At 36.6% G+C, this 72,089-nt stretch overlaps 2 protein-coding genes across 4 annotated transcripts; one reads left to right on the forward strand and one right to left on the reverse strand.

Moving 5' to 3' along the window:
* The first annotated feature begins 23,833 nt into the window (after positions 1-23,833).
* Positions 23,834-31,143, forward strand: LOC121982193. The gene is made up of 5 exons (XM_042535148.1): positions 23,834-24,024; positions 25,277-27,406; positions 28,856-28,976; positions 29,833-29,892; positions 29,961-31,143. The coding sequence occupies exons 2-5, from the start codon at positions 25,305-25,307 to the stop codon at positions 31,014-31,016; spliced, it is 3,339 nt and encodes a 1,112-aa protein (XP_042391082.1). The 5' UTR covers positions 23,834-24,024; positions 25,277-25,304; the 3' UTR covers positions 31,017-31,143.
* A 45-nt stretch (positions 31,144-31,188) lies between these two features.
* On the reverse strand, positions 31,189-34,802 carry LOC121982194 (protein FAR1-RELATED SEQUENCE 11-like). 3 transcript variants are annotated; one of them, XM_042535149.1, is made up of 4 exons: positions 34,581-34,801; positions 32,621-33,687; positions 32,072-32,512; positions 31,189-32,011 (listed from the first exon to the last, which is right to left on the reverse strand). In XM_042535149.1, the coding sequence occupies exons 2-4, from the start codon at positions 33,683-33,685 to the stop codon at positions 31,310-31,312; spliced, it is 2,208 nt and encodes a 735-aa protein (XP_042391083.1). In that variant the 5' UTR covers positions 33,686-33,687; positions 34,581-34,801; the 3' UTR covers positions 31,189-31,309. The 3 variants fall into 3 exon arrangements, with proteins under 3 accessions (XP_042391083.1, XP_042391085.1, XP_042391084.1); XM_042535151.1 differs by lacking the exon at positions 34,581-34,801 and having other exon boundaries at positions 32,621-33,380; positions 33,479-33,621; XM_042535150.1 differs by having other exon boundaries at positions 32,621-34,802.
* Between the last annotated feature and the right edge of the window lie 37,287 nt (positions 34,803-72,089).

The following is a 72,089-nucleotide window of genomic DNA, read 5'->3' on the forward strand; positions in this document are numbered from 1 at the left end:
TTTCATGTTGAAAACAAGGATGGATTGGTTAAGGGAGACTAAGTAGAAGTTTAGGTTGAGGTTTGCATCAAATATTGAATATTTGAACATCAAAACTTCTAAATTTGGGTTTCCTAAAGGTTTAGGGATTCCAAGTCATTGTTGGTGCAATGACAGAAGTTACCACCATGTCTTTAGGGGGAGGGATTCTTTAAAGACAGGAAAATTATTTTTTTTCATAAACCTTGGAAGGTAGTTAACCTTCTTTTCAAAACATGCTCAAGGTTGAGCGTTTGAACTTTAATGGGGAATGGATATCTTTATTGTTCAAGTGGTTAAAGTTAAAAATGCTCAGGGATGGGCATTTGACTACATTAATGGGAGAATGTAGGTTAATGATAATGAAGGGTATGCGACTTTCATTATCGTGTTGATCACAACGAGTGAAGTTGTGAACAACGATGAGCAACTCTTCAGGGGGAGAGTTTCAAAGGGGAGAGTTTTCAACAAGTGAATTTGTTGATGTGTGCCCAAAGATAGGGTGTTTGTTGATGTGTGTCAATAGGGGGAGAATGAAGGATTTAAGTTAGAACTTCATTACCTAGAGAGAGTTTGCCCTCTTAGGAGGAGAATGAAGGGTTTAACTTATGCTTTCATTACCTAGTGGCATGAAGGAGGTTGATGCGATGGGATTAGCCTAACTTAAATGTGGTATTGTCAAACATCAAAAAGGGGAAGATTGTTGGTGCAATATCCCTCAGGTCAAGGCTGATCTGGTTGACCAAGCTTGAGTCTTGGTTTGGGTTTCGATGTTTGACAATGCAGTTGTTCATTTGGGGAGATTGTTTGGTGCAATTCATCTCTGATCAGGGTCTAATCAGGTTGGTTGAAGAAGAGTCAAGTAGGTCAAGGTTGACCAGATACTTGACTGAGAAGTCCTAACTGGGATGTTAGGCAGAAGGAAATCCTGGTAAGTGAAGTCAGGTAAAAGTCCTGGTGAGTGAAGCTAGGCAGTTGAAAGTCCTGGTGAGTGAAGTCAGGCAGAAGAAAATCCTAGTGAGTGAAGCTAGGTGAAAGTTCTAGTGAGTGACCAAGGTTGAGGCGATGGGATTAGCCTAACTTAAATATGGTATTGTCAAACATCAAAAAGGGGGAGATTGTTGGTGCAATATCCCTCAGGTCAAGGTTGATCTGGTTGACCAAGCTTGAGTCTTGGTTTGAGTTTCGATGTTTGACAATGCAGTTGTTCATTTGGGGAGATTGTTTGGTGCAATTCCTCTCTAATCAGGGTCTGATCAGGTTGGTTGAAGAAGAGTCAAGTAGGTCAAGGTTGACCAGATACTTGACTGGGAAGTCCTAACTGGGATGTTAGGCAGAAGGAAATCCTGGTAAGTGAAGCCAGGTGAAAGTCCTGGTGAGTGAAGCTAGGCAGTTGAAAGTCCTGGTGAGTGAAGCCATGCAGAAGAAAATCCTAGTGAGTGAAGCTAGGTGAAAGTTCTAGTGAGTGAAGCTAGGCAGAATGAAAGTCCTGGTGAGTGAAGCCAAGCACTGGGGAAAATCCAGATGGGTCAAGGTTGACCAGACATCTGGTGAAAGTCCAAGTAGGTCAAAGGATTGACCGAATACTTGACATGACGAAGAAAAATCCAAGTGGGTCAAAGGAATTGACCGGACACTTGGTGAGGGAGTCCTAGCAGGTCAAGGATGACCAGATGCTATGCATGATGAACCAACAGGTCATGGATTGACCGGATGTTGGTTTGGGGGCTTTGGGACTTGGTTTTGGGCAAAAACCAGCAGCTAGATCGATCAGTCGATCGATTGGCTGGAGCCCAATCAATCGGCCGATCGATTAGGGTGTCCCCGCGAGAAGCCTTCGTCCCAATCGATCAGTGGATCGATTGGGAGGAAGTCACGAGCACACAGAACGCCTCTGGATCGATCAGTTGATTGATCCAGAGGTCCCAATCGATCAGTGGATCGATTGGGAAGGTGCGTGTTGTCGCGATAAGCCCTGGATCGATCAGCCGATCGATCCAGGCAAATTCCTAGATCACAGAGACGCTCTGGATCGATCCGTTGATCGATCCAAAGCCTCCCCAATCGATTGGGAGCAATTCAATCAATCGGGATCCGACCGTTAGCGCAGATAAAGGTTGCAGGCGTGCGATTTCTTTAGCAGAACTCTCGGCCATTTCTTCCGATCCTTACTAGCGATCACAAAGCTTCTCTACAGGGTTCTCTCCGCCAATTCTTGAAGGTTCTTGAAGTCTTCAAAATCAAGAGGCGGATCTACAGCTGAAGAAGAAAGCTAGGGTTAGGATTTTCAGTGTAAAACCTGTAAGCTATTGCTTGTATTTGTTTTCCTTTCTTTCTTCTTGTACTGTGAGCTTGTAGGGCTTTTCCGCCTTTGGTAGTTACCGTAAAGGAGTGATTTCTTAGTGGAGGGTGCGTGAATAGGTGTGGATCCTTGGACTAGTCACCTCTTGTGAGGTGGATACCAAGTAAACTCTCCTTGTTAGCGTTGTATGTTTTTGTTTCTTGTATTTCCGCTGCACACCACCGAAGAAACACGCAACGCCGACCACCTAGCGCGCGACGAGCTATTCACCCCCCCCTCTAGCTACTTTTCGGTCCCAACAGCCACGACCTGGAAGCCAAAATATTCAAATAAAATGTTTAATTAGATTTATTGTAAAACATTTAAAATTAGAATGAGATAATGCTTTAAAAAAATTTTCAAACATTTTAAAAGAAAGATTCTCAAATAACATTTTTTGGTTAAATTTTTTTCTGAAATTAAAAATGTGTATTTATCTTTTTTTTAGAAAAAATGTCTTGCCTAAGTTTTACTTAAAAAATTTTTACTTAGAAATGATTTTGAGAATGTTGTACTTGGATTTTAAAATCATTTTTTTACTTGATTTTTTTAAATTAGAAAATCTTTCAAACTTTCACTTGATAATTATTACCCCATTCTTTTTGCTGTGGTCAAAGGGGGAGAAATAGGTACAAGTTTAGGGGGAGTTTTAGGGAAGTTATCATTTTTTAAAATATTTTTTAACTTAATGTTGCAAATTATTTTATTGCAACCTTGTTGCTTAAAATGTTAGTTTGGTAATGTCTTTAAAATTACTATTTGTTTGTTTATTTTCCTAACTTGAACTTGGGTTGATGCACATCAAAAAGGGAGAGATTATTGGGCCCCGTGGTTGTTTTAATGTGATCAACCAAGTTATGTTAGGTCCTGCTTGTTATTTGATCCCTGTGTCTAAGTGTGCAGGAGCTTAGGAGCGCAGGAAGTCGAGCGAAAGACGCAGCTAGCGAGAAGGATGGTACGGGAAGGGAGCCGACAGGCTCGGTGCGTCCGAAGGACGAGACAGTTGCGGAAGAGTACACCGGTGGATGAGAAGAATGTGTGCAGCGTTCGAGGGACGAGAAGTCGACACGGAAGCCTGCTCGAGGAAAAGACCGTAAATTGGGTTCGGGCGAGCCCTATTTCAGTTGGCCGCAATTACCCAAGCAATCGGAGTTTCGAAAGAGGAGTATGAGTCAAAAGGAGCGTAAAAAGCTAGCTGGAGGCGCCGTCTACAATCTTGGAGGCGCTAACTACAGTCTTGGAGGTGCCTCATCCTTGTCCGAGGCGCCTCAAGGGCATTGGAGGCGCCTCAGACCTGGCCAAAGTGGTCATTTACAATCGGATAAAGTTTTATCCGGTCAAACCTCTTGGAGACGCCCTCAACCCCTTTGGAGTCACCCTCAAGACTCGAAATAGAGTTTTCAGGAGCTATATAAAGGCCCATGGAGCTAGGAAATATTAAATCAACTCTGTATTAAGTTCCTAGCAACTTCTGAGCTTTCTTAGTATGTAAAAAAGGCTTCTCCGTCTACAGTGAAGGAGACATTATAGTAAAGTTGTTCGACTGCCTTGGATTAACAACCCCCTGGGTTGTAACCAAGTTAAATTTCCTGTCTCCGTTCTTTTTGTTACTTTATTTTATTGTTGCTTTTATTGTTGAGTTGAAAGCCTTGAGGAGGATAATTTTTTATTGCAGACAATTCACCCCTCCCCTCTTGCCGACCCTGCTGCATCAACAAAGAGAGCCAATGGGCTCGGTGCGTCCGAAGGACGAGAGAGCAGCGGAAGAGTACACCGGTGGATGAGAAGAACATGCACGACGTTCGAGGGATGAGAAGCGGGGGACGGAAGCCTGCTCGAGGAGAAGGGCGAAAATTGGATTCGGGGTGAGCCATATTTCGGTTGGCCGCAATCACCCAAGCAATCAGATCTTCGAAAGAGGAGAAGGAGTCAAAAGGTGTAACGACCACCCTTCTTACTACTACTACTCTCTAAGGATGACCGTTACTTAACTACTAACTCTACTTAACCGGTATAATTAAAAATCACATGGAAACCCTACCGAAAAATTCCGGCAGAGTCTCCCCTGTACCGGTGACCATAATCATTAATACATAACATAATATACACAGCCACAGGCGGCTGGAACACATATCAAACACACAAAAGGAATAACATCACCACGCAGTTTAATGAAATCAAATCATGCAAGTAATGAATAGCGGAAACAAAATAAAAACATACAATTAACTAACAGCGGAAGACTAAATGACTCATCTAATACATTCTTAATAAATGACAATCTTAATAAATTCTTAAACTAAGTCCCAAGGCTTCCATAGTCCTGGCATCACACACCATCCGCGCCACCTTGTCGCCTTCCTTGCTAAATCTTTTCTTTTCCTTTATCTGCAGTAAGAGGAAGTGTTGTGAGATCTCGGAAAATTTAAATAAATAGGGTTATTGCAGAAATAGCCTTATAAAATTTTTTCGGAATTTTTAGAAATTTTCTGGGAATTTTTCGGAGCTCGTACGACGGGTTTTGCGGGGATTAGTTTCGGGTACGGATAAAGCCGAGTTGGGATACCCGTTTAAATGAGGAAATGGTTATTTATATAATTCCTTTTTCCTTATTTCTTTTCCCCCAAAACCGCCGATCCCTACTTGCCTTCCCCGATCTTCCCTCTTCCTCTTCCTCTCTTTGTTCTCTCGCGGACGGGCGACGCCGAAGCAAGCCGAGAGCTCCGGTGATCTCCTTCGGCCGGCATCGACGCCTAGTAAGCCCAGATCCAGCCGAAGCCTCCTCCTCCTCGCTCTAATCTTTCTGAAGACTCTCACGGGGACGAACCGACGCCGAGCGTGGACGAGTCGACGCCGACGATCGCCGGTGTAGATCTATCTGCGGAGCTTGCCGGAGATCAATCAAGGAGACAAGGATCATCTTGATTTCCTCTGCTCAACCCTTCCCCGATCTTTCTTCTCGTTTCTGCCGACCCTCTCTCCCCCGATCCGATCGCCGGCTTGAATGCCCTAGGGTTTCGAAGGTAAGCAACTGGTTCCTTCTTTTCCCTCTCTGGTTGCGATCTTGGAGGTTAGGGCTTGTTTCGGTTTTGATCCTTGTTGGAATTGTGATATTTCGGTTTTGAGCTAGGAAGGAGAGATCGGATCCAATTACGTGCTGTAACCCACAGATCGGCTCTGGGATGTTTCCTTCTTTGCTGTGATTGAGGTTTTGGTTGAAGTGGGGAGGATTTCAGCAGAGTTGCTGTGGTTTCTTTGATCCAGCAAGGAAATTCCTCTCATTGTGCTGTCGGCAGAGGCTTCAGATCAGTGAGGTGAGTTCTATTCCCTGTGAGCTACTTAGATGTGGATTATGGTTGTATTAATTGATACGTAAGGTATTGGTTTAGGGTTAAATTGTATTACTATACGAATTAGGTTTATGGGTTGATAGGATCTCCTAATCTAATGGGTGATTAGGGATTAGGTAACTAATCCTAATCGACCATTGGATTTAGTTAAGTGTGATTGTTTAGTTGGATATTGGACTGTATCTAATCTAATGGAGAAACCCTAATCAATTGTTAGATTAGTTTAGGAAGGATAATGATGACGTGATTAGGGTTTTACCCTAATTTAGTTTTTTAGAATTTTATTTAGCTATTTCATTTAAATTTAGCTAAATGAAATATATATGTTGTTTGACACAGGACTCTGATTCGAGACGGCCGTCTCGACTTCGGATTTGGATTGTACCTGCTATTTGAGGCGGGTACCCTTTGACTTATCTTGTTGATATTGTCTTGTGATATGTGCAGTTTATATATGTTTACTAGTAATTGGTAGATCTTTCTCTTCTCTGGTTATAGTTTATTCTATACCTGTAGGCGATTATTAGCGATTGGTAGTTAGCATATTCCCTGGTTTAGTTACTTGATACTTGATACATGTTGCTACGATTAACATCTATACCTTGGTCTAGCATGCTTTTCTTTCTTGCTATGCTTATCTGTGTTCATAGAGATGCATATCTATAGTGCTCTACTCTACTGGATTAGTTGCTTTACATGTGTGATACATGCTCTTGGATTCATGATACTTACATCATTGTTATATGTGATGTCTTTGGATTTATGCTGTTTATATCATGGTTATATATATGCGTTTACCTTTTGGGCACACACATATATGGAGGAGGCTATGTTCAGGTATGACATACTGTAGCATCATGCACCATCCTGCATGATTGCATGCTGGGCGATTGACGACTCCATTATTGTTGAGCTCGTCGGCCGGCTACATAGGCCTGCACACAACGTGTTCACTGCATGGGTAGTGGCACAGCACGGAGGGTGTGTATGGCAGTTGCTCTGTAGCTCCGCTGGTCCGCTCATGGGTAGTGTGACTGCAGCGTGGTAGCAGACAGGGATCCCTCCCGTCATCGCGTCCGGGAGTTGAGAGCATTACGCTCCCTCACTATGTTTGAGGTAGGAGGATAGGTGTACTCCGACAGCATCCCGTCCACTGGGGCAGTGATGGCAGAGTGTACGGTGTCACAGCCCTACCCACTCGGTCTCACCATTGTGTGTGAGATGGCTGACTGGTTGACAGGGGTGACCATGTCATATTGCATCATATGCACGGATTGCATTCGTTATGATTGATGCATTTTGGTGATTGCATATGATTGACATGCATACAGGATACATGCTTTTGCTCTGACTATTTTTATCTCTGTATGTTGACAGTCAGTTGCCCAAGCCTCGCAAGTGAGTACAGTTTATTTCAGTTATGCCTCTTCTTATTATTCTTGCTATAGACTGTACTACATGGCTATTGTTGGTTACTGCATTTTATTCAGTTATGCATATGTGTTATACTGATAGGAGACTGTACTATAGGCTTTATGGTTTAGGAGGTTGTACCTTAGTATATTACTGGTAGTTATATATTGCTGTACATGTCTATTGGATTACCTGCTGAGTTCATTGAACTCACCCCGTTTTTATTACCATTTCAGGTTGAGGCCGTCGGGGAGATTCCAGTCGCTAGCCCCATTATCGCGAGGATTTTCTTTGTCGGATTATATTTTGCTTTTGCACCTTATATACTTGTATTGTGGGTTTGTATTGTGGACTTTACATTGAGCATTCGGGTTTGCTACTTTTGTTTTCCGCTGCGGTTGTATTTTCATTACTTCGTGGATTTGTTTTCTTCGTTGTAGTGGAGTAGGCTGTTTACATATATCTTCGGGGTTCTATATCGTCTTTCCTTATTAGACTGCGTGGATTGATCATATATTATATCTGTGTGGAATGTTGATATAAACTGCGTGGTTTGTTTCTTAATTGTATTGTATTATTCCGGCCGTGTGTGGCCGAGGTATAGAGATATATGTATACTGAGTTTCATATTGTCCGCCGTACAGGGGAGATGCTGCCGAAATTTCTTCGGACAGGGACTACCTGGGGCGTGACAAGTGTAGTCTATAAGCAAAATTTACTTAGTAAGCGCTATCTAACTCACAAAATCACGAATGTGCATGTATACGAAAAGAACTATAAACTATATGCTCTAAAAAAAAAATAAAGCATAAACATAACTGCTCATGTCAAACTAATAGCAAAGAAAAGCTAAGGAATCTACTCATGTAATTCTAATAGTTAATCATGCTGCTCATCTAATAGGTAAACATGAAAACTACTCATCTACTAGATAAACATGGTAGAATAAGGAACTAAACTTACTGATTTTTAAAACCATATGAAACTTATTTCATTTGTTCTAACTTAATCTTTAATACTTTATGTTTGTGTAAAACTCATTTTACTTGTTCAAAAACTTATACTTATAATACTTCAAAATAATAATCAACTTCTTCTTGGGCCCAGGCATAGTACCATCTTATGCGCGTTCCCTAATAGGTTGGGGTAGCGAGCCACCAATCCTAAAAGAGAAGACCTCGATCTACCAGGGCCAAGACCTCGGAATTGGACACCTGGATTTGTTTAACGACAACCTCGGAAGTCGGGTACTAGCCTCTTCTTAAAAGTAAAATACTTATAATCTTAATTACTTCTTCTTTAAATGTCTTGGCATTTTAATAGCACCTTGTGTGCCAAAATCCCTAAAGTCTTGACTCTGGGATTTACTTAAGGTCTCGGCCTTTTCTTTCTTTTCTTTATCTTTCTTATACTTTTCTTTATCTTTCTTATGCATCTATGAATGAAACTAACTATGTAACCCATAATCATGCATAGAATACAAAAGAAATCTGCACATACAATGCTTATCAAAAATCTTATTTAAAGGGGATGAGTTCTCATATATACTCTTACAAAACTAAACTAAATGCTAAAAAAATGATATACTTCAAGGTGTTTAATCTCAAATGCCTAGTCCAAATTAAAGCATCCAAAAGCACTTCACCTTTAGAATACCACCTAACACTGCTTAATTAAAACATAACTGCTAAAATCTTTTTCTATCTAACTGTCTCAAAGCTGAAAACAACATGCTTCATATAAGTTCCTATGCAACATTAAGAGACAAAGGTCCAAAAGAAAAACTACTATAATAAAATGCAGAATTTGGATTGTATACTAATGCTTGCAAGAACTGATCTAGGAACTAACATATATGGTAGAAAACTAGAATAAAAACCCAATGGAAATCCATCTTCATCTGCTATGAATCTGTCCAAATGTTGTACAGAAAAATCCGAAGCAAGAAAACAAGGAACACTTACTGCTCTTAAATTTCAAGCCATCCTAATGCTGTACAGAAGGAAAAACCGAAAGCACTTGCTACTCTTAACCTCTAACAACTCCTAATTCTGTAAACAAACTCCAATTACAAAGTGCAGAGTTATAAACCAATTACAGAACCAACTCACTGTCTAAACTAATTATCCTCTTTTTTCTCTTTAGGGTTCATGGCAGCAGGCACCAGAAAGAAAAACACTACTTCCTGTGATATGCTTCGAACAGAAAACTCCCTTCTTTGGGGTGCACGGCAGCCACATCAATTCAACCAGAAATAAACTAAACTACATGCCCAAACTAATTTAAACCCTCTTCTCAACTTCCTGATGAAAACCACGACAGTAAACCTCATAATTCACAAATCTCTGCCACCTAATCCGATCTACACCTGGTATTTCAGACTACTAGTAACCTACTTATGTATCTTCTACATCCGTACTAAAAGGAATCAAGGTCCACATATTCCAGGTCATGAATAGTTTAGCACAATTAGCATCCTTAAAATTCACCTCATATCTTCTATTCTTCATGCTCAATGTCATGGTAAGGAAAACAAAATATAACTATTCTTCCTTTGAAAACTCACGGCAACAAACAAATCCCTAACATGCTTCACAGCAAAACTCGAACAAATAAGGGAACACCAAAACGAATCGAAATCCGGAACTACTCTACTGCAGGTGAGTAGCGACTTACCTTGCTGTTCCCGAACTCACAGCCGGAAAGAACTTCTAGGGTTTCGGTGCTCTGATCAGAGGACTCGAAATCGTGGCTCCTCCTCGTGCTCCCGACTTCTCCTCGTCGAGAGAAGCTCGGCGGTGCGAAGAGCTCTAGGAAATCTCTCTCCGCCGGCTGCCGGAGAGAATCCCTAACTCGGCTTCGCTTTTCGCCCGAGAGAAGTCGCCGACGCCGCGCACGCGTGAGAAGAGAAGAAGGGATTCAGGAGAAATTAGGGCTCGGGAAAATCTCAAGCCCTAAGTTCCTTTTATAACTCTGGTATTTCTGTTAACTTAAGGTTATTTCGCTGCCAACTCTTTCGCGAAATATCTGCGGAACAGTTGGTTGGCTGGGTTTTGACCAAGCCAAAAGCCCCGGGTTCAATTCTCGGATGTTACCTCTTTTTCTTCCTTTTATTTCTTTGTTATTAATTCCTATTACTTAAATAGATCTCTTCCTCTATTTGTTCAAGTAACAATTGCTAGCTCAGTTGGTTAGCTAGGTTTTGCTCGGGTCAGGGGTTGCCGGTTCAAGCCTCAGCTTGGACATTTTTTTGTCGAAACTTCTTTCGTTTAATAAAAATATCAAACGACCTCCAAAAATTGCATAAAAATATTTTATAAATTCCTAAAAATCTCTAAAATTTTTCTATAGCATTTCTAAATATTTTTGAATTATTTTTGGGGCTCAAAATGAGGAAATTTGGGTCGTTACAAAAGGAGCGTAAAAAGCTAGCTGGAGACGCCTTCAACGAAGTGTTGAAGGCGCTTGCGCTGACTACAGTCTTGGAGGCACCTCCATTACCTTGAAGGCACCTCATCCTTGTCCGAGGCACCTCAAGGGCATTGGAGGAGCCTCAGACCTGGCCAAAGTGACTGTTTGTAATCGGATAAAGTTTTATCCGGTCAAACCTCTTGGAGACACCCTCAACCCCTTTGGAGGCACCCTCAAGACTTAAGATAGAGTTTCTGGATGTCGGGCTATATAAAGGCCCCTGGAGCTAGAAAATATTCAAGCAACTCTGTATTAAGTTCCTAGCAACTTATGAGTATTATTAGTGTGTAAAAAAGACTTCTCCGCCTACAGTGAAGGAGACATTCTAGTAAAACTATTATATATATATATATATATTGGATCGTTGTCTGAAGTGTTTCCATTTTGCTGCTTTGAATCATCTTTGTTTCTAGATGCTAGTCCGTCTTCGTCGATCAATTCGATCATCGTCTCCTCAACTTTTTGTCCATCAAAGGTATGTTGGCTATTTAGGACGGATTTAAAATTTTAGGTTTTGATGTTGTCAACGTTTGAACTTTAGAATATCATGGGCAACCAAGCCCTGAATTAGGGCTTTACATTACTTTATGGTTTACCTACTAAATGAGGTTTAAAATTATTTATAATTCAGGATTTAGGATCTGTATATTTACCTTGCAGTTATAGTCCATATATGCTTCATCATTTGTAGCAGTACTTATAAATTCATAACGGTTACCATGCTCACAATTTAGGATAATTATAGTTGCTGCGGATTCTTAACTACTAAAAGGTTTAGAATTTAGTATAGTTGTTTTATAGTTGCTACAAGGTTCATGGTCTATTGTAGTTGTAGTAGTTATATTTCATATATCATGTTATTGTAGAAAACGAGTAAGAATAACAACATATGGATGGAAATAATTTTCTCATTCAATAGATAGAATTTAATAGATATAAATTAGAATATGTAATTGAGAGTATTTTTCTCCAATATATAGGATTTAATAGATAGAAATTTAAAAATATATTTGGGAATATTTCTCGCATCCAATAGACAGGGATAAAATTTTTTTATGGATATAATTTAATTTTCTGATCAATTATGTATCTTGCACGGTGAATATTATAAATACTCCTCCAGCATTTATATTTAATCATCAAAAATAAAAGTGTTAGAGTCTTTGAGTTCGTTCTTCATCTTCCTTTTCTTTTTCTCTCTAAAATTGTAAATGATCCTTAAAAGTATTGCAATGTCTTTGAAATATTAATATAATACAAATAATTTATTATTATTTATTTATAGTCCAATTTTTCAACTGTTATTATTCAATTATAGCATTGTAATATCTCACTAAGACATCAAGTATTTATTTTACATAATTAAATAACATTTAATGCTTTACATTTTGAAGCAAGTTCTAAATAAGAAAGTGTTGTTTAATTTTATGTGCATATCATTAAAAAAAATACAAAGGAAAAGTAACCTTCGTCAATTTATGTCTTTCATATCATCAATACAATAAAATGATTGATGAATGGAATTCAATGAATAGAATTTAATATATATAAATGAGAGTATGTAATTGAGAGCATTTCTCTCCAATATATAGCATTTAATAGATAGAAATTAAAATATATATTTGGAAGTATTTCTCGCATCCAATAGATAGGAATAAAATTTCTTTGTTGATAGAATTTAGTTTTCTGATCTATTTAAATATCTTGCATAATGAGTATTATAAATACTCTTCCTACATTCATATTTAATCATCCAACAAAAAATAAAAATGTTAGAGTCTTTATTTTATTTTTCTCTCTAAAATTGTGAGTGATCCTTCAAAGTATTGCAATGTAAGTGTGAATATAATATAAATAATTTATTATTATTTATTTATAGTCCAATTTTCAACTGTTATTATTCAATTATAGCATTGTAATATCTCACTAAGACATCAAGTATTTATTTTACATAATTAAATAGCATTTAATGCTTTAAATTTTGAAGCAAGTTCTAAATACATATGTGTTGTTTAATTTTATGTGCGTATTATTAAAAAATGCAATGGAAAAGTAACTTTCATCAATTTAGGTCTTTCATATCATCAATACAACTAAATGATCGATAAATGAAATTCAATGGATAGAATTTAATAGATATAAATTAGAATATGTAATTGAGAGTATTTCTCTCAATATACAGGATTTAATATATAGAAATTAAAATATATATTTGGGAGCATTTCTCGCATCCAATGGATAGAGATAAAATTTAGTTTTCTGATCAATTATGTATCTTGCATGGTAAGTATTACAAATACTTCTCCCACATTCATATTTAATCATCCAACGAAAAATAAAAGTGTTGAGTTTTTAAGTTGAAAGTTGTTCTTCATCTTCCTTATATTTTTCTATCTAAAATTGAGAGTGATCCTTAAAAGTATTAAAGTGTACTTGAAGTGTGGATATAATACAAATAATTTATTATTATTTATTTATAGTCCAATTTTTTAACTGTTATTATTCAATTATAGCATTGTAATATCTCACTAAGACATTAAGTATTTATTTTATATAATTAAATATCATTTAATGCTTTAAATTTTAAAGCAAGTTCTAAATACATAAGTGTTGTTTAATTTTATATGCATATTGTTAAAAAAATATAATGAAAAAGTAATATTCACCGATTTAGGTCTTTCATATTATCAATAAACCTAAATGATCGATAAATGAAATTCAATTGATAGAATTTAATAGATATAAATTAGAATGTGTAATTGACAGTATTTCTCTCCAATATATAGGATTTAATAGATAGAACTTAAAATATATATTTGGGAGTATTTCTCGCATCCAATATATAGAGATAAAATTTCTTTGTGGATAGAATTTAGCTTTCTGATCAATTATATCTTACATATGGTGAGTATTATAAATACTCCTCCAGCATTCATATTTAATCATCCAATGAAAAATAAAAGTGTTAGAGTCTTTAAGTTGAAAGTCGTTTTCATTTTCTTTTTTTTTTTCTCTCTAAAATTGTGTGAGTGATTCTTCAAAGTATTGCAATGTAAGTGTGAATATAATATAAATAATTTATTATTATTTATTTATAGTCCAATTTTCAACTGTTATTATTCAATTATAGCATTGTAATATCTCACTAAGACATCAAGTATTTATTTTACATAATTAAATAGCATTTAATGCTTTAAATTTTGAAGCAAGTTCTAAATACATATGTGTTGTTTAATTTTATGTGTGTATTATTAAAAAATGCAATGTAAAAGTAACTTTCATCAATTTAGGTCTTTCATATCATCAATACAACTAAATGATCGATAAATGAAATTTAATGGATATAATTTAATAGATATAAATTAGAATATGTAATTGAGAGTATTTCTCTCAATCTACAGGATTTAATATATAGAAATTAAAATATATATTTGGGAGCATTTCTCGCATCCAATGGATAGAGATAAAATTTCTTTATGGATAAAATTTACTTCTCCCACATTCATATTTAATCATCCAACGAAAAATAAAAGTGTTAGAGTTTTTAAGTTGAAAGTTGTTCTTCATCTTCCTTATATTTTTCTATCTAAAATTGAGAGTGATCCTTAAAAGTATTAAAGTGTACTTGAAGTGTGGATATAATACAAATAATTTATTATTATTTATTTATAGTCCAATTTTTTAACTGTTATTATTCAATTATAGCATTGTAATATCTCACTAAGACATTAAGTATTTATTTTATATAATTAAATATCATTTAATGCTTTAAATTTTAAAGCAAGTTCTAAATACATAAGTGTTGTTTAATTTTATATGCATATTGTTAAAAAAATATAATGAAAAAGTAATATTCACCGATTTAGGTCTTTCATATTATCAATAAACCTAAATTATCGATAAATGAAATTCAATTGATAGAATTTAATAGATATAAATTAGAATGTGTAATTGACAGTATTTCTCTCCAATATATAGGATTTAATAGATAGAACTTAAAATATATATTTGGGAGTATTTCTCGCATCCAATATATAGAGATAAAATTTCTTTGTGGATAGAATTTAGCTTTCTAATCAATTATATCTTACATATGGTGAGTATTATAAATACTCCTCCAGCATTCATATTTAATCATCCAATAAAAAATAAAAGTGTTAGAGTCTTTAAGTTGAAAGTCGTTTTCATTTTCTTTTTTTTTTCTCTCTAAAATTGTGTGAGTGATTCTTCAAAGTATTGCAATGTAAGTGTGAATATAATATAATTAATTTATTATTATTTATTTATAGTCCAATTTTCAACTGTTATTATTCAATTATAGCATTGTAATATCTCACTAAGACATCAAGTATTTATTTTACATAATTAAATAGCATTTAATGCTTTAAATTTTGAAGCAAGTTCTAAATACATATGTGTTGTTTAATTTTATGTGTGTATTATTAAAAAATGCAATGGAAAAGTAACTTTCATCAATTTAGGTCTTTCATATCATCAATACAACTAAATGATCATAAATGAAATTCAATGGATAGAATTTAATAGATATAAATTAGAATATGTAATTGAGAGTATTTCTCTCAATATACAGGATTTAATATATAGAAATTAAAATATATATTTGGGAGCATTTCTCGCATCCAATGGATAGAGATAAAATTTCTTTATGGATAAAATTTATTTCTCCCACATTCATATTTAATCATCCAACGAAAAATAAAAGTGTTAGAGTTTTTAAGTTGAAAGTTGTTCTTCATCTTCCTTATATTTTTCTATCTAAAATTGAGAGTGATCCTTAAAAGTATTAAAGTGTCCTTGAAGTGTGGATATAATACAAATAATAAAGCATTGTAATATCTCACTAAGACATTAAATATTTATTTTATATAATTAAATATCATTTAATGCTTTAAATTTTAAAGCAAGTTCTAAATACATAAGTGTTGTTTAATTTTATATGCATATTGTTAAAAAAATATAATGAAAAAGTAATATTCACCGATTTAGGTCTTTCATATTATCAATAAACCTAAATGATCGATAAATGAAATTCAATTGATAGAATTTAATAGATATAAATTAGAATGTGTAATTGACAGTATTTCTCTCCAATATATAGGATTTAATAGATAGAACTTAAAATATATATTTGGGAGTATTTCTCGCATCCAATATATAGAGATAAAATTTCTTTGTATCAATTATATCTTACATATGGTGAGTATTATAAATACTCCTCCAGCATTCATATTTAATCATCCAATGAAAAATAAAAGTGTTAGAGTCTTTAAGTTGAAAGTCGTTTTCATTTTTTTTTTTTCTCTCTAAAATTGTGAGTGATCCTCAAAAGTATTGCAATGTCTTTGAAGTGTGAATATAATACAAATAATTTATTATTATTTATTTATAGCCCAATTTTTCAACTGTTATTATTCAATTATTGTATTGTAATATCTCACTAAGACATTTAGTATTTTTTTACATAATTAAATAGCATTTAATACTTTAAATTTTGAAGCAAGTTCTAAATACATAAGTATTGTTTAATTTTATGTGCATATCATTAAAAAATACAATGGAAAACTAGCCTTCACCAATTTAAGTCTTACATATCATCAATACAACTAAATGATCGATAAATGAAATTCAATGGATAGAATTTAATAGATATAAATTAGAATGTGTAATTTGTTGGAGCAATCCCAATGGTCCGTGAGACCATGTGTTTTGGTGTTTGGTCAAAGGGTTTAAGTTAGGTTCACCCTTGTTATTTGATATGTGTATGTGAGTGTGCAGGTATGCAGGATACACATGTGACTCAGGTTGATGGCTTCGGGTCGGGTGAAGGATGAAGCATCCGAGGGACCGTGGACAAGGCAGCGAGGACAAGGGCCGAGGGAAGCGACTCGAGGCATACGCAAAGGATGACATTGGGGACGAGCCGCGGGCTTGAATGCATCCGAGGAACGAGAGCCAAAGGAACTAGGCTTGAAGGCAAGAGGTCAAGGCTGCAAAGAAACGTCAAGTGAATCATAAGGATGAGGGTACGAGTGCATGAGAGATTGTACTCGGAGTAAAATCCTAATTTCAGGGGTTTACTGTAGCAGTACTGTAGTGCCACTATAGATGTACTGTAGCATAACTGTAGCAGCCGACTGCATATTTTAGCAGTCGACCGTGCAGTCGACTGGGAGCGAACATAATGCTTTTGTTCGTTCGGTCAGTGTGGAGCAGACGATTGCTAATTTTAGCAATCGATTGGTATCAAACTGTTGGGATGTAATAGTCAAATTTTCACAGAGGGCAGTCGACTGGTAGGCGGGGTTTTCAACCCGCGGGTTATATAAACAAAGTTTGGGAGCTTGGTTATAGCTGACGAAATTAGTGGTGGTAAACCCTAATTAGTAGTCTACTAGTCTCAAGAGTCTTGGTTGGTATTGTGGTGAGGTTTCTCCACCCACAAGGAGCAACGTGAGATAGCCGAAGTTTGTCGGGGGCTAATCCACCGACGGATAGGGATCCTCCACCTCAAGGACACGCCGTGGAGTAGGACCAAGCAATCTCTGAACTACGCTAAATGATTGTGTAGCTTGGTTTGATTTCTTTCTTGTCTTTAGCTTTCTTTGTATTCATATTAGTTTGTATGTTCGCTGCGCAAGCTAACAAGTGTAGGAAGAAGCGATCATTTGGGGGTACCGTCTATCCAACCCTCCTTCAAGCCGAACACCGATCCCCTACATAATTAAGAGTATTTCTCTCCAATATATAAGATTTAATAGATAGAAATTAAAATATATGTTTGGGAGTATTACTCGCCTCCAATGGATAGGAATAAACTTTCTTTGTGGATAGAATTTAGTTTTCTGATTATCTTGCATGGTGAGTATCATAAATACTCCTCCCTCATTCATATTTAATTATCCAATGAAAAATAAAAGTGTTAGAGTCTTTAAGTTGAAAGTTGTTCTTCATCTTTCTTTTATTTTTCTCTCTAAAATTGTAAGTGATCCTTAAAAGCATTAAAGTATCTTTGAAATGTGGATATAATACAAATAATTTATTATTATTTATTTATAGTCCAATCTTTTAACTGTTATTATTTAATTATAGCATTGTAATATCTCACTAAGACATCAAGTATTTATTTTACATGATTAAATAGCATTTAATGCTTTAAATTTTGAAGCCAGTTTTAAATACATAAGTGTTGTTTAATTTTATATGCATATCATTAAAAAAATACAATGGAAAAATAACTTTCACCAATTTAGGTTTTTCATATCATTAATACAACTAAATGATTAAGAGTATTTCTCTTAATGGACAGAATTCAATGGATATAATTAATAGAATTAAATGATCGATAAATGGAATTCAATTAATACAAATTAAAATATATATTTGAGAGTATTTCCCGCATCCAATGGATAGAGATCAAATTTCTTTGTGGATAGAATTTAATTTTCTGCACAATTATGTATCTTGCATGGTGAGTATTATAAATACTCCTCCCGCATTCATATTTAATCATCCAACGAAAAATAAAAGTGTTGAGTGTTTAAGTTGAAAGTTGTTCTTCATCTTTTTTTTTTCTCTAAAATTGTGAGTGATCCTTAAAAGTATTGTAGTATCTTTGAAGTATGGATATAATACAAATAATTTATTATTATTTATTTATAGTTCAAATTTTCAATTATTATTATTCAATTATACTTTGTAATATCTCACTAAGACATCAAGTATTTATTTTACATAATTAAATAGCATTTAATGCTTTAAATTTTGAAGCAAGTTCTAAATACATAAATGTTGTTTAATTTTATGTGCATATCATTAAAAAAATACAATGGAAAAATAACCTTCATCAATTTAGGTCTTTCATATTATCAATACAACTAAATGATCGATAAATGGAATTTAATGGATAGAATTTAATAGATATAAATTAGATTATGTAATTAAGAGTATTTCTCTCTAATATATAGGATTTAATAGATAAAAATTAAAATATATGTTTGAGAGTATTTCTCGCATCCAATGGATAGAAATAAAATTTCTTTATAGATAAAATTTAGTTTTCTGATCAATTATGTATCTTACATGGTAAGTATTATAAATACTTCTCCCACCTTCATATTTAATCATCAAACGAAAAATAAAAGTCTTAAGAGCCTTTAAGTTGAAAGTTGTTCTTCATCTTCCTTTTTTTTTTCTCTCTAAAATTGTGAGTGGTCCTTAAAAGTATTGTAATGTTTTGAAGTATGGATATAATATAAATAATTTATTATTATTTATTTATAGTCTAATTTTTTCAACTATTATTATTCAATTATACTTTGTAATATCTCACTAAGATATCAAGTATTTATTTTACATAATTAAATAGCATTTTTACATAATTAAATAGCATTTAATGCTTTAAATTTTGAAGCAAGTTCTAAATACACAAGTGTTTTAATTTTATATACACATCATTAAAAAAATACAATGGAAAAGTAACCTTCACCAATTTAGGTCTTTCATATCATCAATACAACTAAATGATCGATAAATGGAATTCAATTGATAGTGTAATTAAAATATATATTTGAGAGTATTTCTCGCATCCAATGAATAGAGATCAAATTTCTTTGTGGATAGAATTTAATTTTCTGATCTATATCTGGCATGGTGAGTATTGTAAATACTTCTCCCACATCCATATTTAATTATTCAACGAAAAATAAAAGTATTAGAGTTTTTAAGTTGAAAGTTGTTCTTCATCTTCCTTTTTTTTCTCTCTAAAATTGTGAGTGATTCTTAAAAGTATTAAAATGTCTTTGAAGTGTAGATATAATACTAATAATTTATTATTATTATTTATAATCTTTTTTTTTCAACTGTTATTATTCAATTATAGCATTGTAATATCTCACTAAGACATCAAGTATTTATTTTACATAATTAAATAGCATTTAATGCTTTAAATTTTGAAGCAAGTTCTAAATACATAAGTGTTGTTTAATTTTATGTGCATATCATTAAAAAAATATAATGGAAAAGTAACCTTCACCGATTTAGGTCTTTCATATCATCAATACAGCTAAATGATCGATAAATGGAGTTGATAAGTAGAATCTAAACATTAGAGATTTTATATAAAAAAATGTTTGACAATTAAAACTATCAAGGTAGGTGTTTTATATTGAGAAATTGTTGGTATAATCGTTCTCAGATCAAGGTTGACCAGTTTGATTAAACTTGAATGGATTCGAGTTTGAGTTTTGATATTTGGATAATATCTTAGCTGAAGTTAAATAGGTCAAGGTTGACCAAATATTGACAATGTATGAGAGAAAAATTAAATATAACATGGAGGTTCAGATACTTTTCTAGAAAAGTCCTAACTTGAAGGTTAGGCAAGGGAAAAGTCTTGATTGTGGTTAGGCAAAGAAAAATCCAAGTGGGTTAAGAAGAACCACACGTTGGCAAAGGAAAAGTCTAAGTGGGTAAAGGAGAAACACATGTTGCCAAAGAGAAGTCCTAATTATGGTTAAGCAAAAGAAAATCTAAGTGGGTCAAGGAGCACTGCACGTTGGCAAAGAAAAGTCAAGTGGATATGGGAGGACTACATGTTAGCAAGAGGAAAGTCTTAATTGCGATTAGGCAAAAAGAAAATCTAAGTGGATCAAGGAGGATCACACTTAATAATTGGAAGTCCAACGTGAAGTTGACAAGAGATGAAAAGTCTAAGTGAGTCAAAGGTTAGCTAGACATTGGTGAGGAAGTCCCAATAGGTCACAGTTGATTAGATGTTGGGTAATGGAACCCTAGACTTGGATCAAATAAGTTAGGGTTGGATAATCGATTGGGTAATTGATTGGTCATAACCTAATCAATTAGGGTAATCAATTAGTCTAATCAGTTAGGGTGACTTTTCTCGCAATAACAGAAGGTGGCATAATCGATTGGGCAATCAATTTCAGCCATGATAATCAATTGAGGCAATCGATTAAGAGTTGTTTTTGTTATGAGAGAGGGAATCGATTGAGTCTTTCGCCATAAAATAGAGAGTTTGAAAATCAATTGAGTAATCAATTAAGATTTTCTGAATCGATTAGGATGGCTCATCAATCGATTAGTGTTTGAAAAAAAGTCATTCTACATGTGCGGGGATGGTTGGATGACGTGACAGTCAATTAAGAACAAACTAAATTGATTGGGAAGCATCGAGTGAACTATAGAAAAGGATTTTTGTGAAGGTTTAAAGGCAACACTCACACATATCTTGATCGCTAGTTTTTAGGTGTTTGGGAGAACACGTGCTATTGCATTTTCCACCACCTCTGACTATTCCAAGCAATAAGAAAGCAAGCTAAGCAAAGGTTCATGTTATAAAGTTATTTTCAATTTCTTTTTAACATAATTTGTGTTTCTTTTTTTGTATTTCATGTATTCAAGCTTGTACGAGATTTCTTCACCTCTAGATTATTTACGAAAAAAAGTATTCTTTTATAGTGAAGTATGTGCACTGTGTGGATCCTTAAATTAGTCACCTTAAGGAGGTGGATACCAAATAAATTGAATATTAGCAATTACTTTGAGTTTTTCGTTGTAATAAATTATCAACAAAGTGATTAGAGATAATCACTCCCCCTCCCTCAACCTCCAAAAGTGTCCTAACACTTTATCTTTCTAAATTAGAATGTAAGATTCATAAGAAAAAATATTACATTGATCCTAGGACTTACAGACCATGGAGATGAAGTTCCTTTACATTTGGATATCACCTCTAGCCCACTCTACTTTCAACATTTTAGATATCTTGATTGTTCAAAGTAGGAACTAGAGAAAAAGTTAAGGAACATCAACAAATAACTATCTCCTCAATTTGATCATCTATTTTGTCAACTTTACATTTTGTATTTTGATTTGTGTATTTTTTGTTCTACTACCAGCAATATATTTAGACCTACTAGTACTATTACTAATTGATTGTGTAGATAATTTTAAAAAATTAGATAGATATAATCAGTGAAAGATTTTTTAGAATTATCTGAGCACTCAAATGGAGGTCATTGGTATAATTTTCTCACTAAGGCCGAAGTATGAGGGAAATCAAAATTTCATGCCGAAGGGATTTGCACAACTATTGGTTATAAGTTGTTATATTTTATTGTAAGTTCATTTATATCTATTATTTATTAAAAATTATAACCATTCTTATTATATTTCAAGTATGAATATATAAACATATAAGAATCATACAATCCTTGTGCCATTGCAAGAATATATAGACTGTAGGAAAAGAAGAAGATAATTGGACAACTCCCTTCATCAAGAATAATAGTTAATTTAATTCCATCATATTTAGAGGAACATTTGTTATCAAGCGGTTCCTTGATAGACGTTGTGAGCAAATTGCAAACTTTGTTGAGCAATTTCCTAAGTAAGTCGTAGAGGAAATTCAATAGCATAGCTTTAAAAGAGCATGCTTCGGAGGAAAGTATTAAAGGAGCCCTCAGCTACCCTTAGCCCGGATAAAGAGGCCCTAGAGTCCATGCCAAGAAATAGAAGGAAAACAATGTCTTAGAAAGAATATCAGGCCTCCTCTAACAAAATATTATTTTTGAACGAGTACCCAAAAGAAAAAGAGCTATTGGGGGAAGAGAAAGTGAAGGAGATTGTTCAACATGGAAAACGAGAAGCTCTTGTCTCATTGACTAAACATACCATAACGTTGTTTCATCAAATCAATATTATGCTAATATTGATGGTGTAAAATCCAAAGTTTTGAATGTATGATTGATTGTAATAAGTCTTTGTAGTTAATTTTGAATTTCATGTTTCTCTATGTCTTTGTTTTAGCATGGGAAAATATATTTCAAGAAGAATATAAATGTGATAATAATAAATGTAGTATTGAATCTCAATCAATTAAAGTTGATATTTAAGTGAAGTTGTATAAGTATGCATTGTCATCCTAAATTTATGTTCACAAATTTGGAGTACGTTTGGTTTACATATATTTTTTTTTTTGAAAAATATGTGTTTCTTAAAATTAGTGTTTGGTTTATATTTTCATATATATTTTCTAATAAAATAGATAGTATTTTAAAAAAAATAGAAAATATCCAAAAAAATTTTTTTCAAAAAAAATAAAAAATAGAAAACATGCAAACCAAACACATTCTTAATTTTTAAATATATAACTGAGTGACTTTTAAGAAAATTGATAAGAAGGGGATATTTAGTTTTCATTTGTATTAATAATAATAATACATTGAGATTTTACATTCAATTTAAGTTTTTCTATCAACAGTGAAGAACTAAGAAGTAGGTCGATTATTCAACGTGAATTCATTGGACTAAAATTATTAATTCGACTGTTTTCTACATGTAAAATTAATCGATAGATTTAAAGAAAAATATAATTTATACTTCAAAATGAAGTACTCTGCCTTATTTGTTATCGCTAGTTAAAGACACAATTTTTACTTAAGGGTGATATTAAACTCATGATTAAATTTAAGTCATTTTATAATTATTTTCATATTCTTTCTGTCAAGGTGACAATGTCGAGTTTTTTTACAGACTAATATAAAAGAGATAAATCATAGATGACTACTAACTTTGATAGTTAAATAGCACATAGAAGACATCAGATATCCAACTACTAATCGTGATTTAATCATAAATTTCATAGTGATAACACCATCCTACGCTAGTCAATTTTTCATCATGAGGGATAAAAAAATAATTAATCAAATTAGGTAATGTCAAATTTGAGACAATCTATTTAACTCCATGAAAATTTTTTAATCAGTAAATCGAAAGTGCTTGTGGTGGATAACCAGAAACCTAATATCCTTTACTTACAAATCTGATTTAGATAAAAAATTTATATAAATACATAATTAAACATTCATTCACTGCACCATACCTTCGGCATATCCTTTCTGTCAAGGTGACCTAGGAAATTGTCCCCTCCCGGTCCGCACTCTCATCAATTCTAGTCTCTGTTAGTAAACATACCGCTTAAATAGAGGCCCAACAAATGTTGGCCCATCTTTAAGGTCCCGTAGCGAACTCTACATATACTTTCGTGGAGACTCAGAAACTTACCAACTTGATATATGGAAAGACTGATTTTTACTAACCAATAGAAAGACGGTAAAATTTCGAGTTGAATTGGCCCAAAGGATAAATATCGGGTATGATTGCTACGAAACGGATCTTTAAAATCACGAGTCATCTTTGTTTTCCTCTTCGCTAACAAGTGCTCGACGCCTAAGGCGCTCCAGGTCCCCTTTCTAGGGTTTCGTCCCACTCGCTCTAGCCGCCGCCGCTGACGCCGCGGATCCGCCAGTTCTCGATTCATCGATCGGATATCGTGCTGCTCTTCCTCCGTCATCTTTTCCTGGGTCTCCGTCGGCTTCCGATTGCCTTTAGGTATCCGATACTTGCCGCTTGCTGATTTTCCTCATTCTTTTGGCCTGGCTTCTTCTCACGGCCGTTTCCCCCCTCCCTTTAGTTCGTTTTCTTAATCTCTAGTACATTTTAGGGTTTCGTGCTCGTAAAGCCAGCCCCTTTATTTCCTTTACTTGAATTATTGTGGTGTTGGAGGTAAACATTATGATCGGGGTTTGAAGAGGCGATGGATTTTGGGTGATCCGTATTAGATTTTGTGCGATTTTCCCTCGGTTGCTTCTAAAATGGGAAAAATGAAGTTTCTTAGCTTGCCCTCTTCTTGTGTACTCTCTTCGTTGTCAAATAGTAATCCTAAATAGGTACTAAAATTCTCTTTGTGTTCCACCCTCCAAGATTATTCAGTGTTTGGATCTTAATGTATCATCTTGTTATTTTGAAGCTTTTTCATGATTTTGTTTAGTTCTGGTTACAAATATTTGAACAACATTAAATACTCTGACTCATTCATTTCACCCATGGACATATCTTAACATTTTTAGTGGTGTCAGCTCTTATTTTTTCCGATTCACATTTGAATCTCTAGATTCTGTACACACATGTTGTGCGCTCTTGACCTTTTTGATATGTTGGACACATTTGCATTGGGTCGGAAAACATTGCATAAGATTTATTGCATGTATGCAATTTTTTTCTATGTATTTTTTGCAAATCCTAATATTTACCATTCTAAAATTATTTTTCTTCCTATATTCAATTATTGCTACAAAAAAATGTAAACTTGGGCAATAACCATCATCTAGTTGAAGGCTTTTGTGAATCACTGTTTCCTTTTTTCAGAGTTTTCACATGTGAATGAGGAGCATATTCAAGAAGGAGAAATTGATTACTGTTATAATTTGAGCATTTTTTTGTTAGGTCATAATTTACTATTTTACTTTCTTGCTCTTATCTAGTTTATCACTCTTCTTTGTATTTACATCTTTAGATATTTACTGGTTGGTAACTATGACTATCTTCAAGGAGCTATTATTTTTGTCTATCAGGCTTGGATTATCAAATTTATTTATCTTACTAAAACCTATTTATCATGGAGAATCAAGGCTGGACATGGATTTCTTTAGGCCTTGATATGGAGTTTCTGATCTGGAGGCTTGTGTTTGATTGTTTTTCTACATGATCCTTGAAATAATTGTCCATTTTCCTAATTTTGGGCTTTCTCTTTTTTTTTTATGGAATTTAATTTATAACACTCATCAATCTTGCCTATTGACAGTTCATAATAGAAGTGCCATCAAAACTAGATGGAGTCTGCAGAGAAGGAGCAAAGTAAAATCACTGTGCCCTCTAGTCAGGCATCACAACAGTTGCCAACCAATAGTCAATCTGCACAGTCTGAGATGCTTCCAATGTTTCATACTCCATTGGCCGTTAGCTGGGGACAAGATTGGTTCTCTGCTGATAGAAACTTGTCACAGACAGGAATGCCAGTTCCTGTTCCTGTGATATTGGGGTCACCTCAGTTCTTTTCTATGGTCAATCCTGTTCACATCAAACAGCCGTACAGAAGCTTGACTCCATTGCCAACTTCTGTTGGTGTGGATCAATTAACAATGCCAAGTAGACAAATTTCAGGAGTACAATCGTCAATTAATATTCGACCATCAGTCCCTGCAAAGCCCGCATCACAGGCTTCATTGTCTGTAAATAGGAGGCCTACTCAGGCTATCACACCATCTAAATTTCAGCGTGTTATGCCTATGAATACGGCTTCATCTTTGCCATCGACAAATAAGCGTCCTGCACAGTTGGTTTCACCAAAAGTTCAATCTGAATCATATGGATCTGTAAGGTCAAAGCTACGTGAATCACTGGCGGCATCATTGGCTATGGTTTCTGAGCCCCCAATTAAACAGCAAATTGCAGAAAAGAGTACCAGTGGTGATGCTCCAAATGGAGTAACAGAAGTCACAACTCTAGTAGAAGAGACAACAGAAGATAATTCTTTTTTGGACAAATCTATGCCAGTGAATTTGATTTCTGATGGATCTGCTCCAATGTTTGAAGTTCAAAGTGAAGCAGTAGATGCATCCATGAAAAATGCAACTCAGAGCACTGTGCTAATAAAATCTGATCTTGAAGAACACCAACCGAAGGTTGTTTTGTCGCAAGAGGTAGGGGAAAATAATAATTCTTTTGTTAAAGATGAACTTTTGCAAGGGCATGGGCTTTGCTGGGCATCTGAGATGAATATTGATGTTGATTATAATTCATTACATCATGGGCAAAAAAGGCTCAAAATGAAAAATGAACCAGAAACTGCAAATAATGAGACAACTGCTCAAAAAGCTGAAAATTTGGCATTTAGGATTGAATCAGAACTCTTTAAATTATTTGCTGGAGTTAACAAGAAATACAAAGAGAAAGGTAGGTCCTTACTTTTTAATTTAAAAGACCGCAACAATCCAGAGTTGAGGGAACGGGTATTGTCTGGCGCCATAACACCAGAGCGTCTTTGCTCAATGACTATTGAGGAACTTGCTTCAAAGGAACTTTCGCAATGGCGATTAGCCAAGGCAGAAGAGCTTGCACAGATGGTTGTATTGCCAGATGATGTCGATTTAAGGCGCTTGGTGAAGAAAACTCATAAAGGTGAATTTCAGGTTGAAGTTGAACAAGTAGAAAGCTTTCCTGTGGATGCTGAACTTGGGAGAAGTGTTCCCTCCAAAGTTCCTTCAAAACCGAGTGAAGTTAAAACAAGAAAACATTCTACTCCTAAAACTGATGCGCTTAAGGCATCTGGAAGTAGATCCATAGCTCGAAAGGATGATTCAGATAGCCAAAATATCCATACTGATTTAGAAATCCTTGGCGAAAAGACTGACCTTATGCAAGAATTGATGGTGGATGAAGTTAAGGATCCTGACTCGCTTCCTCCAATAGTGTCTCTTGATGAGTTCATGCAAGCCCTAGATTCTGAACCTCCGTTTGAGAATATGTCAGTGGATTCTTTACAGGAAGTTCCTAGTTCAGGCATTGAAAATTTGGACTGCTTAGAATCTGAGAAAGTACCTGCCTCAGGCACTATGGATGCTGCATCTGATAGCTTGAAGACAAAGTCAGAAACTTCAGAAGCTGGTTCTTCAGTCAAGCATAGTTCCTCACAAGATACCACACAAGTGGACTTGGTTTCTTCAAGTGCCACTGTTAATAATCCTGCTAAAGTCAACCCGGAGGAGATTGATAAAATGTGTTCAGTGAATGATGAAAACTTGAATCCTGATGCTGATGATATCCAGTCAAAGTCTTGCCCTCCTGAAGTTGCATTGGCAAGTGACAAAATTTGGGAAGGCTCAATTCAGTTGAATATTTCTTCAGTGGCAACAGTGATTGGCTTTTACAGAAGGTCTATTATTCTCATTTACCTAGTCACTATATTTCAGATCTTGTTGGGTGGCTTCAGTATCATTATATTTATCGTTCTCTGCATGTATTTGCTGTGTATTTACCCAATTGAAGTCCATGGAGTTTCCAATTAGTTTGAGCATCACTGCTTGCTTTAACCTAGTTGCCTAGATTGCAATCTCTAAAGAATTGTGCCCTAATTACCTAAAGAACATACTTGTAGAAGCATCATTTAACTTGCCATGTCTTTCTACACCAATAAAATAAGTGATATTAACTGCTAAACTTTGGTGTTGATTAATATATAACTATGACCATGCTATCACAAGTTCAACTACATTTTTTACATTAAGCAGATTATGCAATATGTGTTGTCAAGTTGGGGATGAAGAACTTTGGTTCTAACCTATATTTTGGATTTAATGTGATTTTTGAATGATTGAATATGCCAATCTGAATAAATTCATTGAATGCTGACTGTCAGTTATCTTTGTTTTAACTGAATGCCACAGAATATGTAACTATGACCATGCTATCAGGAGACATTTTTTTACATAAAGCAACCAATGCAATGTGTAGTCATGTGAGGGATTATAGAGCGTTGATTGTAATCTTTGTTTAGGATTCATGGTGGCTTTTGAATTACTGAAGTTACCATTTTGAATAAATTCATTGAAAGTTGAATGTAATACTATTATTAGTTCATTTTTTATTCAATTTTGCATCTTGCATTCTTATTAAACTAATTAAAAAATCAGATTAAGCAATTTTTGCTTGTGTGCAGTGAGTTATTTGAATCTAAGATCATCATCCCGTCCTTAAAACAACTGACCTGAGCTTTCTGGTGCACAAGGACATTCATCTTGCTATTTAATGCGTAGCTCTGTCTCAGTGAAAGTAGATAAATGGCGTTGCAGGGGATATTTAGGTTTTAGAAGAATAGATGAATGTGGAAGACTTGTTTCTTGTAGTTGCTTTTCAATAAAAAAGAAACTTTGCAGCACACCACTGGTTTTCAATAAGATCCATAGTAGCTTCTCTTACATTTATTTGGTTCAATATGATATTTTTTGTATTTGGTTTCTTACTTGTACATCAAATCTGTGCTTTTGTTAAGGTTAAATTTGGCTTGCTTTGTTAGTGACCTGCCCTTTTGAATTATCCATAGGTATACTTGTGTTTATAAAATTCCTACGTTGAATAACTTTGCTGAGTGACATGGCATAGGCTGGTGGATAGACGCTTATTATTGGTTTATTTATCTGTTTCATAAGTTTGCAAATGCTTGCTTGGACATTTTTATGTAAAGTCAAATGAGATCCTTTGGTCAATGTGCAGCTCTTTAACACTGCCAACGTTAGTTTTTCCCATTAAAGTCTAGTATTTATTTGTGTTTTTTTATTGTGGTAGCTAGTCATTAATATTTTGTTCTTTTTCTGTTTTTTGACAGTGGTGAGAAAACATCCATGCAAGAGTGGCCTAGCTTTTTCGAGATAAAAGGGAGAGTGAGGCTAGATGCTTTTGAAAAATTCCTCAAGGAGTTGCCTTTATCTCGGACCCGGGCAATCATGGTATCTTTCCAGCCGATTGTTATTCCTTTTTCTTGTAAATACATGATTTGTTGCAAAAAGAATGAAACTTGCCAAGGATTAAAGTCGGTGATACTTAAAACAGATCACCATTCTTGCAGGCATGTGGGCTAACTCCGCTCTGGTGGAAACATCGTTATGCAGTAACTTTGTCATAGAATGAATGAAAAAGAGACCCTTTTGCTTTTAAAATTTTCTTATGTGATAACCCACTTTAGTAAGTTAACTTTTCAAAAGAGACCCTTTTGTTTAGCCCATGCCTTCGATACAGTTTAAATTGGAAGGTGAATAATAGGAGTCGACCAATCGGATAGTTATTTCCAGACACCAAAACGTATTGGTGTCCCTCGTCAAGGTTGAAATAACAGTAAAATTTCTCTATTCCAGAAACACAACAAATTAATTTTTTTAGTTTAAAATGTCAAATTAATCATGAGTATCAATCTGGAGAAAAGCTTAGCCATGGATGGACGACTGTAACGTGTAGGCTTAAAGTTACCTGGTAATATGGAATTTGTTTGTCCACGGATCAAAAGATGCTGCATGATATTACTGAAGATTTAAGATTTATTATCATGGAATCAACGACATCCTTAACTGCAGCGTACAGGCCTCAAATATTCTGTTTTCTTAATATCGTCCACGGTTTATAAACTGCTTGCATAGTTTTTTTTTTTTTTTTGTTTGACGAGTTTGGACTCATATTATCTTGGAATAATGTCCTAAACGCATAGGCTGCTACCTGGTCACAGAAGGTTGCTGCTACACTGCTTAAGAATTGCTTGCATGATTTTATTGAAGATTAGACTTGTTTTTGTAATAATGTTGTGTTTTGCAGATCGTGCAGTTTTCTTGGAAGGAAGGATCATCTGAAAGCGGACGCCTTAGTCTTATTGAGGTAGCAGAGTGTTGTTACTCCACTTTTCCATGCTTGCAGTTTACTTCTGACCTTTTTCTTCACTACAGATAAGTGACTCCTACGCAACAGACAATAGAGTTGGATTTGCTGAGCCTGCACCAGGAGTCGAAATGTACCTTTGCCCGCCTCACTCAAGGATGACCGACATGGTAGAGAAGTCTCTGCCAAAGGAGCAGGGTGGCACGCTTGCAATCGTTGCTGATGGTCTCATTGGCGTGGTGGTGTGGAAAAGACCCCATGCGGCGGTGTCACCCAGGGTCTCCTCTCATCACAAGCATGGTAGCTCTAGAAAACACTTGAGCACTAGAAAACAGCAAGGCGATAGTTCTTATACTTTATCTAAATCCTCATTAGCCCAGCCCTCTGGCAGCATTCAAGCTGCCACAACGACCCTACCCTTGGCTGATGACGAATCTGATGTACCACCTGGTTTTGGCCCTAGGGATGATGATGACCTTCCTGAATTTGATTTTGCACACGGCAACTCGCAGTCTTCAAAACCTGTTTCCTCCACGGGTCGGCCCCTTGCAGTGGCCCCTGTCCGGCCGGTGGAACAAATTAGACAACTAATCTATAAGTACGGGCAAAGTGAACATGTTAAGAATTCTCCAATTGATGTACAACCTTGGAATGATAATGATGAGGATGATATTCCAGAATGGCGACCCCAAAATGCCCATCATCACCAACAAGCACTGCCGCCGTCAGTCCCCACTCCGCCACAACATCCTTCACAATTGCATGCTTATCAACAGCAACCTCTGCAGGCCCTGCAAGTAAACCAACAAATGTTGCCACTGCACACTCACATCCCATTGCAGCAGCAGCAGCAGCAGCTACTGCCTCTGCAAATGGCTGCCTTGCCAACAATGGCTACACAGCAACCTTTTCCTCAATTTGCCATGATGGCAAACCCCTTAAACATGATGCCAAGGTGGCAACAGCCTCCCATGCTGTCACTGGGCGGTGTTCCTGTGGCCAACATGATGCAGACCCCTCAATTCGGTACCCAGGCTAACGCAGATGTCCAAATGCCTAATTTCGGAGCCGTGCAAAATGTAATGGGGTGGAGGCCGGATGTTTATGGAAGTAGGGGTGCTTAAAATAGGACATTTTTTGTAATGTAAACGGCCGATCGTCACAGGGGCGATCTCTTTTTATATGTAGCCAGCCATTTAAGAAAGCTTGTCTGATGTTTAACCTCATGTTTTACATTATTGGTTTTTGCAACATCGCTCTTTACTGGTCAATTCTCAACGAATAATATTTTGGATGTGAAAAATAACGCTATAACATTAGTAAAATGTATTACAGGTCAAATAACAGTATGATTAACATGCTCAAAACCATACCGCTCTACCATTGTTTCAAAACATACGCCAAGATTATCCTTAACCTATGGCATTGCTTGCGATCCTTTGGCTGTTTGGTGCGTCCTCAATTTTCTTGGCCTTCCTCTAGTAACTGACCTTGCAGGAACAACATCCACTATAGCATTGAGGGATGCATCCGCCTCCGTATCTAAGGCAACTTCGTTAGTTTCTGGCATTTCTCTTATATGGTTGAGAAGCCGGCTAAAATACCACTGCACGTATTCAAAACGATTTTTTGTTATCGAAGATTCTTGAATAATTATAGAGGCAAGAGACCGCAGTGTTTGGGTGCGATAATTGTTGCCGCTGCTCCTATGAAACAATGAACTTTCCCTCCGCCATCTATGAATCAAGTATTTCTCAGGGATGATGAAGCAATTCTTCAGGGATAGAACCCGGAGAATATGCCGACATAGAATGCCAGAACACTCGAAACCTTTGCAACTGCAATTAGCCTCTTCGTTAGATGGGTCGCAGCAGACGGTATGCCCACCATCAGACATAGCGTGGTGCTTGACTAGATAAGTATCCGTAGATGTCTCAAAAACTGCATACTGTGCCGACGACATGACTTCTTTCTGAAAGATCTCGAAAGCGTAGAATGTTAGAATAGTTGATGCATGTTCTTCGATAGGCAAGCATGTTTTGATCTGAAAATTCTGCTGGCTTATTCGTGCGTTAGCTTCTTCACAAGCTTGATTTTGGAAATCAACAGCAACTCCGACCTGCAAATGTCAAGAGAGTCACATAAAAGCCTTGCGATTCATGGTGCAAGGTGAAATTACCTGCTCTATAAAATCTTTGAGCCGAGTTTGTGAGTTCACAAATCCTTTGAAGATTGACCGAACTGATAAAACACCGTTTGCCAGTAATCCGCCAAAAAACCAACTCCGCAAGAAAGGTACAGCCCAGTAGGATCGGTTAACAGAGAGAAGGGTGATATGTTTATCTGTGCTGAGTCTAAATTCACTAACTAACCGATGCCAGTGATGCTCAAATTCCTCTGGAGTCTCTAAATCACGTATTCTACAGAACTCAGACCTAAACTTCTCAAATTGTGTATCCAATGAGTTAGAAAACCAACTAGGCAGTTTAGACAGAATCTGGGAAAAAGAAAATGCATGCTTAGTGTGCGGTAATTCTGTCATCGCAGCATCTTTCAGCTGAATATGAAAATCTGTTAGCATTGTTTTCGGAAATCTCCCTTCCATGAGGCGAAGAAACGCCTGAGGAATGATTAAACAAGGGTATATTAGCTGCTGCAAGTAAAGAACATTTCTTCTTTTTTTTTTTGTTAAAATAACTAACAAGTGAGGAGAAATGACAAGACAAACCTGCAAGGCCCATCTGTATGATTCTGGTTTCTCATCTAGCAAGATAACACAACCAAAGAATGTGGCAGAGCCATTGTTGTCAATACCGAACCAAACACCGACTGGTCTGTTGTAAGCATGTAGATAATATGATGTGTCAAACAACACCACATCTCCAAATGCCTTGTATGCACGAATAGAACCAACGTATGACCAAACAATGTGTTCAAGTTTATTAACCTCAACACTAGTGAACTCAAAGCGAAAATCAGGATTCTTCTCCTTCATCATCCTGCAACTCTTAAGAAGTTCTGAACCCTCATTTTCAGGATTAATGTTCATTGAAGCTTGAAGGAAATTCTTTACATCCTTCTCTGAGAAGCTTAACTCACCTATCTTAACACCCTTTTCCATTTCAAGAGACCTCAATATAAGGTTCACATTGCAACCACCTTTTGCAAGAGAGATTATACGTTCACGATCGACTGCTGATATATATCGATAACCAGGTGAATATTGCAAATCATCCCTATCCAACAGCTCATGGTTATGCACATTACTAAAGTTAACAACCACCCAGCTGATTGAATTGGTTGTGACATTCTTCTTTATCACCATTTGTGCATCACATTTGCAGCGTGATGGCTTTTTCTTTCTTAGATGTTTTGAATCCTTTTCTTCTCCAGATTTAGTTGGAAGAGGAGGACCAGCACGATGGCAAACAAGTTCCCGCTTATATATTCCCAATTGGTGCCCTGGGTTTCCCTTCGATCGCTCTCTCCTAACCAAGAAACCATTATTACGGCCATAATTGCTATAGTACTCTAGGGCCTCAACATCAGTTTGGAATGACTGTCCTATGTAAGGAGAGGGAATAACCTTCGTGTTACCCGAACTCAGTGGTGTCCCCAGCAGAAAGCTTGGATCTGCATATCCAAATTGCTCAACCAATTCATCATCCTCATAGCCTTCCTCATTAACATAGCATTGGTCATCTCCACAGGGGCATGGATGCTTTCGAGTCAGACAGGTGCTTCTTTGTGCATTTTCTGTCATATCACTTGCTGAGAAGCAATAGCTTCTCATAGCTGCACAAAAGATACAAAACACAGTAGACAACGAAAATTGTTTAACACATGGTTTAGAGCATGTAAGAAAACTAGATGCCGAGTGTTTGTAATCGTATAGCTAAAATGATTTCTCTGTTGCAAGTTTTCCAAAAACAGAAATAGCATGCCACCGAGTGGATCAAACATGATAGATAAGTCTTAATTCCTCAAACAAGGAATGCAACCGCCAAAGTTGAAGCATCTTTCTTGTAACAAGGAACACTTGCAAACAAAAGCATATGGAGAACAGTAGACAGATTGCAAACAGAATCAATGAATCTTTTGTTTCAAACAAAATAAGACATTTATTCCACAAGAACTTGGATTTCATAAAAATTATGATTGGCTTGCCAAATCTCCACCATTCCCATGCTATATCGTGCAATATCTGCATAACTAAAAATTAAACATAATCAAAATAGAAAGAAAGGGACGATGTGATAAGACACTTCGTGAGCTGAAATTTCACAGGTTTTGTTCTGAAACACAATAATTGCAGTTCAAATTTCACTGAACTTTGCAATGACCATGCATTGGAAAAAGGCCTTTAGGAATCTTTTGCAGACGCTACGAGCTAACCTGATGTTTCTGCAACAGGTAAGTCGGCAAAAAGAATCCGAAATTTTACAGAAAGTACAGTTTTTTTTCTTCAAGTGGATGGGTACTAATAAGATTTGAATCGAAGAATTTTAGATGAGATAGACCTTGAACAGGCGGCCAAAGCAAAAAAAAAAAAAAAAAAACCTAAAAGAACCAGGAGAGAAGGAAGCCCCCGAATAAAACCGACAGAAGTGAAAGATCAACTCCAGGAGCAATATGCGATCAACAATGGGAAGATGAAGGCTTTTAAGTAGCCAGATTTGAGTCAGTACCGTTGAGGTAGATGGCATGGATATTTTAGGGCTGTCGGAGAGAAGAACTTGCGCCGTCGAAGTATCGCCGGAATTAGATATTCGGACGCCTGGTTTTGCGAATCCCTCAGAGCGCCGAAGCTGATCAGAATCTGGTAAGCTACCGAGGGAGGAGGAGAATGGTAGAAAAGAAGGGGGGTGGAAATATCTTACGCTATGTTTACTCAAAACTCTCAAAGAGAGACATGTTTACTCTAACGGCCTGTTTGGCAGGGTTGATTAGGGTAGGAGTAGGTTTTTAACCCATGTTTGACTCGTTTAACTAAGTCAATGATCATGGGCGGCCTGTAAATATCTAGTTCAGATCCTATGACCCCGTTTCTCTCTGTCCCTATATCCCATTGTCGATTGGACGGCTCAGATGATATCTCAAGACATCATGACATCTTTAAGATGTGTGTAACATTTTTGTGACGTACAAAGTATCCTTGAGATGTCATCTGAGCCGTCCGATCGACAATGAGACATGGGGACAGAGAAAAACAGGGACAGAAAATCTGAACTAATAAATATCACACGGTAGTAAAAAAATTGATCACTCCAGATATTACTGTAACAATGATATCATATTAAAATGACTCTTTTAGCTTTTACCCTAGCAACAAAAGTTCATATTGTCTTCTCATTTCTAGACAGACATAGCAAAATAATAGAAAGAAATGTAATCCAAGATCTAAATACTGTGATTTTATCATCAGTGTGCTAGATCCTATCACATTATCTTTTTTTTTTAAGATAAATCATTTTATATATATATATATATATATATATATATATATTTATTGTTGCCTCACTTTCTTCACTATGGTGTTGTTTTTGTGCTAGTTTGATGTTTCTTTTTTCATTTCATTGTTCGGACTTTATCTGTTACATTTAAAAGTGAGTATTATTATTTTGGGCAAAGTGTGGTGGGTGATGGTGACTTCCTTTTGTTCTAAGAGTCTGTATGCATATTTGATTTCATTGTTTAGAGTTTATCTATATGCATATTTGGTTTGAAAAGTCATACCATTGTGTACTAAACTTGCTGAAAACATTAGATTTTTTTGTAAGTTGATAAATTGGGAACCAATTGAGAAATCTGACAAAGCTGTAAAAACATTAGATTTCTAGAGTATACTGTTTCATAACTTTGTTTAAGAAAATATTAGATTTCTTGAGTATATTATTTCACAACATTGTTATATTACTTAAACAAATCTAACAACAAGTTGAGAAATCTGAAAGTACTAAAGAGCATGCTGACAATAAATTTCAGCACACAAAGAAATCGGAAGGTACTAAAATTTGTTGTCACAACTTCAAATTGAAATTTCTAAAGAAGAGCATGCTGAATTTGCCATAGAAGTAACATTTCATGTTATATTGTGTTTTATTATTACTTTATTCAAAGTACTATAGCTGAATTTGTTATTATTTCTTGAATATTTTTGGAAGATGGACATTAGATGTAGAAACAATGTACTTTTTGTGCTGCTGCACCAAAGGCTTTATCGAAAGTTTTTACTATTATGTCTTTTAACACAACATAAAATGAAATTACTCGGAAAGCGACGACGTCGTGAACCTTGTACAATGCCAACCTCCTACATCATGACACAAAGAATTAATGCACAATTGAGTCATTTGCATAGGATTGTTGAAGTAGATGTTTAATGTGTGGTAAACTTGAGGATGAATCGGAATGCATTTGCACGGTTGTATTACTTGCTAACAATTGTTGGAGGTTGGTAGATTCTAGATATGTATAAATTCAATAGAAGGTAGCAATGTTTCTGTCTATATTGGCGTATCATAAGAAAATCGAGTTATTAGTCATGGTGACAAAAGGCAATTCGCTCGCCCGCATAAAATGATTAACCAAGTCAGGTAACATCGAACCTGGGGTGACCAGCCCGATCCTATAGAAGTTTCCCACATGCCAAAAAATTTATAAAAATAATTAACCAGGTCAAGTAACATCGAATCTGGGGCAACCAGCCCGGATCTACGGAAGTTTCCCACCGACCGTCAGGGTAAATTGGAAAGTGCTCACAGCAGGCAACCCAGAAGTCCACATTTCCATGAAGTTATGCGATCAATTCTAAAATTACATCCAATACTACTAGTGGTGCATGAGTTTGTGGATGATAGTTGCACCAATGAAAGTTGGAAATGGTTCGAAGTAATATATTCAATCTTTTTTTTTTAAAATTTATGTGAAACTATGAGTTTTTATTGTTGAATATATCTTTAATATAACGATAGTAACATAACATTAGTATCTGTATTATAATTTATTTCAGAGATGTCTTGATATCTTAGATGGAACACATATCCCCGTACATGTTCTAATCCAAGATAGATGAAATATAGAACAAGAAAAGGTACTATTGTAGTTAATGTTTTGAGGTTTGCGATCATGATATGAACTTTATTTACGTGCTTATTGGGTGGGAGGGATCTGCAACAGATGTTAGAGTTATGAGAGATGTATTGACTCATGATGATTCATTTAAAGTTCCAAGAGGCGATGTAACCACTTTTATATCTTTTTTGGTTGAATTAGTAAAAAATTATCTACAAAAAGATTTCCTAAATAGTGCAAACATAATATTTAACTATTAACATAGGGTGTTATTATCTATGTGATAATGGATACATAAATGTTGATGGATTCTTGACCCCATACAGGCGAGTAAGATATCATAGGATGCTTGGGGAAACCGTGCAATCAGACAGAATTACAAAGAATTATTTAATTGGAGACACTCTCAAACTTGCAATGTCATTGAAAGAGCATTTAGTTTGCTAAAAAAGAGATGAGCTATCATCCAAAGTCCATCCTTCTACCCGCTAAAAGCACAAAACAAAATCATAATGATTTGTATTCTATAACAAAATTTCATCCGATCACAGATGCCCAATGATCCTATAGAAGAAGTCGAAAAGGATGTTGGTAGCCTGAGTCATGACACAGAAGATGATTATATATACAGTTTTGACTCCTCAGACGACTGAGATACTTAGAGAGAAAACTTTGCAATGTTATTGTGCAACAATGCCAACAACTAATAATAATAAATTGATTGATGTATCTGAAACATTAGTCACTATATTGTGCTAGATATGTATTACTATCCTTTGTGAATTTTATATTTATGAGTTTCAACGTATGATTATTATTTTATGACATTATCTACTGATGTATATATTACATGATAGTTGTGATGTTATATTTCCTTTCTTTGCTTATTCCACGTGCTGCATATTTGTCAACATACTTTACACATTTTATATCTTTTTCACAAGAATAAGAGATCAACTGCTGGGTAGCTATGGATAGTGGAACAACATCTGGGAGTGTAGTTGGGCAAGGCAAGAAAGCAAAAAAAAAAAAAAAAACACAACGTGGTTGGAGTGCACATGAAGAGGAAGTTCTAATTCAAACCCTAAAAGATGTTATCGCCAAGGGATGGAAAAGTGAGAATGGATTTAGAGCTAGGTACTTGGCTTTATTGGAAAATGCGACGTGAGCAACAATCCTAGGTACAAACATACGTGGAAATCCACATACAAACTCAAAAGTACATGTGTGGAAGAAAACACATGGTACTTTGGTCATGATATTAAGCAAAAGTAGGGTAGGGTGGAATGATATTGACAAAACCATTGAGACTACTGATGAAGCATGGGAAGCAATCATTAAGGTATTTTATGTAAGCATACTTTATTGATTTCAACAATGTTGTGTAGTTAATTATTTGCCTAATTCTTGTAGTCATACCACAACGCACGACCCATGAGACACAAGCAATGACCTTATTACTAGGATTGGTGTGAATTTTTTAGAAATGATCAGGCAATAGGCGAACATGCCGAGACCTTTGCATCAACCTTTCAGGATGTCCTTAACATGAGTTACGAAGTAGTATATGATACGATGGTTGGTTGTAATTATACATCTCATGCTATTGAAGGGACTAACACCCACCATGTCTTCTAAACCAAATGTAGGTGCAACCTCCAATGGAAAAATTGAAAGAACATGAACGAAAGTGATGATTCTATAGTTGAAGCATCAATAACCTCACTTACATAACCAAGGACATAATGAAGGATTTGATCAAAGAGCTATCAACGGAGGTGAATATATCAAATGCACAAGAGAAGGTATTGGATGCCTTGTCGTTGATAACACAGCTAATGGAGAAAGAGAAAGTGCTTGTTGCTGAGTTGCTAGCGGGCATTCATTACAAGTTATCACTATTCTTGATCCTGAATGAGAAGGGAAAGCTAAGCTTTAACCAAGAGGATAACTGACAGAGATTACAGTTTGGATGTGCCCATAGCTACTAATTTTGCTAATATTATGAACTTTTCTACCTTTTTAGATACCTTAGCTGGACAAGATAAGCTATATTTCGAACTTTTGTGACTTTTTGAATGCTATGGTGTACCAGCTGCTATAGTAAGTTTCTTAATTCCTAATCTCAATTGAGAGATGTTGAGACTTTGTAATTTATGAATGGTAATGTAAGAACTATATATAATGGATGTTGGAAATGTAAGAATTAATATCAAATTTTTTACAGCATCCATCATCGATAAAATGACACACAACTAAGCACACATAATTTACTAGTCTTGCCTACTAAATTTCGTCGGGTTCTGGTCTACTTTTTTTGTTTGTCTCCGTCATTGGGTGAGCCAACTTCATTTTCTTTCGACAGGTTTTTTTTTTCACTTCGATTGGAGCTGAGTTATCCACAACTTTATTTTTTATCGAGAACTTATCAGCTTTCAGGTGACCACAACTCTCTTTATCTGAGCCTAAGTTTATCACCGACACTTTGTATCTGCTTGTTACAATTTCTTCCGAACCCAATTTCAAGCTTACAAACATTTTTGAGAGCTGAAAATATTACAGGAGTTGGGGTAGAAGAATGTATCACTTATAATAAGTTGTACACACTACGTATGAGCTATGTAAAGAGAAAGTTGTGCTTGCATTTAACAAGCACACATACTTCCATTAATTACATGTTTGTTTATGATGTTGTAGGTTGTGTAGGTCAATACCTAAAGACAGTGGAAGATGAGCATTTGTATAAATGTAATGGTGGAAGGGGTAGTTGTGTTTCATTAACCACAAGGACATATTGGTCCACACTGACCACACAAATATATTCAAATGATTTTGTAACAACCACCCAATTTCTTTCCTACTACTCTGAGGGTGACCGCTACTGTTTCTACTAACTACTGTAACTTGTACTACTTGCATTAAGACTAGGGAAAATTTAAACTATTGGGAACATATCACATATCAGAACATGCCTCTTATTAGTAGCATAAAATTTCTTGATACTTTTTTTTTCCAAGATTTAACATGCAACATGTGTAACAGCAAGTATAACATATAGACAACTAATGCTCAAGTGTCCCTACTGCTTATTACTTCCTTAACTATATTGCATTTATATCATTCTAAATCTTAACAGGAATGAAAAGAAATTACTTAAACCTTCTGTTCATTCATTCCAACAAAACCGAACAGCACACATATATCATGCAATTTCTATTTGGTATGGCAAATGAGCATGCAGATTTTTCTGTATTTAAGCAGCAGTGTATCCCAACACAAATAATGCTACAACGTTGATAACAGAACAACACGTACATGGCAGCTCAAATGCAAGAAATTTCAGAAATAACTAAACTCCATTAGTGCAAGGAATTACAATACTGCACCAAATTTTAGCATGCAACCAAAGCAATCAAGTCCGGACACACTTTCAGCAACATCTAACAATCCTTTAACAGATTAGCATATATGGCTATTACTCATCTTTAGCAGCTCATGCATATCAGTGTTCACAGAAATTTCTTTGCAAATAAAAAGAACCAAATTTCCAGCAGCAACAGATAACACAATAGCAGATAAGTATCACAGCCGAAACAGTTCCCAAGCTTAAGCAATGCAAATCAGGCTACAATAATATAGAACCTTACAGTTTTAAGCAACATGAAGGATCTGAATTTACCAAACTCCACGGCAACAAACTAAAACTCCAGATTTAAGCAATGCACCAAAACCGAATTCCATATAACTCAAACAATTCATATTGTACTCAACAGAACCAACGTATTTAATCAACTTCAAAACAGTAAAATAGGGAGAGCATAAAGAATCTGAATTTTTTATTAATCCTCCTAGTTATTTATGAAGAAACCTAAATAACTTAACTTGCAGAAATTTAAAAGCCAGGTCCCCAAATCTTCCATCCCCGCCATCCACACACACATCACCAGTGTCTCCTTGTCGCCTTCTTCTATGCCATTTTAGCCTTTCCTTTATTTTTATCTATATCTGCAGTAGGAGGAAAAAGTAGTATCTATAAGCATAAAGCTTAGTAAGTGCTTTCTACTCACAAAACCCGATACGGAATGCATAAGCATAAAAGAAAGCAGGGAAATACATGCTCAACATGAAAAATAGCAATTAAACTACATCATGCATCTCTAAAGGAAACAATAATTTAACTTGCTAAAATTTGCACTTAGATAAAGGAACTCGTTCTATTTGTTTCCAAATTTATACTTTTATACTTTAAAATAATATTCAACTTAACTTGGGCCCGGCATTGTACCACTTTGCGCGCCTTTCTTAATGAGAATTGAGGTAGCTAATCCCAAAACCATTAAGACACTTCTAGACCTTATGTCTAGGGGCAACTTGGAGCCCATCCCTTGGACATTGTGTCCGGTACATGCCTTTTAAAAGTAAAATACTTTTCTTTATATCTTTCTTTTAATACTCCTTCTAATAAAAATGCCTTGGCATTTATTAGAGGCAATTTAAGCAACTCATTTAGCAGCTCAATCACATGCCACGTTCACATTAAGGGTTTAAGCAATTTAAGCATATCCCTGTTTCACTTTAAGCTACAGAACTAACTCCAATACCAACTTTTCATACCTAACAGATGTAAAGGTAAGAATTCTAGAAATAATCCAAAAATATAGCCTCATGAGACATGGCTGAATCAACTCAATATATATCACATCTCAAGAAATCAGTTTTCTACTGCGAAACTATCCATAACCAATTATGATCAATTTGCATGCTTTAACATGATTGAATTGCTAGGAAGACTAAAGTTCGAACCTACTGCATTCATCACTACAACTAGTTTCTATTGAACTAAAATTTGCTTCCAATAGAAAACACCTGAGGATGATGGCATCCAAACAAAGCACTACTACATCAGCACTAGCATTTCTAATTCGGTACTAATACATGAGGTTAGCCAATTCTATCAACAATAATATTCCAGGTAATGCAAGATAGTATAATTCCAGTGGTAACACAACAGGCTTAAACTAGAATATATCTACTTAAACATGCTTAATGTGTAAGGTAAATACACTTAACTAGCATGCTGTAGTAATCAAGGAAAACCCTCAAAACTTCTGTTCGTGCCCTAAATAAAACACATTAACAGATTAAAATCAACTTAAACCGAATTGGCTAGAGCAAGGATCAAATCCGAAACCATATGCTAAGATGAAAGGCTACTGTTATCATTTTACAACAAAACGCAAGATAACAACCCGAGAGCTACTCCTACCGCAGGTGAGAAGCACTTACTTTGGGTTCTTGGACTTACAACCGAAGAGATAGGGTTGCTAGGGTTCGGAGAAGTTGTTTCCTCAACGATCTCTTGGTATCTACTTGTTCTTCTCGACGAGGGAATCACGAAGGTGTGGAGATCTCGTCGGAAGAAGTCCTCGCCGGCCGCCGAAGACGAGCCCTAGATTCGGCTCTGTTTCCGCCCGAAAGAGTCGGCGCCGTCGCGAGAGAGAAGAGGAGTTTAGGTTTTTGTCCGAAAATCACTAAAGTCCTCTCTTTATAACTTAGGTAAATTGTTCTCTGTTAACCCTTAAATATTGTCCGTTCTCTCCTTAATTAACTATAGCCGCTGGCACAGTTGGTTGGCTGCGTTCTGCTTAATACGCGGCTCGCGGGTTCGAGTCTCAGCTGCCACTATTTTTCTTCCTATTTATTCTCTATTCATTAACCACTGCTTAGATATCATTCGCTCCATATAAGGTTAACAGAAATCGTGTAGCTCAGTTGGTTGATTGGGCCGATTACAGCTTGGGCCCGAGAAGCTGGGTTCGAATCCTAGCTCTTGCAAATTTTTTTTTTTTTTTTAAACTTTCTCCACTCGGTAATAATACCAAACGGACTCCAAAAATTGCATAAAAATACTCTAAAAATTCCTAAAAATCTCTAGAATATTTTAAAAGCATTTTCAAATATTTTTAAAGATATTCAGAATTCAAAATAGGGAAAATTGGGTCGTTACAATTCCCCATACCTTATAAAAAGTTCGTCCACGAACTTAGAATAATTCTGGATATTTTTGCCTCATGCTATCCTCTCGTTCCCAAGTGACTTCCTCGTGCTTCTGGTTCTGCCATACGACCTTCACTAGTGGCACTTCTTTGTTCCTTAGTCTCTTGACTGCTCTGTCCACTATCTGTGTAGGTCTACTCTCATAACTAAGATCCTCTTGGATCTGCACTGACTGAGGTTCAATCACTTGGCTAGGGTCATGAAGACACTTCTTTAACATGGAGACATGAAACACATTGTGTATTGCTGACATGTCTTGTGGTAAGTCCAGTCTGTAAGCTACTTTCCCAATCCTCTCCATGATCAGGTAAGGTCCTACATAACGAGGACTTAATTTGCCCTTCTTGCCAAATCTCATCACTCCCTTCATAGGAGCAACTTTGAGAAAAACTGAATCTCCTACTTGAATTCCAGTGGCCTTGGCGTGTGTCAAGATAGCTTACTCTGGGCGGTCTCAATCCTCTGTCTGATCTTCTGAATAACCTGAGTGGTTTCTTCTATCATCTCCGTCTGAATGCCCAGCTCTACCTCCATTTCTCTTCTTTCTCCAGCTTCTTGCCAGCATATAGGTGATCTGCACTTTCTGCCATACAATGCTTCATATGGTGCCATTCTGATGGTGGCTTGGTAGCTGTTGTTGTAGGCAAACTCAGCTAAACACAGATACTTGCACCAACTGCCCTTAAAATCTAATGCACAAGCCCTAAGCATATCTTCTAGGATCTGATTTACTCGCTCTGTCTGTCCATCAGTCTGAGGATGGAAGGCTGTGCTGAACTTGAGCTTGGTGCCTAGTGCAGTCTGTACACACTCCCAAAAGTGGGAGGTGAAGCGCCCATCTCTATCAGAAATAATAGATTTGGGAACTCCGTGAAGTCTGATCACCTCTTTAACATACAGCTGTGCTAACTGCTCTATAGAGTGAGACACTTTGATCGCTAGAAAATGAGCAGACTTGGTCAATCTGTCCACTATCACCCATATCGCATCATATCCATTTGTGGTTCTTGGGAGACCTGTTATGAAATCCATGGATATGTCTTCCCACTTCCACTCTGGTATTGGAAGAGGTTGTAAAACTCCTCCTGGTCTCTGGTGTTCTGCTTTGACCCTCTGACATGTCAGGCAGGTACTGACATATTTAGCCACATCTCTTTTGAGTCCAGACCACCAGAACTTCTGTTTCATGTCTTGATACATCTTAGTAGAACCAGGATGCATAGAATACGGTGTACTGTGAGCTTCTTCTAAAATTTTCTTTCTCAGCTCTTCATCATTGGGAACACAAAGGCGATTCCCCGATAAAGAATTCCACTGTCTGATACTCGAAATTCGAACTTCCTTCTTCTTGTATCCCTTGCTTGATCTTTTGGATATCCGGATCTTCACTTTGCTTCTTTGTATATCCTCAAGCAGGGTTGACTCTAGAGTCAATGCAGAGAGTTGCCCATAAATAATTTCAAGTCCGAAATCTGAGAACTCCTTCTGTAGTGGCAGGGCTAATGATGATAAGGACATCAAGGATGCACTGGACTTCCTGCTTAATGCATCTGCCACTTTATTAGCTTTACCTGGGTGGTAGAGGATTTCACAGTCATAATCTTTGACCAACTCCAACCACCTGCGCTGTCTCATGTTTAAGTCCTTCTGAGTGAAGAAGTACTTAAGACTCTGATGGTCTGTGAAGATTCTGCACTGGACTCCATATAAGTAGTGTCGCCAGAGTTTCAGTGCAAAGACTACAGCTGCCAGCTCTAGATCATGAGTGGGGTAATTCTTCTCGTAGTCTTTGAGTTGTCTGGAAGCATAAGCTATAACTTTTCCTTCCTGCATGAGTACAGCTCCTAATCCCATCTTGGAAGCATCACTATAAATGTCGAAACTCTTGTCGCCCTCTGGAACAGTCAGTATAGGAGCACTGGTCAGTCTCTTCTTGAGTTCTTGAAAACTCTGCTCACATTTATCTGACCATTCAAACTTCTTATCTTTCCTGGTGAGGGCTGTAAGTGGAGAGGCTATCCTGGAAAAGTCCTCCACAAATTTCCTGTAGTACCCAGCTAAACCAAGGAAGCTTCTGATCTCCCTGGCATTCTTGGGTCTCTTCCAGTTCTTGACCGCTTCTACTTTGGCTGGATCTACCTGAATAACTTCTTTTGAAACAATGTGACCTAGAAATGCCACCTGTTCCAACCAGAACTCGCACTTTGAGAATTTAGCATAGAGTTGCTTTTGTTGAAGGGTCTGCAGAACTATTCTCAAGTGCGTGTCATGCTCCTCTGAAGTTCTGGAATAGACTAGAATGTCGTCTATGAACACAATGACGAACTTGTCGAGGTATTCTCTGAACACTCTATTCATCAAGTCCATGAAGACTGCAGTGCATTAGTCACACCAAAAGGCATGACTACGAATTCGTAGTGTCCATATCTGGTCCTGAAAGCTGTTCTGGGTATGTCACTCTCCTTCACTTTCAACTGATGGTACCCAGAGCGCAGATCTATCTTGGAGAACACTGTTGCACCTTTCAATTGATCAAATAAATCATCGATCCTGGGCAGTGGATACTTGTTCTTGATGGTCACCTGATTCAGAGCCCTATAATCTATGCACATCCGCATAGATCCATCCTTCTTCTTGACAAACAACACAGGAGCTCCCCATGGTGAGTGACTAGGGCGAATGAAACCCTTGTCAAGCAGCTCCTGAAGTTGTTCTTGTAGCTCTTTCAACTCTGCTGGGGACATGCGGTATGGAGCTTTTGAAATTGGACCGGTACCAGGAACCAGTTCAATCTCAAACTCCACCTCTCTATTGGGAGGTAGTCCAGGTAGCTCTTCTGGGAATACCTCTGGATACTCACAGACTACCCGAACTTCTTCCTGCTTAGGTCTTTCTTCTTCTTCTGTACTCACAATGAATGCAAGAAAACCAGCACACCCTTTAGCTAACATTTGGTGAACTGTGAGAGAAGAGAGAAATTTCTGGGTCTTCCTCTTTGGTACTCCTGTAAATTCAAAGGATGGTTCACCTTCTGGACTAAAGATCACTTTTCTTCTGCGGCAGTCCACTGAAGCACTGTACTTGCTGAGGAAATCCATACCCAAAATGATATCGAAATCCTGCATAGCGAGGACTACCAGATTAACACATAGCTCTCGGTCTGAAATTCTGACTGGTACAGACCGAAGCCACTGACTAGATTCCATGACTTCCCCAGAAGGTAGGGTTGTCAGGAACTTGGAATTCATGCTTTCTGTAGGTACCTGTAATTCTTTGGCAAAAGGTATGGATACAAAAGAATGGGTCGCCCCAGTATCAAATAGTGCAGTAGCTATATGCTGAAAAATAACTACTTGACCTGTTACGACCGTGGAGGCACTAGCAGCTTCCTCTTTAGTGAGGGAGAATACTCTGGCATTGGATGGAACTGGTTTGGCTGATCCGAGGTCCTTCCAGAGTTGCAGGCATATAATGTAGTTGAGGCTTGGCTCCATATTGTATTGGCTGGGGTGCTTTGAACTTGTTAGGACATTGCTTGGCCATGTGTCCTTCTTGACCACAAGAATAACATCCAGTCTTGCCCAAGAGACAGGCTCCTGGATGTGTTCTCCCACATTTAGGGCAGGGAAGGAGCTTAGTCTGTTTGATTTCTGGTCCTCCCTTACTTCCTGAATTCCACTGCTTTCTTTTAGTGCCCTTGCCTTTCCAGTTCTGATTATTTGACTGGGGTTTCTGATTTCCCCCAGTCTTGGTCTCCATCTTGATTGGCTTGTGTTGCTCTCTTTGTGCCTTCATGCTGCTCAGGTAGTGCTCAGCTACTAAGGCTCTACTCACCAACTCTTCTCCAGTCAGGGGTTGATGAGTCCCACTGCTCACATTAAGTGATATCACAGGCTTCAGCATTCTGAGCATTAGTCTGACTCGCTCCTTCTCTGTACTTACTAGTTCTGGGCAGAGACGAGCTAGCCTGTTGAATCTTTTAACTGCTTCCTCCACTGTCAGATCCCCCTGTCTGAACTCCATAAACTCCTCGTAGTGCTTGTTGGTGATCTTTTGGCGAAAGAACTCGTCGTAGAACTCTGTCTCAAAATCAATCCATCTCATCTGATTGACTGCCCTCTTGCTTTTGACTCTCTCCCACCACATGCGTGCGTCTCCAGTCAGGCAGAAGGAGGCACACTTGACTTTCTCGACTTCTGGCCAGTCAAGAAGCTCCATGGTGCTCTCCAGTGTTTTGAACCAAGCCTGGGCATCCCAGGGCTCAGTCGTGCCTGAGAAGCTCTCTGGTTTCAGTTTCAGCCACTGTATGAGGTAGGCTTCTTGTCTCTGGGGTGCTGTGACGACTCCTTGGGCAGCTGGTGGAACCTCAGTTACCACTGGAGTCTCCACAGTTACTGTTTGAGGAGTAGGAGGGACTGGTTGCTGATTTGCCATCAGATTGGCAATTACTTGCTGCTGTTCAGCTACTTGTTTCTGAAGTTGGGCAACAACTTCAGAAAGATTGGGCTCAGTTGAGCCTGGCACCTCATTCTCCTGAACATGGTCCTCAACACGAGCGGTACGGGGACGTCCTCTTCTCGACATCTAGTTAAACAAATAAGAAAATTTGATGATTTCTCTACCCTTTCTAAACATACCCATTTATATATTAAGAAAGGAAATAGCTAAAAAATAAAATTCTTATCTTACTCATTCACTTATAACTATCCATCCATACTGCAAATAATAATGTAAATAAAGGAAGGCAATAAAGAAAGAACTTAAATACTTTCTTACTTGAAAGCGGCAAGGATGATGTTGATGTGTGTGTGTTGCTGGAAAATGAACCTGCTCTGATACCAACTGTAACAACCACCCAATTTCTTTCCTACTACTCTGAGGGTGACCGCTACTGTTTCTACTAACTACTGTAACTTGTACTACTTGCATTAAGACTAGGGAAAATTTAAACTATTGGGAACATATCACATATCAGAACATGCCTCTTATTAGTAGCATAAAATTTCTTGATACTTTTTTTTTCCAAGATTTAACATGCAACATGTGTAACAGCAAGTATAACATATAGACAACTAATGCTCAAGTGTCCCTACTGCTTATTACTTCCTTAACTATATTGCATTTATATCATTCTAAATCTTAACAGGAATGAAAAGAAATTACTTAAACCTTCTGTTCATTCATTCCAACAAAACCGAACAGCACACATATATCATGCAATTTCTATTTGGTATGGCAAATGAGCATGCAGATTTTTCTGTATTTAAGCAGCAGTGTATCCCAACACAAATAATGCTACAACGTTGATAACAGAACAACACGTACATGGCAGCTCAAATGCAAGAAATTTCAGAAATAACTAAACTCCATTAGTGCAAGGAATTACAATACTGCACCAAATTTTAGCATGCAACCAAAGCAATCAAGTCCGGACACACTTTCAGCAACATCTAACAATCCTTTAACAGATTAGCATATATGACTATTACTCATCTTTAGCAACTCATGCATATCAGTGTTCACAGAAATTTCTTTGCAAATAAAAAGAACCAAATTTCCAGCAGCAACAGATAACACAATAGCAGATAAGTATCACATCCGAAACAGTTCCCAAGCTTAAGCAATGCAAATCAGGCTACAATAATATAGAACCTTACAGTTTTAAGCAACATGAAGGATCTGAATTTACCAAACTCCACGGCAACAAACTAAAACTCCAGATTTAAGCAATGCACCAAAACCGAATTCCATATAACTCAAACAATTCATATTGTACTCAACAGAACCAACGTATTTAATCAACTTCAAAACAGTAAAATAGGGAGAGCATAAAGAATCTGAATTTTTTTTATTAATCCTCCTAGTTATTTATGAAGAAACCTAAATAACTTAACTTGCAGAAATTTAAAAGCCAGGTCCCCAAATCTTCCATCCCCGCCATCCACACACACATCACCAGTGTCTCCTTGTCGCCTTCTTCTATGCCATTTTAGCCTTTCCTTTATTTTTATCTATATCTGCAGTAGGAGGAAAAAGTAGTATCTATAAGCATAAAGCTTAGTAAGTGCTTTCTACTCACAAAACCCGATACGGAATGCATAAGCATAAAAGAAAGCAGGGAAATACATGCTCAACATGAAAAATAGCAATTAAACTACATCATGCATCTCTAAAGGAAACAATAATTTAACTTGCTAAAATTTGCACTTAGATAAAGGAACTCGTTCTATTTGTTTCCAAATTTATACTTTTATACTTTAAAATAATATTCAACTTAACTTGGGCCCGGCATTGTACCACTTTGCGCGCCTTTCTTAATGAGAATTGAGGTAGCTAATCCCAAAACCATTAAGACACTTCTAGACCTTATGTCTAGGGGCAACTTGGAGCCCATCCCTTGGACATTGTGTCCGGTACATGCCTTTTAAAAGTAAAATACTTTTCTTTATATCTTTCTTTTAATACTCCTTCTAATAAAAATGCCTTGGCATTTATTAGAGGCAATTTAAGCAACTCATTTAGCAGCTCAATCACATGCCACGTTCACATTAAGGGTTTAAGCAATTTAAGCATATCCCTGTTTCACTTTAAGCTACAGAACTAACTCCAATACCAACTTTTCATACCTAACAGATGTAAAGGTAAGAATTCTAGAAATAATCCAAAAATATAGCCTCATGAGACATGGCTGAATCAACTCAATATATATCACATCTCAAGAAATCAGTTTTCTACTGCGAAACTATCCATAACCAATTATGATCAATTTGCATGCTTTAACATGATTGAATTGCTAGGAAGACTAAAGTTCGAACCTACTGCATTCATCACTACAACTAGTTTCTATTGAACTAAAATTTGCTTCCAATAGAAAACACCTGAGGATGATGGCATCCAAACAAAGCACTACTACATCAGCACTAGCATTTCTAATTCGGTACTAATACATGAGGTTAGCCAATTCTATCAACAATAATATTCCAGGTAATGCAAGATAGTATAATTCCAGTGGTAACACAACAGGCTTAAACTAGAATATATCTACTTAAACATGCTTAATGTGTAAGGTAAATACACTTAACTAGCATGCTGTAGTAATCAAGGAAAACCCTCAAAACTTCTGTTCGTGCCCTAAATAAAACACATTAACAGATTAAAATCAACTTAAACCGAATTGGCTAGAGCAAGGATCAAATCCGAAACCATATGCTAAGATGAAAGGCTACTGTTATCATTTTACAACAAAACGCAAGATAACAACCCGAGAGCTACTCCTACCGCAGGTGAGAAGCACTTACTTTGGGTTCTTGGACTTACAACCGAAGAGATAGGGTTGCTAGGGTTCGGAGAAGTTGTTTCCTCAACGATCTCTTGGTATCTACTTGTTCTTCTCGACGAGGGAATCACGAAGGTGTGGAGATCTCGTCGGAAGAAGTCCTCGCCGGCCGCCGAAGACGAGCCCTAGATTCGGCTCTGTTTCCGCCCGAAAGAGTCGGCGCCGTCGCGAGAGAGAAGAGGAGTTTAGGTTTTTGTCCGAAAATCACTAAAGTCCTCTCTTTATAACTTAGGTAAATTGTTCTCTGTTAACCCTTAAATATTGTCCGTTCTCTCCTTAATTAACTATAGCCGCTGGCACAGTTGGTTGGCTGCGTTCTGCTTAATACGCGGCTCGCGGGTTCGAGTCTCAGCTGCCACTATTTTTTCTTCCTATTTATTCTCTATTCATTAACCACTGCTTAGATATCATTCGCTCCATATAAGGTTAACAGAAATCGTGTAGCTCAGTTGGTTGATTGGGCCGATTACAGCTTGGGCCCGAGAAGCTGGGTTCGAATCCTAGCTCTTGCAAATTTTTTTTTTTTTTTTTTTTTTTAAACTTTCTCCACTCGGTAATAATACCAAACGGACTCCAAAAATTGCATAAAAATACTCTAAAAATTCCTAAAAATCTCTAGAATATTTTAAAAGCATTTTCAAATATTTTTAAAGATATTCAGAATTCAAAATAGGGAAAATTGGGTCGTTACAGATTTACCATTCGACACATGCTTGAATAAAGTTTATACAAATTTTGACCATTAAACATATACAAACAGAATATATCACCATTATTTGCCTAAATCCATAATTGTGTACACCATCAAAACCATTATTTGGGTAAAAAGATGATAATGTTAATATCATCAAGTTAATATGAAATCACAAATGAGCAGTAGAGAAATATCACCATTACTCAGCGTAGGAAACAATTTTGTGAACTTTATGGTCGATTCACAGAACGTATAGATGTGCGAAGGAACCTTATCAACTTCATTCCCAAAGAAAAGGATGGTTAATGATATGCAAAAATGACGGCTTTATTATTACTAACATTTAACTTAAATATATTACCACCGAACTCTCATATACTTGGTAGCAAAATAGGTACAGTATAGAAGAGTATACATAACAGGTTTTTCAATTTATACACCATAGAATCTTAAAATAACAACCTAATTATCATATTACTTGTTGACCATTAAATTACACACGTCACATGACAATATATATTACATTGACACATTGACACGAGAAGAAGAATCAAAATAAAAATAGAAAAAAAAGTAATACACATATCAAACCAAAACGACAACAAACTTGGTTGGTAGACAATGATATGCTCTTGGTCTGTATTCCACCCGTGTTAGATTTCATCACCCAATATGTTGCTACGTATTATTGCGTCACATGTGTATGGTAATTTAGAGGACAAGCTTGTGAGCAATAGGTTACTTGTGACGTGTGTGTAATGATACATCTTATTGTGACTATAGGATGCCTGAGTTTGGGAGGTAGTTAATGTTGGTGTAATTTGTACTATGATTTAATTCAGGTTTTGATGAATGACAAGTGAATTAAGTTAGGTCTTTATGTGATCTAATTATTTAACCAAGTGTGTAGGAATTGACTGGTCTGAAGGATTTGACATTAGGCTGAAATCTAGCTAGGTCTGAGGACTTGATAGTTGATGCGAAGTGTAGATAGGTCAAAGGACCTACTTGATATCTGGCAGGAAGTTCGGTTGGGTCCGTGGGACTTGACGACCGACAGAAGTCCAGTTGGGTCTGCGGATCTGACAACTAGTATGAAGACTTGGTGGGTTAAGAGGCTAGTCGACAGATTGTAAGTCGGTAAGTTAGGTAAGTCACTGGAGGAGAGTGACTTAATGAGGATGTGTTCTATTTGAGGTTAGTAAACGTCAATCCAATTTGGTCCATTTTAAATCCTTAAATTGAGACCTTAACTAGTTCCTGATCCAGGGAGGACAGGAGTTAATTATTTTTACTCATTATTATTGTGTTAATACTTATCTTATAGGTTATTATTTGATTTATTAAACTAATACGTTTTGTAGGGAAAGAAGAGGCAAAAAGCCTAAGGTAAACAGTACCCAAAGTGCCTTCAAGCATTGGAAGGCGTCTTGACACCGTTAATGGAAGGCGCCTTCGGTGCATGGAAGGCACCTTCCACAGGATAGAATTCTGAGCTCTTTGGTAATAAAGATCAGCTTTTTTCATGATCAAATTTTACACGCAGGAGGCGCCTTCAACCCTGTGGAAGGCGCCTTCCATAGCCTTTATAAGAGCATCTCAACCAAGCTTCAGAAAACAACTCATACACAAGCTTCTATGCGTCCAATTGAGGTTCCAACTGCTCCAGCTTCCTACTGTGACTTTGCTACAACGCTGCTATGCTCGTCTACCACTTATAAGCTGCCCAAACACTGAGCTCGAGCAGACCGACTCCGAAAAAAGTATTTGGTAACTTTAAATTCTATACTTAATTATTGCAAAAAGGACAACTGTAGTGTTGTTCCGACGTTCTTTTGTACTCGATTCCCTCTTCCGTGATTTCGGAAGAGGTATTTTAGTGAATCACCTATCGATAGGTCCGTGAGACCTGGGTCTTGGAGTAAGGCTCTGAACCAAGTAAAATCAACCGTGTCTATCTCCATCTTCTTATTTTTTTTAAATTTCTGTATTTTACCGTTGCGTACTTTATTTTCAAAATAGAAAAGAACAAGTTTTTCAAAACCACGTGATTCACTCCCCTCTCATATGTGACTCGATCTAATAAGTGGTATCAGAGCCAGGTTCAATTTTCTAAATTAGTGCAACCACCTATCAAGCTAGGGGGAGTTGTTTTATTTTTTGGATTGCAGTTTTTCTAACATCAAATTAAATGCAGGAAGAAGAATCCGCCAATCAGTTGCACACGAGGATAAAAGACATCCTCAATGAGCTTCACACAATCGACCATCAGATGGAGAACTGAGATATGATAAGGTATGCTCTAAACGCATTCCCTCAAAACGCATTGTGGGCATCCATCATAGATGTCTACAAAATCTCGAGAAATCTATCCAAATTAAAATTAGATGAACTTTTTTTATGAATTAGAGCTGCACAAACATATTAACACGAAACTCGAGAAAGGTATTGCTCTTGTTACAGGAACGTCAAAAGAAAGATCTTGATCTAAACCAAAACCTAAAGATGAGTTTAACCCAGACTTAGACGATGAAGAATACCTAGTGAACTTGGTAAGAAAGATGTTCACCAAGAGAAAGAAGAAATTCACAAAAAAGGACCTGCAGAAGATCAAGTCCACTTCCAATTCCAACAACAACAAGACAAATGTCACGTGCTCTGGATGCAACAAGAAGGGACATTACTAGAATGACTGCCCAAATCTCAAGAAGAAGAAAATCCTCAAGGTAACTTGGAACAAATTGTCCGCAGAGGAATCGGACAATAATGAACCAAAGCACACCAACTATCTTGCGCTGATGGCATACATACTAACCAGAATCAAAAAGTGAATCGGAAGACGAGTCTGAACACGAATCGAGTCATGAGTCCGCACTCATTTTTAAAGGTTCTGATGAGGTATAATCTATTTTAAATAAAAAGTTTTTTAAAATAACTGCATATTTACATAGGAAATTAACTATATCTGAAGATCAAATAAATGAACTAAGTAAAGAAAATAAAATACTTAATGAACAACTAAAATCAAATTCAACAACTGACCGATTCAAGCAACTCAAGTTATAAAACTTGAGGAGGATAATTCCAGATTGAAAAGTGAAGTACTTGAACTAAAATAACTACTAGAAAAATTCACAACTAGATCTAAGTATCTTGATATGATACTTGGATCAAAAAGAGCTGTGTACAATAAGTCTGGACTCAGATACAAGTCCAACTCAACTAACAAAACCTTTATATCTTTAGTCAATCAACATAATGATCAAACCAAAGCTTGGATTCTGAAAGTGTGTCTAACCACGCAAGTAGGAATCAATCAATACTACGTACCTAAAAATAAAATGCACTATCTAAAACCAAATAAATCAATCTTAATCTCAAAAATTAAACCCTCTAAACTAAATTCAGTAAAGTCTACCAAAGCAATAGCTAAACTTAAATTAAATAAAAATAAAATTAATCTAAACTCAAACTATAACTAAGCTTATTATAACTATAAAGCAAATCAATACAAATCCAAAACCTGAAACCCATGCCCAATAATTCAGGGGAGGCTCCAAACTAGTTGACATCTCCAAAATCAATAACTTACCCAGGTGTGTAATTAAGACTAGTCTAAAGAGGGATAAAAGTTTAATTTGATAAACAGTATAGGTGAAGTTTTGGATGATAATGTTGGTGTAATATTCCTAGGTCAAGGATGACCAGGTTGACTAAGCTTGAGTTGGCTCAAGCTCAAGTCTTGATGTTTGTGTTTCGATGTTTGACAATACATGGAAACTGATAGTAAATGGAGATTGCAGGTGCAATCATTCATTTGGGGAGATTGTTGGTACAATTTCCCTCTGGTCAAAGTTGATCAGACAGATGGGAAGTCCTAGTGAGTGAAGGTAGGCAGATGGAAGGACCTGGTGAGTGAAGTCAGGTAGATGGGAAGTCCTAGTGAGTGAAGTTAGGCAGATGGAAAATCCTGGTGAGTGAAGCCAGGTGAAAATCCTAGTGGTCGAAGCTAGGTGAAAGTCCTGGTGAGTGAAGCCAGGCATATGGGAAGTCTTAGTGAGTGAAGCTAGGCAGATAGAAGAACCTGGTGAGTGAAGCCAGACAGATGGGAAGTCCTAGTCAGTGAAGCTAGGCAGATGGAAGGACCTGGTGAGTGAAGCCAGGCATGTGGAAATCTAGGTGGGTCAAGGTTGACCGGACACTTGGTGTTTGAAAGTCCAAGTGGGTCATGGAGGACCGGACACTTGGCATGAGATGGTAAGTCCAAGTGGGTCAAGGTTGACCAGACACTGGCGCAAAGAGAAAGTCCAGATGGGTCAAAAGTGTTAGAGTGTATACTAAAAGCCTAGCTTTTGGTATAAACTTTTATTTAGAAATAAGAATCACATTGGTCAAATGTCTACATTTATGATAAATGTAGTTGTTCAATTAATTTATATTGTAGATAACATGGTGTGTGGTGTCATACACAGAAGATCATGTTATCAGTACCTTATAAATTATAAACAGTAGCTCACGACCATAATGGAAAGGAACAAACCATTGGAAGGTCGTAGTGTAATTAGGTATTAGTTTATCTTAACTATATAATTACACTAGTACACTTAGAGTGTATTGAGTAGGACCATTAGAGGTTGTTTCTTTTATACTGACTTTATAAAGAAACAAAGACCTTAGTTATTATGGAAGTGTGTGCTCTTAATCCTAATATAATAACAAGCACATATATTTGATATTTATTTCTTTAATTTATCAATGGGTGAGATTTAGTTCGATGAATCAATAAGCCCGATAAGTTGGGAAATGATATCACTTATAGTGTGTGTTGTTGATTATAGAAGGAAACTGTGTCCTAGTGATCTAGGTTGAGAATGTCCCCAAGAGGAGCTCATAAGGATTGTCATGTTAAACCCTGCAGGTGGACTTAGTCCGACATGACGATGAAGTTGAGTGGTACTACTCTTGGAGCTAGATATTAATTAAGTGAGTTGTCAGTAACTTACTTAATTAGTGGACATTTGTTATCTTAAACACAGGGAGACTAACACACTCATAATAAGAAGGAGCCCAAAATGTAATTTGGGATTGGTGCGGTAGTTCAATAATAGTTCTTTAGTGGAATGAATTATTATTGATGAAATTAAGTTGTGTGTTCGGGGCGAACACGGGATGCTTAATTTCATCGGGAGACCAAAACCAATTCCTCCTCTTGGTCCCTATCGTAGCCTCTAGTATATAGAGATTTATACCCACCGCATACCCACCTTCTTACCCATCCAATGGGGCCGGCCAAGCTAGCTTGGAACCCAAGCTAGGGCCGGCCAAGACCAAGTGGATGAGCCATGTAGGTGGCCGGCCAAAGCTTGGGTCCCAAGCTTAGGTGGCCGGCCACTAGAATATTAAAAGGATTTTTATTAAAATTATTTCTTATGTGGATATCATGATTTTAAAAGAGAGTTTAAAAATTAAAAATTTCCTTTTATAACTTTCTACAAAAGATTAAGAGAAGAGATTAATCTCTTTCCTTATTTGTAGATTAAAAGGATGGTTTTAATTTTTGGTAAAAACTTTCCTTATTTGTAAATCATCTACATGTTTAAAAGAGAGTTTAAAATTTGAAATCTTTCCTTATTTGTTGATTAAAGGAGGATTTTAAATTTTAAGAAAACTTTCAATTTTAATCATGTTCATGATTTAAAAGAGAGTTTAAAATTAAATATTCTCTTTTATAAGTTTCTACAAAAGATTAAGAAAAGATTTGATATCTTTCCTTATTTGTAGATTAAAAGAGATTTTAATTTTTAGAGATAACTTTCTTTTTATCCACATGTTTAAAAGAAATATTTTAATTTCCTTTTTATTAACTACCATGAAGGGAAAAATTATTTAAGAAATTTTTATAAATTTCCGAAAGCAAATTAGGAAGTTTTAATTCTTGTGTGAATTAAAATTTCCTTGATTTGTGGAATGGTGTGGCCGACCATTGTATTTGTAAAAAGGAAATTATTTTTAATTAAATAAAATTTTCTTTTTCATGGCAAAATAATTAAGGAAGTTTTTAATTAAATTTCCTTATTTGCCAAGACCAAGGATTATAAAAGAGGGGGTAGAGAAGGCTTCATGGTGAACAACTCTATTCTATTCTTCCTCTATTTTCCTCCTTGGTGGCCGGCCCTAGCTTCTTTTTCTTCTCTTCTTCTTGTGGCCGGCGGCAATCCCTCTTGGAGCTCTTGATGGTGGCCGGTTCTAGCTAGGAGAAGAAAGAGAGAAAGGAGGTTTTGTTTCTTGCATCCCTTGGAGCTTGGTGGTGGTGGCCGGACCTCTACTTATCTTGGAGAATTTTGGTGGCCGAAACCTAGAAGGAAGAAGAAGGTGTTTGGTGGTTCTCATCTCGGAAGATCGTTGCCCACACAACGTTCGAGGTTAGAAGAGGAATACGGTAGAAGATCAAGAGGTCTTTCTAGAAGGTATAACTAGTATTTTTTCTTTCCGCATCATACTAGTTATTTTTGGAAATAATACTAAATACAAGAGGCATACAATTCTAGAGTTTCGAATTTGTTTTCGATATAGTGTTCTTTTGTTTTTCTTTCCCTTGTGATTTGATTGTTCTTTTCGGTTAACCTAAAGTTATTTTAGGAAATTAAATATTAGCTTTCCATAAAAGGTTTTGTCTAGTCGGTGGTGGTTGCTCCCATATCCAAGAAGGCCGTGTGCCTCGCCACGTCAGTACTGGGAACCAATTATGGAAATTAATATTTAATGGAATTAATAACTTAAGGTGATTTGGGTCGAATGTGTTAATTTCCGCAGGAGACCCAAGTCAAAACCTAAAAGAACGACTAGATTAAGTTTTGGATCAAACGTGTTAAGTTCCGCAGGCGATCCAAAATTTAATTTAAAAGAACAAATGGTAGCTAGGAAAAAGGTTCAGACCTTTATACAAAATTTTTGTACAGTGGAACCTCTAGGCTTTCCGAGTAGCAACCAACAAAAAGTTGACCGAATTCTTAGCGGTCGTAAGTCCAATAGGGAGTTGGCATGGAACTAGGAAGTTCGGACGTAGTAAATTTCCGAAGGCCATAACTTTTGACTCGGATATCGGAATGAGCTGATCTCGGATGAAAAACGAAGCTAATTTCAAGCTCTATCCAGTTTTCTACTTTCCAATCAATTGGCCAATCGATTGGGGGTTCAATCGATTGGTCAATCGATTGGGTGATGCGAATTCGTGCAGAAATGGGCTGAATAGATTGGGTAATCGATTGAATTTTCCCCAATCGATTGGGAGAGTTTTTGAGCGAACAGTGAGCTTCTGAATCGATCCATTGATCGATTGAAACCTCTAATCGATCAGGCAATCGATTGGGAGGCTGGAAAATCACGCGATAGCTCTGGAAATCGCGCGAGGCACGTTGAATCAATTGGGTAATCGATTCAAGCGTTTTCCAAGAGCACAGAGGCGCTCTGGATCGATCAACCGATTGATCCAAAACCTCCCCAATCGATTGGGAGCAATCCAATCGATTGGGATTCGACCGTTGGCGCAGGTTTTAGCCGTTGGCGTGCGATTCCTTCGGCAGTTCTTCATCTCTTCCTCTCTTCTCCACGGGTGATCACAGCACAGCTCCACAGCGATCTTTTCTTCCTCACCGCCAGTTCTTGAAGATTCTTGGAGGCTCATCCAAGTCAAGAGGCGAGTTGCAACAACAAGGAGAAGAACCTAGGGTTTTCATTGTAATCTTGTAAGATTCATTTGTATTTTGCTTCTTTCTTTCTCATTGTTGTATTGTGAGGTTGTAGGGCTTCTCCGCCTTCGATAGTTACCGAGAAGGAGTGTTTCTATAGTAGAGGGTGCGTGAGTGTGTGGATCCTTGGACTAGTCACCTCTTCTTGAGGTGGATATCAAGTAAATCCTTAGAGTTAGCGTTGTGTGTTTGTTTTCTTGTATTTCTGCTGCACATCATTGCAAGAGGCAAGCAACGACGAGCACGAGATCGCGCCGAGCTATTCACCCCCCCTCTAGCTACATTTCGGTCCCAACAGATAATAGATTAGGAAAACTCTGTCTATGCATGTCTAAGAAGATATGACTTCGACCTAATACATTTGGCTTGGTGGAACTAACTAAAGCCACCCCTTACGAATCCTAGTAGGTTAGACTAGAGTTTTGTATTAAGTTCAGTGGATAGGACTATTTAGAAAATTTAGAAGTAGTGGTTACTCTAATGATATTCAGGTGACACAGCACAACTTAGAAATTTATCTAAAGAATGTCTGTTTGTTAAACCCAAAGCTAAACTTGAATCTAACACAAAGTTAAACTAAACCCTAAATTTCAATCTAACTCATCTCACAAAATCATAGTATTCCCTGATTGAAAATATAGATCAGGTGAGATGACTAAAGATCAAATTAAAATATCAATATCCAAGAAGACCTAGTGCCTCGCTACAGTCTGGAAGCCAATTATCAAAATAAATATTTAATTAACTAAGTGTTAAATAATTTACTGTTATAATCTTTTAACAAGTTAAATTTTTTTAAAACTTAGTCAGATTTTTTTAAAGTGTTTTTAACTCTTTTATTACTTGTTAAATATAAAGTATGTTTTCTGTTAAAAAAAATCTATTTACTATTTTCACGTACTTGTAACAATTAATTTCTAACTTCTTATATTTTCCTTATTTTTTTTGATGTGGTAAAAGGGGGAGGATTAGGTACAAGTTTAGGGGGAGTTAGGATTTTTTTTAAAGTTTGCTAACTCACTTGCAACATTAAAGTTAAACATTTACAATGTTATTCTTGCAATTTCATTAGTACTTATTGTAATTTGTTTGTTTTACCCTAACTTGAACTTGGATTGATGTACACCAAAAAAGGAGAGATTGTTGGATCCCGTGATAGTTTTGATATGATCAACCAAGTTATTTGTTATATTTTGATCCTTGTGTCTAAGTGTGCAGGAGCTTAGGAATACAAGAAGTCGAGCAGAAGACGCAGCTAGCGAGAAGGATGACACGGGAAGGGAGCCAACGGACTTGGTGCATCCGAGGGACGAGGTGCTGCGGAAAAGTACACCGGTGGACGAGAAGGACGTGCATGACGTTCGAGGGATGAAAAGCCGGAGTGAAAGCCTGCTCGAGGAGAAGGCCATAAATTGGGTTCGGGTGAGCCCTATTTCGGTTGGCCGAAATCACCCAGGCAATTGGAGCAGCGGAAGAGCTAAAATGGAGCTATAGAGCTGTTGAAGGCACCTTCAATAGGAGTTGAAGGTGCCTTCGTGACCTTCAGGTGGAAGGCACCTTCAAGGGCTGAAGGTGCCTTCAACTAACCATGGAAGGCGCCTTCCAGCTTTATAGAAGGCGCCTTCGACCATAATTTTAGCCGTTGCCAAAGAATAAAGTTCTATCGTTTGGCCTTCGCTGGAGGCACCTTCTAGCCTGTTGGAGGCACATTCCAGCTCCAGATAAACTTTCCTAGGGGCTATTGTAACGCCCGAAAATTCTCAAAACTATTTTAGGAATATTCTATGATTTTTCTGGAATTATTAGATATTTTTCTGGAATTTTTAGAGTATCGGAAGTAGCCAAAAATGAATAGAAAAGTAAAATGGGTTAAGCGGGAATCGAACCCGGGACCTCTCGGGTCCGCTAAACCTTTAGTTAGCCTTAGTAACCGGTGAACCCAGCAGGGCCGTGCTGAGAGAAAGGAGAATCAAATATATTTATAATTGAGTTGGGCCAAAATACCACTTAATATAAATAGGAAAACATAAGTTGGTTTGGGTTTATTCTTTGGTTCGGCAAAAACCTTCTCCACCGAGACCTCACGCCACCCCTCTCCTCCCTCTTCCTCTCGGCGCCCGAACAAACCACAAGGAGACCTAGGGTTCTCTCCCTAGGGCCCCAAGGACACCTTCCGGTGACAACTCCGGCACGAGGACGCACTCCTTCGCGAGAGGAACGCATAAACGCGGGAAGTTTGTCGAAGGGGTCACCTCCACCGGAATTTCAGCGATTAAAATCGTAAGAAACTTCATATACGAGGTAAGAAACCCCTCACGTGCAGTATAAGTAGCTCCGTTTGGGTTTTCTACGCATTAGTTTAACTATATGCAGATTTTTATCGACGCATAGCGTGAAATTGACCCTCCTCGCAGGTTTAGGGATTTAGTGAGCACTTCTAGATGGGCCAGACACGTAATCCCTCTTCAGTGGGGGTTTCTAGACGTTGTCGGGTGCCTAGAAGTGGTCTCCCTAATAGAGAGGAGAGTTGGGGCATACTAGGTGTTCGATAAAATAGCTAGTTAAGTTAAAATGCAAATTAGGCATTTTAATAGCTCAGTTAAATGCGTTAGAAGCATTTAAATCAGTAAATCAGTTTATTTTAGCTTATATGGGACCACAGTCCAATGGGTGGGCTCCCACAGTCGCCTCTAGGTTCAGATAACCTAGAAACAGCAAGTTAAAATAGTTAGCTATATTCAGTATTTTATTTTCAGTGGCACTGTACTGGATCAGATATCCATTGGGTTGGACTCCCACAGTCGTCCCTAGGTTTAGATAACCTAGTTAACCCTACTAAATTCGGTACTTGCAAACCCGGGTCTAGTTAGGGATGCGCGCACAGCAAGTACAGTTGTCGGGCCCAAACAGCATGATTATGTATTTTCACTTATTATGAAGTAGTTTTCAAAGCTCAAATTAGTTATGTTAGTTGAGTTGGAATTCAGTATCAGTTCAGTTACAGTTTAGCTTACTATATGTTCAGTTCAGTTATCTTTATTGATTCATATGATTAGTTGCCATGCCATGTTCAGTATGCATGTTCAGTTATTTCAGTTTATGCTTGCAACCATAGTATGCCATGCCAGTACATGTTTTCAAATAGCATTCTTTAAAAACATGTTTGCATCGTTGCATGTTTTAGTGAGGTAGTTGGTTTCTTACTAAGCTTACAGATTCTATTTTCCTTATACTGCAGATAAAGGTAAGGGAAAAATGGACTAGCAGAGGAAGCTGGAGGCCAATGCAGAGATGGTGTGTGTGGCAGGAGCTGGAATAAAAGATTCTTAGGGGACTTAGCGAGTTTAAACCGTAGAACTCTTCAGTGTTTACTTTCATGCACGTTTAGTTGTGTAATGCTATGAGTTAGTGAACTATGAATCATGTCAAGTTTAGAATACTAGTTTTATGTCATTAGAATGTTTCTCATGTGGTGTATAACTCATATGTGAGATTTTGGCACGCCCAAGTACTGAAATCAGAGTTTCAGGCTGAAATCAGAGTTTCAGGCTGAAATCAGAGTTTCAGGCTGAAATCAGAACTTTGATCGGTCTACAGACCGATCAGAGAGGGGGTTGTGCCGCTGGATCGGTCAGCTGACCGATCCATGCGCGAACAGAGAGTTAGCGCCTGTTATGGATCGGTCAGCCGACCGATCCAGATGCGAACAGAGGAGAACGAAGCTCACTGATCGGTCAGCCGACCGATCAGTGAGCCACTGGATCGATCGGGCTGACCGATCAGTGAGTCACTGGATCGGTCTGCCGACCGATCAGTGAGCCACTGGATCGATCGGGCTGACCGATCAGTGAGTCACTGGATCGGTCTGCCGACCGATCAGTGCACTCCTGGATCGGTCGGTAGACCGATCCAGCTGCGTACAGAAGCGACAGCTTATGGATCGGTCAGCCGACCGATCCAGAGGGTTGTTTCCGTGCTAGTATCAAGCTGGATCGATCACTGGATCGATCCGACAGGCCAATCGATCCATGAATCGATTGAAATGCCTGATTACAGCTAGCAGGTCATCCAAGAGGCATAGGTTCTCTTCCCTAGCATGTGTACAACTCCTAGGTACACCTAGAATGTTAAGTTCAGATTGTACAGTAATCAGCTTAGCAAAATTTTAATAGATCCAGATTTCCGCAATAGTAATTTAGCACAGCATTACGTAACGATCGGCCTCGCAGTCTAGTCAGTAGGAGGCGGGGCGTTACAGCTATAAAATGACCCCTGGACCTAGGAAATAGGTATTAACTCCTGTTTTCATTTCCTAACAACCGTCTGAGCATTCAACAATTGTAAGAGGCTTCTCCGCCTACACGAAAGAGATCTTTTAGAGCTTTTTCATTGTCCTTGGATTAACAACCACCCAGGTTGTAACCAAATAAATAGTGTGCATCGATTTTTTTTATTGTTGTTTTAATTTATCATTATTGTTGCTTAAAATTAGAGTTGAAAGAACAGGAAAAGAGTTTTTCTTTTTGCAGGCAATTAACCTCCTCTTGTCGGCCGCCAAAGGTCCTAACACATATTTATCAAACTACTCCCTGATAGTGAATTTAGCAATTTACGTTGACAATTAAGAATGTGTTTCATACATTAGGACTGCTACTTTTAAAAAAATTAAATCATTTACAAATTCTAGGAAAAAGTTTTTACTTTTATTTTCTAAAATTCCCATTTTCTTAGACTTTTAAAATTGACTTTAGCCTTAGTTTAGATCAAATCCATAGAAAGCATGATCGTATAGATCTAGGACTTGAGCACAAATACACTAGGTCTCCCTTGATTGTGTATTCAAAAATCTAAAACTGTTGGTGCGGTTAGCACTAACGATTTAACCCAGGTTTTGATGAATGACAAACATGTTAAGTTAGTTTTGTTATTGTCTACACTTTGATCGAGTGTGCAGGAGAAGTCCAGACAGGTCGACGGGCTGACCGGATGTCTGGCATGAAGTCCAACTAGGTCGACGGGCTGACCGGATAGCTGGCGAGAAGTCCAAGCGGGTCGACGGGCTGACCGGACGCTTGGCAAGAAGTCCAGCTAGGTCGACGGGCTGACCGGATAGCTGGCGAGAAGTCCAAGCGGGTCGACGGGCTGACCGGACGCTTGGCGAGAAGTCCAGACGGGTCGACGGGCTGACCGGATGTCTGGCAGGTAAGTGAGGTAAGTCACTGGAATGGAGTGACTGCGAGGACGCGTTCCCGGGAAGGGAACATTAGGCGTCGATCCGGCTTAGATCCATTTCGGATGTCTAAGTCGAGATCGTGACTAGATTCCGGTCTCGGAAAGACGGAATCTAAGTCATACTAACTTATGCTAATTCATACCATCATAAATGTGCTAATAATCTGTTTTGCAGGATATATATTGCCTCGGACTAACTTTGTTTTTCAGGAAAATGGAGATTTTTGGAACAAGGTGGTCCGGGCGCCCGGAAGGCAAATTATATCCAGCCGAGTCGTCGCCACGTGGAGCATCACGGTTTGTGCAGCTACGTCACATTCCAGGCGCCCGGAAGGGATCCAGGCGCCCGGAACAACATATAAAAGAAGCCCCAGGCAGGAGCTTCATCAACAAATCAAGCTGAGAACTCTTCTACTGCTGGTCTTGCTGCTCGACGTTCAGTGTGACGCCAACAAAGCTCCGACACTACGCTCTGTTCTTTTTCCTTTTTTGTCGGTATTTGTTTACAGTTTTCATTAGCATTCCCTGTACGGTTCTTTTGTAATCATCATTTCGAATTGCTAGTGATTGCCCAACGAAAGTGGTCAAGGACCACGGGCCTTCGAGTAGGAGTCGTCACAGGCTCCGAACGAAGTAAAAAACACTTGTGTCTATTTTACTTTTCCGCTGCATTTATACTCTAAGTTTTCGAATCGATATTCACCCCCCCCCTCTATCGAATCTAACGGTCCTACAAGTGGTATCAGAGCAGGTACCGCTCTGATTTGGTGCAACCACCAATCAGACAGGGGGTGAATTTTTTTCAATTAATTCTAAAACTGGTGTATGTTTAACTTAAATTAGTGCAACACGAATCTAGATTTTTTTTCTATTTTTCTCTTCCCGCACTACTAATCCAAGACCAAGTCTTGGGATATTTTTTGGGTATTTACCTGTGCACAGAATGTCCCAACAAGAAGGATTCAGCACAGTACGACCTCCACTCTTCAACGGGGACGACTTTCCATACTGGAAGAAGCGCATGGAGGTTTACCTCAAAACAGACTTCGACCAATGGATGAGCGTTACGAGACCCTACAGGATTCCGGCAGACACCTCAGGAATATCTGGATCTGAAGATGGACGGTGACTTAAAGAAGAAGGCGTTAACCGAAAATAAAGCAATCAACACTCTCAATGCGGATTGACAAGAGAAGAACTAAAGAGTCGGTCCACACAAGAACGCTAAAGAGTCGTGGGACAAGTTGATCATTTGCGAGGGAAGCGGCCAAGGTAACCAAACGAGACTTGCTCTTAAATAAAATTTTTAATATAAAAATATAGGAAGGTGAAGCGGCGAATCGACTTCACGCGAGGATCAAGGACATCCTCAACGGGCTTCATGCGATAGGCCGTCGGATGGAAAGCAGAGACTTAATAAGGTACGCATTAAACGCTTTTCCACGTAATAGTTTGTGAGCATCAATAGTGGATGCCTACAAAATTTCTAAAAATCTCTCTAAGTTAAAGTTAGATGAACTTTTACGTGAATTGGAATTACGAACAAACTAATCTGGAGCCGAGAAAGGTATAGCCCTATTTGCGGTTCCTCCAAAGAAAAGAGCAAGCCTGAACTTGAAGAAGACTCCGATCAAGACTCAAGACGAAGAACACCTAGTGAACTTGGTAAGAAAAATGTTCACCGGGAGAAAAAGGAGCTTCAAAAAGGACCTTCAAAGATCGGTTCTCCCTCGGAACAAAAGAACGTGACTTGCTACGGATGCAATAAAAGGGACACTGCAAAAACGAATGTCCAAAACCGAAGTTCGACAAACCAAAGCCAACCAAAGAAGGCACTCAAAGCAACGTGGGACGACTCCTCGGACGAATCGGAGGAAGAGGGAGAAACACGAGCCATCTCGCCGATGGCCCGAAACCAAAGCAGAAAGCAGTCGGAAGATGAAGGCGTGCAGACCGAAACAAGCCACGAGTCCGTACTTGTTTCCGAAGGCTCGAATGAGGTATATTTTAATTTAAACAAAAATTTTTTTAGAATTATTTCCTGTTTAAATAGTAAATTAACTAAATTAGAAAATGAAAACAAATCACTTCTTGAGGAAAATCAAAACCTCAAGGAACAAATCAAAAATTCAAATCCAACTCAAGATCTAACGCTTGAGGAGGAGAATTTATCATTAAAAAATGAGATTAACAATTTAAAAGAAATGTTAGAAAAATTCACAACAAGATCAAAAAATCTAGACTTAATCCTAAATAATCAAAAAGCATGTTATAATAAAACCGGACTAGGATATAAGTCGAATTCAAATAAAACCTTCAAATCATTAATAACCCAATATAAATCAACCAATCTAGCTTGGGTTCCGAAAGCGTGTCTGACCACGCAAGTAAGACTTAATCAATATTATATACCTAAAGAAAAAATACATTATATAAAATCGAATAAACCAAACCAAAATCCAAAATACAAACCTAAATCAAATTCAAAATCTAAACATTTTAAAAATCAACAAAAGTATCACCAAGTTAACCATAACTATAAAAAGAATCGACACAAACCTAAAACCAAAATCTAAATTAATGGCTAATAATTCAGGGGGAGGCTCCAGAATAGCTGGCACCTCCAAAACTAACCTACCCGACAGGGTAACCCAAAACAAACTAATCCGGCAGGGTAATTAGGATTAGTTAAAAAGAGACCAAGTTTAACCTGACTCATTGTACTGGTGAAGTTTTTGGATGATAATACGTTAGGGAAGCTTGGGCATCGCATGTCTAGAAAGATATGGCTTCGATCTGGTGCATTTGGCCAAGTGGAACTGACCGAAGCTACCCTTAAATGAATCCTAACCAGTTAGACCAAGATTTAGTACTAAGTTCCGTGGATAGGACTATTCGGAAAACCTCGAAAGGTTGGTTACTTCTAATGATGTCCATGTGACTCACCAAGCTTAGAAGTTTATCCGAAGAATGCCTATTTGTGAAAACCAAAGCCAAATCTGAATCTAACTCACGTTAAACCAAAACTCTGTAATCAAACCAATTTCATCTCACAAAATCATAGGATTCCCTGATTGATAATATAGATCGGGTGAGATGAATAAGGCTTAAATTTTAAAGTTAAAACTTAATTTCAAATTTTAATTTTAAACTTAAAAATTAATTTCAAATTTTAATTTTAAACTTAAAAATTAATTTCAAATTTTAAATTTTAAACTTAAAAAATTAATTTCAAATTTTAATTTTAAACTTAAAAATTAATTTCAAAATTTTAATTTTAAACTTAAAAATAATTTCAAATTTTAATTTTAAACTTAAAAATTAATTTCAAAATTTTAATTTTAAACTTAAAAATTAATTTCAAATTTTAATTTTAAACTTAAAAATTAATTTCAAAATTTTAATTTTAAACTTAAAAATTAATTTCAAATTTTAATTTTAAACTTAAAAATTAATTTCAAAATTTAAATTTTAAACTTAAAAATTAATTTCAAAATTTAAATTTTAAACTTAAAAATTAATTTCAAAATTTTAATTTTAAACTTAAAAATTAATTTCAAATTTTAATTAATTTCAAATTTTAATTTTAAACTTAAAATTAATTTCAAAACTTTAAATTTTAAACTTAAAAATTAATTTCAAAATTTTAATTTTAAACATAAAAAGTCAATGTCAAAATTCTAATTTTAAACTCAAAATTACTTTCAAAATTTTAATTTTAAAATTAAAAATTAATGTTTAAAATTTTAATCTTGAAAACTTAAAAATACATTTTTAATTAATTTCAAACTTAAATCAATTTTACACGTAAGTAATGCATGCTCAAAAGACTAACTTTAAATTCTACTTACTGTAGGAAACCAAGTAGATTTTGGACAGTGGTTGCTCCAAACATATGACTGGAGTTCACACCAAGTTCACTCAACTCACTTACAAAAGCCTAGGAACAGTTGCCTTTGGAAACAACGGCAAACTCAAGGTAATTGGTATAGGTAATATTGAATTAAAATTAGACTTTATAATTACAAATGTTTTACTTGTTGAAAATTTTAAATATAATCTTCTAAGTATAAGTCAATTGTGTGATACTAGATATAAGGTCAAATTTCTATCCACAGAGTGTTTAATCTAACATCTAGATAATCCTAGCATAAACCTAAAAGGGTTTAGAAAAGACAACATCTATGTCATCAACCTAACCATCTCTTCCATTAAGTGTTATTTAACACAAAAAGAAGAAATTGGTTATGGCATAGGAGGATGTCTCACACCAACTTTAGAAATATAAGTAAACTAAATGGACTTGTAAAAGGCTTACCAAAGCTACCTAACTTAGATTCAACTATATGTAATGCTTGTCAACAAGGCAAACAAACTAAATCAACTCACAAACAAACAAATCAACCACAAACTAACTCAATCTTAGAACTCCTACATTTAGACCTTTTTGACTCCCATGGAGTCAAATCTATAAATGGAAACTTATATTGCTTAGTAATTATAGACGATTATTCTAGGTTTACTTGGGTAAAATTTTTAAAACATAAAGATGAAACTTTTGAAATTTTTACAAACTTTTGTAAACAGATTGAAAACGAAAAAGATATTAAAATTAAAAGAATCAGGAGTGACAACGGGGGAGAATTTAAAAATCACAACTTTAACAGTTTTTGTCTAGAAAACGGTTACCATCATGAGTTCTCATGCCCTAAAATCCCCCAACAAAATGGAATTATAGAAAGAAAAAATAGAACCTTACTTGAAGCCTCTAGAACAATGTTAAATGAATATACCCGACCTAAATACTTTTGGGCAGAAGCCGTTAGTACAGCCTGCTATGTACAGAACAGAACAACAATAAATAAAACTCATAAGAAAACATTCTTCGAAATGTTTTATAATAAACAACCTAATATAAAATATTTTAAAGTATTTGGGTGCCCAGTCTTTATCTTAAATACAAGAGAACACTTAGGAAAAATTCACCTCTAAAATTGAAAATGGAATTTTTGTAGGATATTCCCTAAATAGTAGAGGCTACAGAATTTACAATAAGGTTACCTTAAAAATTGAAGAAACTACTAATGTAAAATTTAAAGAAACTAAACAAGACATAGAACCTACACAAACACCTGAGTTTGTTCCAGAAACCAACCAAACTCTAAGTCATGAAGAAGAGGAACAACATCAAGAGAGTCAACCCCCTAGAACAATAAGGGTTAACCCAAATCATCCAACTGATCAAATAATAGGTGACCCAGACTTAAGAGTTCAAACCAGATCATCTTTTAGAAACCTAAGTCAAATTTCATTAATTTCAAAAATTGAACCCAAAACTGTGGATGAATCCCTACTAGACCCAGATTGGATTATAGCTATGCAAGAAGAACTAGCCCAATTTGAGCGTAATGAGGTTTGGGACCTAGTCCCACTACCTAAGAATAAGAAAATAATAGAAACAAAATGAGTATTCAGAAACAAACTAAGTGAAACTGGGGAAATTACTAGAAATAAGGCTAGGCTGGTTGCCAAGGGATTTAGTCAAGTTGAAGGACTTGACTATGATGAAACATATGCCCCAGTAGCCAGATTAGAATCCATTAGAATGTTACTAAGTTATGCAGCCCATAAGGGATTTAGACTATACCAAATGGATGTTAAATTTGTCTTTCTTAATGGACTAATTAAAGAAGAAGTTTATGTAGGTCAGCCTCCTGGGTTTGAAAGTCTAGAACATCCTGATTATGTTTTTAAATTAAAGAAAGTACTATATGGACTTAAACAAGCACCCAGGGCATGGTATGAGAGGCTAACATCTTACTTAACATCTAAAGGATTCAAACAAGGTCAAATTGACCCAACCTTGTTTGTTAAATCATTAAATACGGACATATTTATTGCACAAATATACATAGATGATATAATATTTGGCTCAACAAATTCAGAATTTTTAGAAGAATTTATTAATCTAATGGAAAAAGAATTTGAAATGAGCTTAGTGGGAAAATTAACCTATTTTTTGGGATTACAAATCAAACAAACAAATGAAGAAAATTATATTTATCAACATAAATACACCAAAGAATTACTTAAAAAATTTGGAATGAAAAATACAAAAGAAATAAAGACACCTATGGCAGTAAACACAATCCTAGACAGTGACCCAAATGGAAAACCAATTGATTTAAAACAGTATAGAAGTGCAATAGGTAGCCTACTGTACTTAATTGCAAGCCGACCTGATATTTTGTTTGCAGTTAGTATGTGTGCTAGATACTAAACTTGTGCTAAGGAATCCCATTTGACACAAGTTAAAAGAATTTTTAGATATCTTAAAGGAACAACAAATGTAGGAATCTGGTATCCTAGGACAAATAATTTTGAACTAATAGGGTATTCTGACTCAGATTATGCTGGATGCAAATTAGACCGCAAAAGCACAAGTGGTGGATGCCAATTATTAGGTTCATCACTTGTTAGCTGGTTTAGTAGAAAGCAACATTGTGTTGCTCTATCTACAACTGAGTTAGAATACATAGCTATAGGCGAATGTGTTGCACAATTATTATGGATGATGCATACTCTAAAAGATTTCAACTTAAATATCGCAAATGTAAAAGTATTAATTGACAATATAAGTTCAATTAACTTAACCAAGAATCCTGTGCATCATTCAAGAACCAAACATATTGAAATTAGGCACCACTTCATCAGGGATCATGTTACTAAAGGTGATATTGAACTCAAGTACATTGAGTCCAAATCAAATTTAGCTGACATTTTTACAAAACCACTCCCTGAAAGTGAATTTAGCAACTTACGACGAAAATTAGGGATGTGCCTAATAGACTAGGATTTAAAAAAAAACTATTTTTTAATAATAATGTTTTTTCAACTTATAAGTTAAAACTGTATGTTTTCAAAACTTTCCATTTTTAGATTTTCAAAAACAGTTTTGGCCTTAGACTAGTTTTGAATCCTTAGAAAGCATGTACCCATAGATCGAGTTTTTGAGCATCTCACCAACACCTTAGGTTTACCTTGCTTGTGTTTGACAAACATAGAAAGGGGTGAGATGCATAGGCCAATTGTCTAGACTTAAGATGCTTATTTCAGTGCATCAGCATAAGTCTGGACGTTAAATACAACTCAGATATTAATCAGATTAAGTTGATCAGTCAAGTCAACTTAATCTGACTAACCAAGTGAAAGCTACTATCTTCTGATAGTCAGTTATTACCTAATTTCTTAGACAGCTGGTTAAATTTAAGTATCAAGTTTAGGGGGAGTATCAAGTTCAGGGGGAGAATTAACCAAAATTTAATGTGTTTGACAAATGCTTTTTAAAAACCTAACTTATGTTTGAACATTGAGTTACAAAAAAAGTTAAATTTAACTAAGTATTTGAAAAACGTGAAAGTTTAATCCCACCTAATTTTTAAACCTGATTTAAAAAGTTGACTATTTTCAAGTTTAGCCGTTATCAAATTAGCCTTAAAAATTATTTTGGCAAATTTAATCTTACTCGTTTAACTTTTTGCTTTGTTTTGAAAGATTGAAGTTAAAAATTTTACCTTTTGAAAGTAAATGTTACTCGAACCTGAAAAGAAAATTTACCTTTTTGAAAAGTTGAAAAACCAAAAAGCTTTTTTACGCTTGACAAGTTAAAACTTTAAATTTATACTTTTCAAAAAATTCAACTTGTCTCCCCTAAGTCAACTTGATTTTTTTTCCTTGGACCAAACTCAGATTTTTTAAGATTAGCCATTTTTTTGTTTACCCTTGCTTATTTTTGATGAATGCCAAAGGGGGAGGAGGGTTAGGTGGTTAAGTTAGCTAAACCAATTTGAAAATACAAACTAACTTTAAAACCACATAAATGCATGTTGTTTCTTGCATATGTTTTCACTAACTTAACCAGGTTGTCATTACATCAAAAAGGGGGAGATTGTTGGTGCGGTTAGCACTAACAATTTAACCCAGATTTTGATGAATGACAAACAGGTTAAGTTAGTTTTGTTGTTGTCTGACACTTTGATCGAGTGTGCAGGAGAAG

The sequence above is a fragment of the Zingiber officinale genome, chromosome 5A (assembly GCF_018446385.1).
Source record: "Zingiber officinale cultivar Zhangliang chromosome 5A, Zo_v1.1, whole genome shotgun sequence".
Taxonomy (NCBI): Eukaryota; Viridiplantae; Streptophyta; class Magnoliopsida; order Zingiberales; family Zingiberaceae; genus Zingiber; species Zingiber officinale.

Excerpts from the sequence above, each read along its gene's own strand:
- LOC121982193 (XM_042535148.1), top strand. The coding sequence starts at position 25,305 with ATGGAGTCTGCAGAGAAGGAGCAAAGTAAAATCACTGTGCCCTCTAGT. Across the intron at positions 28,977-29,832 it reads CTCGGACCCGGGCAATCATG|ATCGTGCAGTTTTCTTGGAA; the intron begins GTATCTTTCCAG and ends TGTGTTTTGCAG. Across the intron at positions 29,893-29,960 it reads GACGCCTTAGTCTTATTGAG|ATAAGTGACTCCTACGCAAC; the intron begins GTAGCAGAGTGT and ends TCTTCACTACAG.
- LOC121982194 (XM_042535150.1), bottom strand. The coding sequence starts at position 33,685 with ATGAGAAGCTATTGCTTCTCAGCAAGTGATATGACAGAAAATGCACAA. Across the intron at positions 32,513-32,620 it reads CATACAGATGGGCCTTGCAG|GCGTTTCTTCGCCTCATGGA; the intron begins GTTTGTCTTGTC and ends ATCATTCCTCAG. Across the intron at positions 32,012-32,071 it reads TCAAAGATTTTATAGAGCAG|GTCGGAGTTGCTGTTGATTT; the intron begins GTAATTTCACCT and ends TGACATTTGCAG.